The sequence below is a fragment of the Neoarius graeffei genome, chromosome 19 (genome assembly GCF_027579695.1).
Source record: "Neoarius graeffei isolate fNeoGra1 chromosome 19, fNeoGra1.pri, whole genome shotgun sequence".
Classification (NCBI taxonomy): Eukaryota; Metazoa; Chordata; class Actinopteri; order Siluriformes; family Ariidae; genus Neoarius; species Neoarius graeffei.
In genome coordinates, this window is record NC_083587.1 from 22,698,782 (window position 1) to 22,767,843 (window position 69,062).

General features: G+C 41.5%; 1 long non-coding RNA gene and 1 pseudogene across 1 annotated transcript; both read right to left on the reverse strand.

Annotated features, from left to right (window-relative positions):
- Positions 1–7,072: 7,072 nt before the first annotated feature.
- On the reverse strand, positions 7,073–21,270 carry LOC132867880 (uncharacterized). The gene is made up of 2 exons (XR_009650785.1): positions 20,343–21,270; positions 7,073–7,468 (listed from the first exon to the last, which is right to left on the reverse strand). It is a non-coding gene; the product is annotated as an uncharacterized LOC132867880 (long non-coding RNA).
- Positions 21,271–44,673: 23,403 nt separating this feature from the next.
- On the reverse strand, positions 44,674–58,039 carry LOC132867582 (E3 ubiquitin-protein ligase TRIM39-like; annotated as a pseudogene).
- Between the last annotated feature and the right edge of the window lie 11,023 nt (positions 58,040–69,062).

Below are 69,062 nucleotides of genomic sequence, written 5' to 3' on the forward strand. Positions count from 1 at the left end.
GATAAGACATAAATAAGTGGGGCTGATTTTCCTTTTTTATAACACTTTTGTGTTCTAATGTTAAACACTTAGCAATCAAACACATTTGAATGTCCTGTAAGTCTGCGAGTCTCTTTACACGGCTGCAAAGAGACCGAATATCTGCAGCAGTGCTACGCTATGCCTTCATATCATGTTGATTCATATGCAAAGAATATCATCAGCGCCGGCATCATGCACTATAACAAGGTCTTCCTGTAGCTGAGAAAAAAGTGCTACCTTTCAGAGTACAAACATCTGCCATCATACACACAGCAAAGCAGAATCTCAGTGACGTCTTAGTTCCTTCTACATGTTCATTACATAGGCTATAACATACAAATACATACAAAAGTGCAAAAGTCTTAGGCACATGCAGTGAAAAACAACCATAAAGGGGTGGGTTTCCAAAAGCATCGTAGCACAAAGATCATCGTTAAATGGTAGAGTGAGCATCACAATGAACACTCTCTCTCCTAGTTAAGATGCTCTTAACGTTAAGAGGCTTTTGGGAAACCTACCCAAGATCAGTAAGCAGTAATGCATGAAAAAAGTCAATATTTGGTGTCAGACGACCCTTTGCTTTAAAAAAAAAAAATAGTCTCAGGTCCAGTGAGTGCAGTTTTATGCGGAAATGAGCTGGAGGTTTTACTGAGCATCTTACAGAACCAGCTATAGTTCTTCTGGACACTCTGACTGTCACACTTGCTTCTTCATTTTGCACCAAAACCCAGTAGCCTTTATTATGTTTTCTTTTTTAATCTGAAAAGTGTACTCTTATGTAATACTCGCAGGTTACCCGGGCGTTGCTCGGGTTTTGCAAAATTCTGGGTTGCCCCTAGTCTGGTTAACACCAGACCACATCACAAGTGAAATATGGTCTGGAATCCGCCTATTGAATTTCTCGTAGGGGAGGTGTGGTTTACGATTGTCAACGGCCGTTTATTGGACATTGCGAATGTCTATCATTTGGCGTATACGTAGCCCATGGCCAATCATGGCAGTTGTACCCGGTGACGTAGTTAGAGTGACGAAGAAGACGAAGAAAGACTGTAACACCAAACACTGTTCTTTTTTTAAAACAAACTTTCGCTCTAAACTATTCAGAACAGTGTCTAAAGCTTGATCGAAAGTTTGGTTCGTATCGCTCGCCGCAATGTTAAATGTGATCCGTAAACAGTCCCAAATAAACTACAAGCTTCCGTTTGTCGAGTAGTACGCATCACCGTCTTTCCACCCCTCCCCACTCTCTGATTGGCTCCCTAACTCAGGCGAGCCTTTAGACCATAGTTTCCATGCTGTCTTTTCAGATCGGAATGATTGTGCAAAGCAGCATGGGATTTCCCAGGCTAGGTTGCCCCCAGACTTCCATGTCAAATTTAGTGAAGATCGTCAAGAAATGGTGATGTTAACCAAAGACAAACAAAAATCCAAACATCCACCACCCACCGGGGACCCCCTGGAGCCCAAATATGGAATTTCTGAGTTCTGCCAAGTTGTGGCTATCTCCTGTACCTACATGCCAAGTTTAGTGAAGATCTGTTGAGAGTTTGTGTTGATAAATGTAACGTGAAAGGCACTGAGGGAGGGGATGGGTGGATGTTGTGCCCCCCAGAGACCTCCCTGGGGCCTGTACATGAATTTTGTTTATATCTGCAAAATTCCGGGTCATCCCCGGACCTACTTGCCAAATTTGGTGAAAATCAATCGAGAAATGGCGACGTTAGCTCAGGACAAACAAACAAACTTTGCCGCTCATTATATAATGCTGCTCAGATGCAACCTTTTTTCTTCTGTAACATTTAATTTTGTGCTGGAAAACGAGCATTTGGACTCTAAAATGTTTTTTGTACTGACTCGATAGTGTAGAAGTCATAAAATAGAAATCTATAGCAAAGTTTGTATGAAAAAAAATATAGGGTGCCTAAGACTTTTGTACAGTACTGTATGTTAAACAGTTTACTGGGAATGGTATCACTTGGATGTCTGAAAGGTTGACCAAAAATACTTTACGCCCAAAACTGCCTTTCGACTTCTACCTAAAAACCTCTGCTGTAATCATTAAGACCCTGATGCTCATCCTGAACACTCTTTCAACTCAACACAACATAGTACTGTTGAACGTTAAAGAATACAGCTGTAATGGTTTATAATCTCACTATACGGTCTCACAGAAGAGAACAGGTTCCATTTCCACACCGGTTCTTTCTCGAGATTTCTTCCTCATGTCCTCTCAGGGAGTTTTTCCTTGCTGCTGTTGCAAGGATATTGGCTTCTCGAAAGCTGCTTTGTAACAATATCTATTGCTAAAAGTGCTACATAAACCAGCGATATAAAACAAAAACCAGAACCAAGCTCTCATGGTCACATCATCATTAATAATGAGCACAAACAGATTCAGGGCCCAGAGTGATAACGACGTGAGATGGATTGGTTGAGTAGTGTATGGGGAGTGTGTTCCAGACTATAGGGCGCTCTGAGACCTGACTTGCTCCTTCGATGCCCAAAGGAGGCTGGTACAAAATCTGCCTGGCTGTTCCCATGGCAACGGCCAGGTGAAGCACCAGCCTGGGGAACACACAAGAGGAGCATGTGCATCTCCACATACACATGCACACACATCCCCTACTCAAAGCAGGTGTCAGTCACTCAGATCTCACACTATGCAAAAATCTGAACAGAGCAGCATGCAGCCCCCTGTAGGCATAACACGAGTGTGTGCACGCACAAGACATGCAGTGTAACCACCACAGCAGCACTCTACCCTGATAAATGTACAATCAGTGCCTGTGTGAGAGGGATTATGGAGAAAAAAAAAGGGCAGGCTGATTCGGGAAGGAAACAGAGAGGCGTCACAGAGACTACAGTCATGTAAAAGAGAGAGAGAGAGAGAGAGAGGAGTCTACAGATCATTAGGTGGTAATCTCGAGGGATCTCAGGATTTGATTCTTCATGCACCTTACTATTTGATTTCTGTGACCTAGTAGTCTTTATTTCCTTATTTCCATTAGTGCTGTCAGAACAAATGTTGCTCCTCGTTATACAATCAAAATGCTCATAACATTCACGCATTCGAAGGCAAAATGTCACATGTTAAAGCTTTTACAATCCCATTTTATATTTAAATCTACTGTAACTTCCTGGTTAGATGACCCTTGTGTTCCTTGAGTGAGCGAGTGAAAGAGTCGTTACAGTCAATAAAGAAAATTCAGGAGTGACAGAGATTTAGTTGCTAAACAGGCAAAGCATACACTGTATTTATCCTCTAGCTAGTCAACGATGGTTGGTTGTTTCATCCTTGTTGTGGAATTTGTATCTTTATCCAGCTGCCAAGTAGCACACTGACAGACTACAACCCGTTCACTTTATCCAGAATTGATCTGTTAGCTCGTTAGCAGCTCGTATCAGGTGACTTGTTCATTCTGTTGGTTATATGCTGTTTATGATCCTGCACAACAGGCAGTACCACTGTGGCATTAGCTGATGCTAAAAGAGGTAAACGATAAGCTCTTGTTGAAAGCAGTCACGTTAATACAGTATGGACAATAAAGTTGTTATTCTCATAACACTCCTGCAATACCAGAGGCAGCAGATTATTTATATCCTCAGACTCCTGAATAACTGGACCATATCCCAAACTGCATACCACTAGAAGCACCAGTAAACAGCATGCCAATACACCACTGGTGTCTCGACAATACAGGCAAACTACACAGTCTTGAATTCTTGTTGATTGTGTATCCTTGCCACACTTACTTACTTAAGCCCTTTGCTCCTCTTGGGTGCATAGGCCGTTGACGAACAACCTCCATTTCACTCTGTTGGTGGCTTTCTGTTCAAGCTCTCCCCACTTCAGCCCTCTCTCAGACATTTCTGCCTCTATGCTTCTTCTCCAGCTGTTCCTGGGGCGACCTCGTTTCCTTTTCCCTTGGGGTTTCCACTTCAGGGCTTGACGGGTGATGTCTGTGGCAGGTTTTCTGAGGGTGTGACCAATCCAACTCCATTTTCTTCTCTGTATTTGTACATCTATGGGGTCTTGATTTGTTCTTTTCCATAGATCCACGTTGCTCACTTTGTCTTTCCATCAGATGTTTAGTATCCTTCTGAGGCAGGAGTTGATGAATGTTTGTAGCCTGTGTGTTGTGTGTTTTGTTGTTCTCCATGTTTCAGACCCATACAGCATCACCTGTTTCACGTTGGAGTTGAAGATGCGTATCTTAGTGTTTGTGGAGATGTTCTTTGAGCTCCAGATGTTTCTGAGCATGTTGAATACCACTCTTGCTTTGTTAATTCTGCTTCTCGTGTCCACATCCGTCCCTCCCGTGGTGTCTACAACACTGCCTAGGTAGGTAAAGGATTCTACCTCTGCTAGGGCAGCGTTGTACAAGGTCACAGGATTGTTGGTCTTGGAGTGGATCTTGATCACTTGTGTTTTTGTTGTATTGGGAGTAAGGCCAAGTTCATATCATCCAGTGCTACGCACCCACCAATGACGCAGATGACGAGGCCAAGGAGAGGTTCTATGACAGCTTAAACCACCTTCTCAATGACATTGGAACTAGGGACCTCATTATTCTAATGGGGGATTTTAATGCAAAGATTGGAGCCCAAAATGAGGGATACGAGTCTGTGATGGGTAAACATGGAGTGGGGACCATGAACAAAAATGGCGAGATGTTTGCTGAAACCTGTGTGAACAATAACCTCGTATCCTTGCCACAGCCCTGCCAATAACCTTTGGAATAGGGGGAATTTGGAAAGAGCAGTAGGCAGAATCAGACCCAAAGCGTAAGCAGAGCAGTGGCGGTGTTAACTTATCAGGATTATACATAGGGCACGAGAACACTGGTCATGTTTCGCCCTAAAATAAAGAATAATTAGGTTAACTTATTATCACACAGTGTAACTACCTGTGTATATAGTCAAATGTACATAGTTAGGTGTGTAGTTACATTAAAGGCATTTAGCAGATGCTCTTATCCAGAGCCATGTACAACATACCCAGAGCAGCCTGGGGAGCAGTTGGGGGTTAGGTGCCTTGCTCAAGAGCACTTCAGCCATTCCTGCTGGTCAAGGGAATCAAACCAGCAACCCTTTAGTCCCAAAGCTGCTTCTCTAACCATTAAGCCATGGCTTAGATATTTACATAATATAGTGTGCTCACTAACTTCGCCACACAAACCTAGTTAGCAAATAGAACAAAGTGGTCTAAGTGGCACGGTGGTGTAGTGGTTAGCACTGTTGCCTCACAGCAACAGGGTCCTGGGTTCGAGCCCAGTGGCCTACAAGGGCCTTTCTGTGTGGAGTTTGCATGTTGTCCGCGTGGGTTTCCTCCGGGTGCTCCGGTTTCCCCCACAGTCCAAAGACATGCAGGTTAGGTCAACTGGTGACTCTAAATTGACCGTGAGTGTGAATGTGAGTGTGAATGGTTGTCTGTGTCTATGTGTCAGCCCTGTGATGACCTGGCGACTTGTCCAGGGTGTACCCTGCCTCTCATCCATAGTCAGCTGGGATAGGCTTTAGCTTGCCTGCGACCCTGCACAGGATAAGCAGTTATGGATGGATGAATGGATGGATGGACAAAGTGGTCTATTTAAGACTGTAACATTTCGATTAAAATTATAACATTGATCTAAAATTGTAAAATATAATGTATACATTGACGTCAACTACTTTGATACAAACAACTATTAATCTGGGTATAGAGGTATCTATTACCTACATCCAGTACATAATCTAATCTAAAACACACACACAAGCTACTAGGATGACATATCCAACCAGAAATTAGTTTTGGCACCCTCACAATCGCCCCCTGGACAGGAGCACCACTTGCCCGTGCCTTGCTATGACTGACACACACACATAAAGGCCTGTATGTGGAATCACTCACTACCCGTATGATATCCCATATTATTCTATCCACATTCACTGGATATGAACAATCGCGCACTCTGATTGGCTACTCTACTACTAGGCTATTAGCTCATATACCGTGAGTAGAGAAAAACAAAATGTCAGCACGTGCTGCTGAACCAAGGATGAAATGAAAACTCTACTTGAAAACAAAACCTCAAAAAAGACAAAAAAGCAACAAAATATGGAATGAAAGTATTTGATGGTAAGAACGTATCTTTTTTTATTTTTCAAGAATTATTATGATAGCATTTTTCACAAATTGCTCCTGTCATTTCGCCGGTTTGTTTACATTAAAGTGGAAATGATTTTGATGGACGTTTTGTGTAAAGATTTTATTTCTCGAATTTGCAAAAATAAAAATAAAAATAAAAATGCTCCGTTTCTCAAAATCCAGTGAATGTGGACAGAATAAACCAGTTATTCCACTCAATCTCATCGTACATGGCTTATAGCTCCGCGCCTCATCGTCTATCAGCTCATGTACAACTCGATTTCATGGAATAACTGTCAATTATACTTGAAGGCCAATATATTATACATCAAAGCATTGCTTGTTTGCCTCTTACTGCTTTAAAACCCATCCTGGATCTGGAGAAACTCGTAAAGACATGCTCCATTTTTGGTGCATAATTTATTAAACGCTAACAGCAGTCACTGCAAGACTTGTCCAGTGTTAATTATCTTGTATTTTGAATCTTTTTGTAATGTTTGATTTGATAAAGAAGTCAGTAATGTTCACTTTGACATATTGGCTATCGTGAGCCAAATACATCCGTTTACATTCATTTCCAGTAGAATTTTACCCGTGTAACAAAACTTTGATACCTGGATTATGAGACCACCACGGAATAAGGTTACAACTCTGTAGTGTCACTTTTTACTTGTCAATTAACTTTGTACTTTATTAATGACAATAAAAATCTAAATTAAATCAAACAATTTGATTTTTACTGGCAGGAAAATATGCAAATCAACAGGCTTCACTTTTATGACGTGTAACTCTAACTCAGCTAGATAACTCATACGCAGTACTGACGCAGATACGAGTAAATAATGGCCGTTGTCATATCACAAATGTGATTCTTGCCATCTAAAAAGATCACTTTTCTGAGTGAACAGAAACAAACAAAGCATGTCACAAGGGAATTTTTAATTTAAAAACAACAACAACAACAAAACACTGTGAGTAGCCGGCGACGGTGCGTTTATAGGCGGCAAAATTGCTGGCTGTCGGCAGTTATTGGCACGCACAGCTGTGAGATTACACCAATTAAACCCATGTTATGGAAAGTGCTTCATCAAGTACTGCATTATAGCAGCATCCTTCTACCAGAGACGGTGAAATTCCTAAATCGTACATCCAACAAGCTTAAATTTTCAATAAGTAATTGTCTGAGTGCTAGTGAGTACAGTGTGCTATGTTATACCCCACATAGTGAGCATATACAGTCCTGTATAATGAATAGGAAGCCAGGTGGGATTTGGCCAAATTGTGTGGATAATCCCTGCTGGAAGACGAGTTCTTATGAACCTGTAAAAAAAAAAAAGAAGATGAATATCAGTGATAAAAAAATTGCAGTCTTTAAATGAAATAAAAATGAATCTTAAACATTATGATAAATTTTAATGATATAAGTGACCTGCTTTTATGCAATTAAACATAAATATTGCCTGTCACAACATATAACTGTAGAGTTCTTAAAAAAACAATATTCAGTAAAACCCTTATGGAACACTCGAGCAGTTTATTTTCCATCAGAATTGTTTTATAAAGACATTTATGAATAAACCGACTACGCAATTCAATTAGGATGATTTATGCATTTGAAGCGTCTAAGAGTTGATTATTTTTCCCATCATGACAGATCACAAATAAAGGGTTCGGTTGAAATAGTCATCGCTTCTTTTACTTCCTATAGGATGCTGGATGGAGCCATTTCTCAAAGCCCTTCACACAGATGTGCATTTCTTACCGTTTTGGACAAGATACTCTTCTGCAATGTCCTAAAGCATCAAATCTATTTCAAAATCAAGGTGGATAAACACTTTGAATATGGAGTCCTTTACCTCCACTGCCACAAAAACATCCATCATCATTTGGGCCTGTCAGCAAAAGTGTCACATTTTATCGCGCTCATGGCTCACATGTGACTCTTTATTCATAATAGATGACGAGGCTGGGTGTGGATGTGCATCTCCGCTCTGCATTATTTATTGATAGATTTCTGTTTGTGTCTGTTTCCATAAGCAGAGAAAGAGCTAGAGAGAGAGAGAGAGAGAGAGAGAGAGAGAGAAAGAGGACAGCGATGTGGTCCATTACAGATGACCACACAGCCAGAGGTCCGTGTTGCCCCGGGGGCAGAAAACAGTGCCGCCCGCACTCCCTCTCAGCATAGAGTTTCAAAGACGTTTTCGGCTCAGGAAAATCCTCCTCGCAGTCTCCAGAGTCTCGTTGTGGTTTTGCAGGGATGGCTGTTGCTATTCCAAAACCATGCACACTATTAGATCACGATTCGGAAGTGATTTCCAACAGTGGCCAAAAAACGAGCAGGGGGTCAGCTACTTTTAGCGCCGCAGCCTCGGGTTTATATGGCCATGTTTGCAAACACACTTGCTAGAGTATGTTTGCATGTGGTATTTTTAGCATTCTTTTAATGAGTGCTCTGAATGTAGCAGGTGGTAAAATAGAAGCTGCAGTCCGCTCCTGATATGAACATGGCCTTCGGGCTGTTACGACATCATTCGGGGTGAGGAGAATGACACAGCCATATACAGCATGCAGCGTTAATTTGGTGTGTTTATAGAAACCGTGCTGAACGTTCCCACGCTGGTCAGCAGAGTTAAAATAGAATAGGACAAACTAATCTTTGCAGCGTTAGGATGGAATTGGGATGTTTCAAAGCCAAACGGTTAGGGGAAAAAAAAAATCTGCATTCTGAAGAAACAGACGAAGCACTGTCATGTTGCTTTGCATGCTGCCATTTAAGCACCACACACACACACACACACAGAGTGTAAATATTTTTGGACGTTGCGCAATTGCTACATCAAATAGAGGCATCTTGCGTAGAGGAAGAACAACCTTGACTTGACTTTGGGAATTTTGAGGTTTTGGTTTTTTGGAGGGTTAGAAGACAGTGATTAAAGTCTTTTAGTTTTTCGATCTGGGCAGCACGGTGGTGTAGTGGTTAGCGCTGTCGCCTCACAGCAAGAAGGTCCGGGTTCGAGCCCCGTGGCCAGTGAGGGCCTTTCTGTGTGGAGTTTGCATGTTCTCCCTGTGTCCGCGTGGGTTTCCTCCGGGTGCTCCGGTTTCCCCCACAGTCCAAAGACATGCAGGTTAGGTTAACTGGTGACTCTAAATTGAGCGTAGGTGTGAATGTGAGTGTGAATGGTTGTCTGTGTCTATGTGTCAGTCCTGTGATGACCTGGCGACTTGTCCAGGGTGTACCCCGCCTTTCGCCTGTAGTCAGCTGGGATAGGCTCCAGCTCGCCTGCGACCCTGTAGAACAGGATAAAGCAGCTAGAGATGATGAGATGAGTTTTTCGATCTTTTCTAACGCAAACGAATATTTTCTATGGCCATGGTATAATTATCAGTTATTCCACTCAATCTCGTCATATATGGCTTATAGCCGACTCGGCGCAACGCGTCTCGTCAGCTATCAGCTCGTATACGACTTGATTTCATGGAATAACTTTTATTCTATCCACATTCACTGGATTTTGAGAAACGGAGCATTTTTATTTTTTGCAAATTTGATAAATAAAAACTTAACGCAAAACGTCCGACAAAATCATTTCCGCTTAGAATGAGAACAAACCGGCGAAATGGCAGTAGCAATTTGTGAAAAATGCCATAATAACAATTCTTGAAAAATAAAAAAAAAGATACGCTCTTACCATCAAATACTTTTGTTTCATATTTTATTGCTTTTTTTTGTGGGAGGTTTGTTTTTAAGTAGTTTTTATTTCCTCCTCAGTTGGCTCAGGAACACGCTTTGTTTTTCTCTACTCACGGTATATGAACTGATAGCCTAGTAGTAATCAATCAGAGCGAGCGATTGCTCATATCCAGTGAATGTGGAAAGAATGAAGCTGTTTACCATGCCAGTATATCATTATAGCAACAGTCTAACAACAGTATAATTATTTGACATTACCTCATCGCTTTACTCAGAGTCATAACCATTTTCAAACAATGTTTCAGCTCTTGTGTTCAAGTGCATTACTACAACGACCAAACTATTCACACATGAGCCATGACCCATGACTTTTTCCACGCTGGAGGCTGTCCAACATCTGCCACATCTGTTCCTCAGTTCGGAGACCATCCATCCACTAGCGCTTGTAACACACCTCACCTTGTTGAATTACGCAGCAGCACAGGAACCCAACTAGCATGCTGCGCTGACTGAGGTCTTTCTCATTAACATTAAAAAAAAACTAGGCTAATCAGAGAATAATGCAAAGGCACCCTGCAGCTGGAATGATTTTACTAGCAGACTCAAGGCTATAAAATTTCATATTGTTGGCATATTTCAAAAGATTTACTGGAGGTGCATTTTCTTGAAAGCTCCATCTGTTTTTAATGATACATAACTACTGATAATTGTCTTTTTCTCCTGTTTATTGTAAACTGTTTCCCCTGCAGCAGTGCTCTCTCATAAATACAGTGAACTCTCAAACTGCCTGGAAAAAAGAATAAAGGCGAGTTTTTTTTCTTGTCACAGTTGCATATTTTATATTATTTTCGGGTCTGTGGGTCACTGACTGGGCCTTTCTTCAACCACACCTCATTTTCCAAACGGCTGGCTCATTCAAGTAATAAAAGTAAGGCATAAGCAAGGCAAAGTTAAGTGAAATGGAAAATGGCAAGGTACACTGAAATCCTGTTTGTTTTCATAAGTGTATCTGGGGATTTTTCACGCTGTTCTTTCTCGGTGTACTTGTCTCTGCTTGTATATTATAAACACTCAGTGAAATCAACTTACTGTTTGTGCTTAAAGGAACAGTTCAGCAAAAAAAAAAAAAATTCAATGATGTGGTTTAGGACACGGTGTGACTTACTGTTATTTATATATATATATATATATATATATATATATATATATATATATATATATATATATATATATGAATGAACAAAACTTTACCTTGTATCTCAAGGATTGCCAACTTTATTATTAAATTTCTACATTTATTAGTGCTACTTTAATAGTGAGGACTTCTGGGTGACCTTGCTATTAGATACAGCACTACTGTCTTTGTTAGGAACTACACGACAGCCTGTTCCAGCTAATTGCAACATTCAATATTTTGATGACAGACACAAGTCTCAAATTAATGAGACATGGTCGAAACATTTCCTCATAATGAAATGCACAGGCTCATGTGAGTTGGCTAAGAAGATATCATTTCATTCGTCCTTTTTTCACTGTCCAGGAGTGTGCGGAGGGGAAAATTGCTTCTGCCAGGTAGCAGTGGGCTCGGACCCCATTGCAAGAGCCTCTTATTAAAGTGTCAGCTCTGATGAATGGCTCCAAATGAGCATTCTTCATACTGGGACTTTCTCTGAGCAATAAGGAGGCACGGCTTTATGCTCTGTGGCTGCTGCTATCTGCTGATCCCTTGCAGCTCCCGCTGTGGCCAAGGTGAAGAGGGTAGCATGGAAGTGTGCTCAGGGGAATTTGTACAGCTCTCGTTTATTAGGGACGTCAGCACAGGAGGGACATGTGGAAATTGGCTCAAGGTCATGTCCGCTGCTTCCTGGACATCTTCTGAAGTTGCTTTGATTTAAAGTGTTCATCCGAATCCGGACGTGATTGGTTCGCTAATCTGAAACACTACCTCCTAAAACTCGAGTACTGATCTCCTGTTTGGTCTGATCTCACAGCGCTAAGCACATGCAGAATGGAGAGCATTTGATCGTCAGCATCCGTATACGAAGCGCACTCTCGTGTCTACTAATTGCTACTGTCGAGTTATAAATAGCACGAAAGCACAGCCAGGTTTCTTTGTTCCTCTTTGTTCTTATTCAACGTGCTGCTGCTATTTTGGTGAGTGACGCTTGCCGAAATAGCGGCGCTCAGTCCGAGTAGATCCCTGTCTGCGGGACTATAAATAGCTCCTGTCAGATATTTTCTCATATGTGCACAGTGCACACTGTGGAACTACGGGTGTATTAATATCCCCAGTCGGCTGTGTCATGGCCAGGATGAGATCATGAGATCATGAGATCACGCTGTAATCTGTGAGCTTTTTCTGGTGCATGTGTTGGTGGTGGACATTAAATTGTACTGAATCTTTGGCATTATTCTACCATCACACAAATCACGTGTATATGTCTGTATACAGGAGGCAGCCATTGATTGTAGAAACATATACAGCTACTGTACATTATATATTTAACAGTTATTCCACGAAATCGAGTCGTACATGAGCTGATAGCCGACGAGGCGAAGAGAGCCAAGTCGGCTATAAGCCATGCACGATGAGATTGAGTGGAGTAACTGTTTTATTCCATCCACATTCACTGGATTTTGAGAAACTGAGCATTTTTATTTCTTGCAAATTCGATAAATAAAACTTTATACAAAACGTCCGGCAAAATCATTTCTGCTTAGTGGACATGTGACAAATTGCATACATGCGTAGTAAAATATTCAAATTTGACAAGATTTACATCAACAGCCGATCAATGAAAACACATTTTATCAAAAAAATTAAGCTTCAAACTTTTCGAGTAGAGTTTTTATTTTATTCTCGGTTGGTTCAGCAACCATTTTGTTTTTCTCTACTCATGGTATATGAGTGGATAGTCTAGTAGTAGAATAGCCAATCAGAGCACATGACTGCTCATATTCAGTGAATGTGGATAGAATAAATCCACATTTATAGAATATATATATATATATATATATATATATATATATATATATATATATATATATATATATATATATATAAAATCTCATTATCTCTAGCTGCTTTATCCTGTTCTACAGGGTCGCAGGCAAGCTGGAGCCTATCCCAGCTGACTACGGGCGAAAGGCGGGGTACACCCTGGACAAGTCGCCAGGTCATCACAGGGCTGACACATAGACACAGACAACCATTCACACTCACATTCACACCTACGGTCAATTTAGAGTCACCAGTTAACCTAACCTGCATGTCTTTGGACTGTGGGGGAAACCGGAGCACCCGGAGGAAACCCACGCGGACACGGGGAGAACATGCAAACTCCACACAGAAAGGCCCTCGCCGGCCACGGGGCTCGAACCCGGACCTTCTTGCTGTGAGGCAACAGTGCTAACCACTACACCACCGTGCCGCTTGATAATGATGATGATGATAATTAAAACACATGATATCACAGTGGTATTGAATTCTTCAATCTGATTGTTCAGAAAGTGTTGATTCATTTTCTAACAGCAGCACAACAGCATTTCCGGCTATAATTTAAATAACAGATTTATGTTAATGCACTTGTTCTAATACACTACTGTTTATATAGTAAGGACTCGTAGGGCTGAAGCTCGACATAATCTAACCCTAATCATTAACTGATTTTAAAGCTACTTTATTTAAGCACACCCCTAAGTGTTCTACTCCTTACATATGCTAGGACCTTTCCACCTACAGAGCCCACACCAGCTAGTGTGTAAAAAGAATTAAAACATTCTGCATCATATTAACACTTCAGTTTTATTAATACTGCACTTTGACTCAAGTTTGCATTGCATATTGTTTTACATTCAATTCATTCAATTCTAGTGACCAATCAGTTAAGCTTATAGCTATTATATCATCATAATAACTATACACCGTGCAGCGCTCTGGGGTTCACGGGGCTCCACTGACTGAACATTTAACAAAAAAAAAAGGAGAGATTATAGATGGTCTATTAATAAATAGTAGTGCCTCAGCTCCCGAGTGGTGCAACAGTAAAATGTTCACCCTATTCACAGCAAAACTGGCTGTGCTCTCAGGGAGGAAGGGGTGGTGTACTCTCTCCCCTGTCAATTACAGCGACGCTAGCCAATAATGGGGATCTGTGAGCTCATGCATATGATAGTGCTTTCCTCTGAGTGTGTTATGCCACCCCCAATGTTGCATGAGCAACAGTTTGAAAAGATGCGGTCAACTGGCATCACATGCCTCGGAGGAAGCCTTTCCTCACTGGTAGCTCTTGCGTGATGAGGAAACCTATCTGATAAGTAGGAATTGGCCATGAGAATCCAAAATCAGAACTGTGATGAGCTGATTGGGAGCTTAATGACCCTTCCTTATTTATTTATCGATCTATCAGTCATATGTCTGATTTGTTACCTATCGCAGCTTGTATCAAATTTAAGACGTTGGTGCTAGCTTACCAGGCTGTCAAGGGGTTAGGGCGAGCATAACTCCAGAGTCTGAGCCACCCCTACATGCCAGCCAGATCCCTACGCTCCACTACTACTAGTCACCTGGCCCCTCCTCCTCTCTGCTCCTGCTCAGCCCACTCAAGACTTCTGTTCTGGTTGGTGGAATGGCCTTCCCATTGAGGTTAGAACTGCCGACTCCCTGACCACCTTCAAGCACAGACTAAAGACTCGCCTCTTCAGGCCGCACCTCTTCCCTGCTTCCCTGCCCACTGTGTAACTGCGTTTCAGTCTCGACCAACCCAGGCTGTGTACTGTTTAGCCTGGGGTTGGCCATTTGAGTTCTCTATTTAGTTGTACTTTATATGGTTGATTTGTTTCCTCTGCTGTTTGAGTATTGATACTTCAACACAATATTACACTAGGTATTGTTGTCACTTGTTCAGTTGGCACTAGAACTTTCTTGTCTAGAAGTTCAGCACTTCGTATCCCTGACTTTTGCACTCGTTATACGTCGCTCTGGATGACGGCATCTGCTATGTAATGTAATGTAATCATTTAATCTCCTGACCATTTTCAGACTTTTGTAAAATATACTGAACTCATCGTAGCTTTATTGATGTTTAGCTGCCGCATCGTGTCTGACCCAAACGCCTGTAAAACTAAAGCTCATAAACCTACTGTTTATCACAGAGTCCCAGGATGTTATGATTTTGTTTAATCATGTTGCCCGCCCCTTTATAACACTTTATATCTGCCCTACATCGTGTACCACTACAACTGAATAACACACAGCTGAAGACAAGCGCTGCTTTGATAAACACAAACTGCTGAAGAGGGGAAAAGAAAAAAAAACCCACAGTCATAACAACACCGTCTGCTTAGTCTTGTTTATGATATTCTTGCCAATTCCAACTCCTCTCATGTGTTCTACAAAAGTTTGGGTGTCTCCTGTCTACCTCGCTGGAGTCATTTCTCCTCAGAGCACCAAAAAGGAGGTGTGACAACAAAACCACTGGCTGCTGTTTAAAGCTACTGCGAGCTCTAATATTAGCGACTGGTCATGCATGGCTCCGGCTCGGCTCCGGTGTCCATCCCAGCCTGACTGTGGCCATTAATCAAGCTTTCTCGAGTGCAGGACCGACAACACACACACACACACACACACACACACACACACACACACACACACACACACACAGAATCTGGGCAGAGGAATTGAGCAATGACATGATGGAGCAGCTTCCAAAGCAAGCTGGCACAAACCCATGTACAGTGAAAGAGCAATCTTATAGCCAGCAGTTTAGCATGGGGGAAAACCGTCATCTCAAAATTATCATACACTTACACTACCGTTCAAAAGTTTGGGGTCACTTTGAAATGTCCTTATTTTTGAAAGAAAAGCACTGTTCTTTTCAATGAAGATCACTTTAAACTAATCAGTCCACACGGCACCGGCATTTTGGGTGCCCCAAAACGAAATCTTTTGAGAACGGGTTCCAGAGTGAAAAAATCTGGCAACGGCACCGTTGCGAAGTCGTCTGGATGAGTAGAATGGATTTGTTTACGATGACGTCACAACCACATGACTGTCAGTGCTTCACGCCGGGTAGAAGTGTAACGAACTCGATGCGAGTTGTCGACAAATCCTATAACTTGGTTCATGAAACGCGCTTACAAAATATTTTCACTGTGAATATTTATTGTGTAATGGTGCAAAGTGAGAGAGAGAGAGAGAGAGAGAGAGAGAGAGAGAATAGCCCTTAGGGCAGAGTCTTTAGTCCAAACACTGCGGAAGTACTGAGTATAACCAAACCGCGCACCGCCCGTGCGCTTTCCAAAAACAAAAACAATCCCGCCAGCAAAAATAGGAAAAAAAAAAAGGAGCGATCTCACCTCTTCAGATGTTGGTTTAAGTCCGACAATACATTCCTCAAAAAGGGCGTAGAAGAACAAAGTAATCCATCAACGTGTAGCATTCAATTTATTCCGGACCATTAAAGAATTCTGGAGGATCTCAGAATGTTGGCGTACCGGCTTCCATCTACCCCCGTTCATTCCTCTTTCCTCGTCTTTCGTTTTATGCTACTGATTAATAATCAAAACTTTATGTGTCTAATGCTACAGAAGAAGGGGTTTATGCGCATGCATCTACTTCTTCTATTGTTCTGGTGTCTCCGATGGGACCGTCTTACAGCGCACGTAGAGGTGTGGCATGTGTATTGCATCGTTTTCAGCAAGCGTTGCGTTGCCATATGTACCTGATATTTTACTGATCCGTTGCCCATGTGGACGCGATATTTTTTAAAAAAAAATCTCGTTGCCGTTGTCGTGTGGATGTAACCTGAGTTTCTGGAGCATCACATTTGTGGGGTCGATTAAATGCTCAAAATGGCCAGAAAAATGTCTTGACTATATTTTCTATTCATTTTACAACTTATGGTGGGAAATAAAAGTGTGACTTTTCATGGAAAACACAAAATTGTCTGGGTGACCCCAAACTTTTGAACGGTAGTGTACCTTAAACAACTGCTGTACCAGAATAAATTCCCTCCTGGTATCACTCACAAGCACCAGACTTGGGTAGGAACTGTTCACTATAGTTTTATGAGAAGCTAAAAGTCAATTAAAGCGATATACAAATACCGTGTGTGATGATTTAGGACGTGCTGTCCTAAATCATCTATAGTTTTATCGTGTTTTGGCTGATCAATCAATTACACTTAGGATAAAGTGTGTAAATCTAATTTTTGGCCACAGGAAATACACTGTAAAGACTCTTAGAACAAATCTGTACCAGGTTTGGACTGGATCTACTCCACAATCAATGCACTGCACTCCATTCAGTGCAACAAAGCCTTCGCTAAAGCTACATCAAACTCATGCAACCTCAGCCAGTGCTACCAGCCATTTTTCTAACTTAATTTTGGCCACTTATTGAGAATTATAATTGAAGGAAAAAAACAAAACACAACTTAATTGTATAGAAGGTTCTCGTTATCACACAGGGAGTCTTAGCGAAGGACGTCTCGCACTGCCCCCTTCAGGACGCCACTGATCCTTGTGTCTGGGAAATGAGTTTATCTACAGGGCACATGGCACTGAGGGAAGGCAATCAACACACAACATCACACACTGATCAGATCTTATCGCAGCTCTTTCCATGCTCCTGTGTGTGCAGGCTCAGATAGGATTTTGTAACTAATGCCGAAAGAACAAAAGCAGACTGAATAACTACAGAGTAACAAAAACACCTGATATACGGTACTGTAGTATTCACATACAGTGAGTTAAAACAGGGTTTAGACTGCTATCGGACGTAGAGACGTTTTTCAAATGTGTTTAAAAAAAATGTGTACGCCTGTAATCGTCTGAGGCTTTCAGGGGGAGGGGGGGTGAAGTGATGGACGTCACTGTTCAGGGTTAAAGATAAGAAATGATCGTGTTTGTGAATTAGAATGAATGTGTATGGACTGAGGAGTTTCACACACACACACAGCCAGCATGGGGGAAAATGCTTTCAGCGAAGACGTTATCAGCTGCCAGTCTGTGGCCCTTTCCCTTAATCCTATCACAAGACCAAATATGCAAACAAATACCCGATAATACAGATAACATTTGCAGTTTGCAGAGCTGAAAGCTTCTCACTGTGCTGGCTCTGAATTATTACACTCAAATCAGTTACACCCTGCTGGAAGTTTCAGAACATTCTACTTTATACTGTAGACCCCTTCGCATGTTTGTAAACAAACCGACCGTTGCCAGGATGCGCGCGCAGCCTGGACCCAGAAACAATGGCGCTGCCCATAGACCGGCATTATGAGCTGTCAGATTATGCCAAACAATTGTCGTTACAAGATCGAGAATGCTACATAAATAAGTTAAGGCCCGGTCCCACTGCACTTACGGATGCAAAGAGGATGTAAAACGTAAAAAAATCTTTGCCATCCGTTGGAAAACGCTATGCATCCGTTGTGTACTCATTGCATACGTGCTTCATACGCTCTATCCATCGAGCATCCGTCCACTGTGATTTCATCCGCGCAAAAAGTTTTGAGCTGCACAAAACTTTTAGAACGGATGAACTTTCCGCCGTGTACGATGTAAATCCGCGACATATACGAGCAACAAACGTTCTATGTCCGTTATCATCCGTTAAACGTCTGCTGTATCCTCTCTGCATCCTCTGGGCATCCTCGCAACTCGCATCTGCTGCAGCTGAAAATGAAAAGAGGGAGGAAAGATAAGGTACATGAAAGATCTATTCATCGTTAGTAGCACGGAAATAGAAAGGATGTAAGCGTATGCATCTCGTATATAAAGTATTCAAAACGGACAAAGCGTTTATATCTGGGATGTATCTCGTATATTTAGGATGTCTGGAGTATGTCTAGAGTATGTAGAAGGACACCTAGCGCAGTGAACGGTCTGCATCCGATATACATCCGCGCAGCATCCCCTTTGTTTACGTTAGGCGTACGTGATGCAGCCCCTTCATCCGCTATGCATCCGCTCTTTCTGCTATGCGTCCGCTTCTCAGTTATCACCGGTAACCCCTTCGGAGCTGTCATCCACTTCCATCCGCTTTCATCCGCTAGGCTTCCTATGAACATGCGTTTAACATCCCCGCTATATACTACCCACGACCGTTCTTTTCCGTTCTGCTTTCGCAAATTTTGTCCATTTCTGGAGCGGATGAAAACGGATAGAGCCACCCCCGAAATTTTGCTCGTCCGCTGTGTCCTTTTTGCATACGTTTTGTGTCCATCGGCCAGTGGGACCGGGCCTTTAACTCTAACAAGTGGACATCGCCTACCGGATCCGCATTTAATTAAAGAGTGGACGGACGATGTTAGTAAGTTCCCTGGTATACAATGGCCAGATATATACTCGTACCTTATTGACCAGACTTCAGTGTACACCCACGAAAAACTTCGTGCCTACAAGTCTTATGTGCGGGCATGTACGACTTGATTAACAATGGGACATTCATATTCATTTTGTTTTAATCAAATTATGCCAGTGATGTGATGGCAATGTGGCTTTAGCTACAACAGCAAATACCAACACTAAACAGCAATTTGCAGGAGGTAATGGCATGAAAGGAATGATAGTGTAAAGAGTGCAGCTAAGAGAAATCAGAGCTGCGTAAAAAGCGAGAGGCAGAGAGCAGAAATGAAACTGAACGGGGCGGGAGCTAGGTTAGAGCAGTCAACGCAAGTTGGCATTTAGAGTGAGGGCACACAATTTTACCTTTCCATCCTTGCTTTAAAATTGTGATTTTCGGCGTACACAAATAATGATGGCACAAAATCTGGACTGCTTGAGTCAAGCGAGAGCTCTCCTACAAACAAAATTGCATGCTAAGCTAAGTTAACATGCTAACAATATTCATTACATTGTGTAACTATGACCCAGCTAATCAGACAAACGTTACCAAAGTATTTTACTACATCAATAAACGAAGACTAGAAAGAATAAAAAAGAAAGATTTAATAAATAGCCTGATCTTACCTGTGATGAAGTGGGCGCTGCAAACCCGCGCATTTTTGATGGTGCTTTCATCCCAGTCTACACGTTTGATGGCTTGTAGCCATAGACGTCGGCGATTTTTTTGGAATGGGTGAGATCCTGCTGGAATTCTGAACATTTTAACCCCGTCACTGCTACGATTCTGACACCCGACAACACAACAACTAGGCATCGCTGAGTCTTTTTTGGGTCCAGGCTGCGCGCGCAATTTCCGCTTTCGTATGAATGACGTTTACTGCGAAGGGGTCTGTATCATAATTTTTGTTTGTCCCAAAACAAATGTTTGTACTCTTAGACTGAAGCGTCGCTGCAAACAATACAGTACAAACTCGTTCTGACTGATCACCTTTATTTTATGATGAAATACTTCTATCCTCATCTCCTCCAGGTTGACTCCGCCCCCCCCCCCCCCCCCACCATGCGTGCAGGACCGCTGAACTGATGGTGAATTGATGAGGATGAAAATGATGTAAATCATACGCGATGGCCTTCACAGGGACCAGATCTCACCTTAATTTTGAGTGGATGTGTTCGTCAGCGCTCTCCATCGTCATTGTCAAAACACCAGCTGAGGAAACGGTTTGAGAGGAACGGTGTTCCTCGCTCAGGTACCGTCCCTGTAGAATTGATCCCAAGGAACACTGAAGCTGTAGCTTGTGGTGAACCAACAGTTTATTAAAGCACTTTATAGTATGTAGATTTATTACATTTGAAGATATAAAGTTTTCAGGTCTCTTTGTCTCTCTCACTCCCTCCCTCTACATCGCTCTCTGACTCCCTTGCTCTCTCTATTTCTTTCTCACTCATTCTCTCCCTCCACGTTTCTCTCTCCCTGTCTCCCCCTCCACATCTCTATTTCTCACACTCTATCTCTCCACATCTCTCTCTCTCACACACTCTATCTCTCCACATCTCTCTCTCTCTCACACTCTATCTCTCCACATCTCTCTCTCACACTCTATCTCTCCACATCTCTCTCTCACACACTCTATCTCTCCACATCTCTCTCTCACACACTCTATCTCTCCACATCTCTCTCTCACACTATCTCTCCACATCTCATTCTCCCACACTCTATCTCTCCACATCTCTCTCTCACACACTCTATCTCTCCACATCTCTATTTCTCACACTCTATCTCTCCACATCTCTCTCTCACACACTCTATCTCTCCACATCTCTCTCTCTCTCACACTCTATCTCTCCACATCTCTCTCTCACACTCTATCTCTCCACATCTCTCTCTCACACACTCTATCTCTCCACATCTCTCTCTCACACACTCTATCTCTCCACATCTCTCTCTCACACTATCTCTCCACATCTCATTCTCCCACACTCTATCTCTCCACATCTCTCTCTCTCACACTCTATCTCTCCACATCTCTCTCACACACACACTATCCACATCTCTCTCTCACACACTCTATCTCTCCACATCTCTCTCTCACACACTCTATCTCTCCACATCTCTCTCTCACACACTCTATCTCTCCACATCTCTCTCTCACACACTCTATCTCTCCACATCTCTCTCTCTCTCACACTCTATCTCTCCACATCTCTCTCTCACACTCTATCTCTCCACATCTCTCTCTCACACACTCTATCTCTCCACATCTCTCTCTCACACACTCTATCTCTCCACATCTCTCTCTCACACTATCTCTCCACATCTCATTCTCCCACACTCTATCTCTCCACATCTCTCTCTCTCTCACACTCTATCTCTCCACATCTCTCTCACACACACACTATCCACATCTCTCTCTCACACACTCTATCTCTCCACATCTCTCTCTCACACACTCTATCTCTCCACATCTCTCTCTCACACACTCTATCTCTCCACATCTCTCTCTCACACACTCTATCTCTCCACATCTCTCTCTCTCACACACTCTATCTCTCCACATCTCTCTCTCACACACTCTATCTCTCCACATCTCTCTCTCACACACTCTATCTCTCCACATCTCTCTCTCACACACTCTATCTCTCCACATCTCTCTCTCACACACTCTATCTCTCCACATCTCTCTCTCTCACACTCTATCTCTCCACATCTCTCTCTCTCACACACTCTATCTCTCCACATCTCTCTCTCGCTCACACTCTATCTCTCCACATCTCTCTCTCTCACTCTATCTCTCCACATCTCTCTCTCTCACACTCTATCTCTCCACATCTCTCTCTCTCACACACTCTATCTCTCCACATCTCTCTCTCACACACTCTATCTCTCCACATCTCTCTCTCTCACACTCTATCTCTCCACATCTCTCTCACACACTATCTCTCCACATCTCTCTCTCACACACTCTATCTCTCCACATCTCTCTCTCTCACACTCTATCTCTCCACATCTCTCTCTCACACACTATCTCTCCACATCTCTCTCTCTCACACTCTATCTCTCCACATCTCTCTCTCTCTCTCACACTCTATCTCTCCACATCTCTCTCTCTCACACACTCTATCTCTCCACATCTCTCTCTCTCACACACTCTATCTCTCACACTCTATCTCTCCACATCTCTCTCTCACACACTCTATCTCTCCACATCTCTCTCTCACACACTCTATCTCTCCACATCTCTCTCTCACACACTCTATCTCTCCACATCTCTCTCTCTCTCACACTCTATCTCTCCACATCTCTCTCTCTCTCACACTCTATCTCTCCACATCTCTCTCTCTCACACTCTATCTCTCCACATCTCTCTCTCACACTATCTCTCCACATCTCATTCTCCCACACTCTATCTCTCCACATCTCTCTCTCACACACTCTATCTCTCCACATCTCTATTTCTCACACTCTATCTCTCCACATCTCTCTCTCACACACTCTATCTCTCCACATCTCTCTCTCTCTCACACTCTATCTCTCCACATCTCTCTCTCACACTCTATCTCTCCACATCTCTCTCTCACACACTCTATCTCTCCACATCTCTCTCTCACACACTCTATCTCTCCACATCTCTCTCTCACACTATCTCTCCACATCTCATTCTCCCACACTCTATCTCTCCACATCTCTCTCTCTCACACTCTATCTCTCCACATCTCTCTCACACACACACTATCCACATCTCTCTCTCACACACTCTATCTCTCCACATCTCTCTCTCACACACTCTATCTCTCCACATCTCTCTCTCACACACTCTATCTCTCCACATCTCTCTCTCACACACTCTATCTCTCCACATCTCTCTCTCTCTCACACTCTATCTCTCCACATCTCTCTCTCACACTCTATCTCTCCACATCTCTCTCTCACACACTCTATCTCTCCACATCTCTCTCTCACACACTCTATCTCTCCACATCTCTCTCTCACACTATCTCTCCACATCTCATTCTCCCACACTCTATCTCTCCACATCTCTCTCTCTCTCACACTCTCCACATCTCTCTCTCACACACTCTATCTCTCCACATCTCTCTCTCACACACTCTATCTCTCCACATCTCTCTCTCACACACTCTATCTCTCCACATCTCTCTCTCACACACTCTATCTCTCCACATCTCTCTCTCTCACACACTCTATCTCTCCACATCTCTCTCTCACACACTCTATCTCTCCACATCTCTCTCTCACACACTCTATCTCTCCACATCTCTCTCTCACACACTCTATCTCTCCACATCTCTCTCTCACACACTCTATCTCTCCACATCTCTCTCTCTCACACACTCTATCTCTCCACATCTCTCTCTCACACACTCTATCTCTCCACATCTCTCTCTCACACACTCTATCTCTCCACATCTCTCTCTCACACACTCTATCTCTCCACATCTCTCTCTCACACACTCTATCTCTCCACATCTCTCTCTCACACACTCTATCTCTCCACATCTCTCTCACACTCTATCTCTCCACATCTCTCTCTCTCACACTCTATCTCTCCACATCTCTCTCTCTCACACACTCTATCTCTCCACATCTCTCTCTCTCTCACACTCTATCTCTCCACATCTCTCTCTCTCTCACACTCTATCTCTCCACATCTCTCTCTCTCACACTCTATCTCTCCACATCTCTCTCTCACACACTCTATCTCTCCACATCTCTCTCTCACACACTCTATCTCTCCACATCTCTCTCTCTCACACTCTATCTCTCCACATCTCTCTCTCTCACACACTCTATCTCTCCACATCTCTCTCTCGCTCACACTCTATCTCTCCACATCTCTCTCTCTCACTCTATCTCTCCACATCTCTCTCTCTCACACTCTATCTCTCCACATCTCTCTCTCTCACACACTCTATCTCTCCACATCTCTCTCTCACACACTCTATCTCTCCACATCTCTCTCTCTCACACTCTATCTCTCCACATCTCTCTCACACACTATCTCTCCACATCTCTCTCTCACACACTCTATCTCTCCACATCTCTCTCTCTCACACTCTATCTCTCCACATCTCTCTCTCACACACTATCTCTCCACATCTCTCTCTCTCACACTCTATCTCTCCACATCTCTCTCTCTCTCTCACACTCTATCTCTCCACATCTCTCTCTCTCACACACTCTATCTCTCCACATCTCTCTCTCTCACACACTCTATCTCTCACACTCTATCTCTCCACATCTCTCTCTCACACACTCTATCTCTCCACATCTCTCTCTCACACACTCTATCTCTCCACATCTCTCTCTCACACACTCTATCTCTCCACATCTCTCTCTCTCTCACACTCTATCTCTCCACATCTCTCTCTCTCTCACACTCTATCTCTCCACATCTCTCTCTCTCACACTCTATCTCTCCACATCTCTCTCTCACACTATCTCTCCACATCTCATTCTCCCACACTCTATCTCTCCACATCTCTCTCTCACACACTCTATCTCTCCACATCTCTATTTCTCACACTCTATCTCTCCACATCTCTCTCTCACACACTCTATCTCTCCACATCTCTCTCTCTCTCACACTCTATCTCTCCACATCTCTCTCTCACACTCTATCTCTCCACATCTCTCTCTCACACACTCTATCTCTCCACATCTCTCTCTCACACACTCTATCTCTCCACATCTCTCTCTCACACTATCTCTCCACATCTCATTCTCCCACACTCTATCTCTCCACATCTCTCTCTCTCACACTCTATCTCTCCACATCTCTCTCACACACACACTATCCACATCTCTCTCTCACACACTCTATCTCTCCACATCTCTCTCTCACACACTCTATCTCTCCACATCTCTCTCTCACACACTCTATCTCTCCACATCTCTCTCTCACACACTCTATCTCTCCACATCTCTCTCTCTCTCACACTCTATCTCTCCACATCTCTCTCTCACACTCTATCTCTCCACATCTCTCTCTCACACACTCTATCTCTCCACATCTCTCTCTCACACACTCTATCTCTCCACATCTCTCTCTCACACTATCTCTCCACATCTCATTCTCCCACACTCTATCTCTCCACATCTCTCTCTCTCTCACACTCTATCTCTCCACATCTCTCTCACACACACACTATCCACATCTCTCTCTCACACACTCTATCTCTCCACATCTCTCTCTCACACACTCTATCTCTCCACATCTCTCTCTCACACACTCTATCTCTCCACATCTCTCTCTCACACACTCTATCTCTCCACATCTCTCTCTCTCACACACTCTATCTCTCCACATCTCTCTCTCACACACTCTATCTCTCCACATCTCTCTCTCACACACTCTATCTCTCCACATCTCTCTCTCACACACTCTATCTCTCCACATCTCTCTCTCACACACTCTATCTCTCCACATCTCTCTCTCTCACACACTCTATCTCTCCACATCTCTCTCTCACACACTCTATCTCTCCACATCTCTCTCTCACACACTCTATCTCTCCACATCTCTCTCTCACACACTCTATCTCTCCACATCTCTCTCTCACACACTCTATCTCTCCACATCTCTCTCTCACACACTCTATCTCTCCACATCTCTCTCACACTCTATCTCTCCACATCTCTCTCTCTCACACTCTATCTCTCCACATCTCTCTCTCTCACACACTCTATCTCTCCACATCTCTCTCTCTCTCACACTCTATCTCTCCACATCTCTCTCTCTCTCACACTCTATCTCTCCACATCTCTCTCTCTCACACTCTATCTCTCCACATCTCTCTCTCACACACTCTATCTCTCCACATCTCTCTCTCACACACTCTATCTCTCCACATCTCTCTCTCTCACACTCTATCTCTCCACATCTCTCTCTCTCACACACTCTATCTCTCCACATCTCTCTCTCGCTCACACTCTATCTCTCCACATCTCTCTCTCTCACTCTATCTCTCCACATCTCTCTCTCTCACACTCTATCTCTCCACATCTCTCTCTCTCACACACTCTATCTCTCCACATCTCTCTCTCACACACTCTATCTCTCCACATCTCTCTCTCTCACACTCTATCTCTCCACATCTCTCTCACACACTATCTCTCCACATCTCTCTCTCACACACTCTATCTCTCCACATCTCTCTCTCTCACACTCTATCTCTCCACATCTCTCTCTCACACACTATCTCTCCACATCTCTCTCTCTCACACTCTATCTCTCCACATCTCTCTCTCTCTCTCACACTCTATCTCTCCACATCTCTCTCTCTCACACACTCTATCTCTCCACATCTCTCTCTCTCACACACTCTATCTCTCACACTCTATCTCTCCACATCTCTCTCTCACACACTCTATCTCTCCACATCTCTCTCTCACACACTCTATCTCTCCACATCTCTCTCTCACACACTCTATCTCTCCACATCTCTCTCACACACTCTATCTCTCCACATCTCTCTCTCACACACTCTATCTCTCCACATCTCTCTCTCTCACACTCTATCTCTCCACATCTCTCTCTCACACACTCTATCTCTCCACATCTCTCTCTCTCTCACACTCTATCTCTCCACATCTCTCTCTCTCACACTCTATCTCTCCACATCTCTCTCTCTCACACTCTATCTCTCCACATCTCTCTCTCACACACTCTATCTCTCCACATCTCTCTCTCACACTCTATCTCTCCACATCTCTCTCTCACACTCTATCTCTCCATGTCTCTCTCTCTCACACTCTATCTCTCCACATCTCTCTCTCTCACACTCTATCTCTCTCACACTCTATCTCTCCACATCTCTCTCTCACACACTCTATCTCTCCACATCTCTCTCTCACACTCTATCTCTCCACATCTCTCTCTCACACTCTATCTCTCCATGTCTCTCTATCTCACACTCTATCTCTCCACGTCTCTCTATCTCACACTCTATCTCTCCACATCTCTCTGTCTCTCACACTCCATCTCTCCACGTCTCTCTCTCACACTCTGTCCTTCCACATCTCTATCTCTCTCACACATTCTCTCCCTCCACGTCTCTCTCTCTCACATTCTCTCCCTCCACGTCTCTCTCTCTCTCACATTCTCTCCCTCAACATCTCTCTCTCACATTCTCTCCCTCCACGTCTCTCTCTCTCACACATTATCTCCCTCCATGTCTCTCTCTCACACACACATTCTCTCCCTCCACGTCTCTCTCTCACACACACATTATCTCCCTCCACGTCTCTCTCTCACACACACAAATTCTCTCCCTCCACGTCTCTCTCTCTCTCTCTCTCTCTCTCACACACACACACACACACACACACACACACACACACACACACACACACACACACACACACACACATTCTCTCCCTCCACATCTCTCTCACACTCTCTCCCTCCATGTCTCTCTGTCTCTCCCTCCACGTCTGTCTCTCTGTCACACTCTCTCCCTCCACATCTCTCTCTCTGTCACACTCTCTCCATCCACATCTCTCTCTCCCTCCACATCACTCTCTGTCTCTCCCTCCAAATCTCTCTCTCCACGTCTCTCTCTCTTGCTCCCTCCACATCTCTCTCTCTGTCTCTCCCTCCACATTTCTCTCTCTCTCCCTCCACGTCTCTCTCTCACACTCTCTCCCTCCACGTCTCTCAGACTCTCCCTCCATGTCTCTCTCTCACACTCTCTCCCTCCATGTCTCTCTCTGTTTCTCCCTTCACATCTCTCTCCTCTGTCTCTCATCCCTTCCCTCCTCCCCTGCCTGCCTAGCCGACCCCCACTCTCTCTCTCTGTCTCGCCCTCCATGTCTCTCTCTCTCACACACACTCTCTCCCTCCACGTCTCTCTCTCTGTCTCTCCCTCCACGTCTTTCTCTCTCCCTCCACGTCTTTCTCTCTCCCTCCACGTCTCTCTCTCTGTCTCTCCCTCCACATCTCTCTCTGTCTCTCCCTCCACGTCTCTCTCTCTCTCTCTCTCTCTCCCTTCATGTCTGTCTCTATCTCTGTCTCTCCCTCCTTTCCTGTTTATCTCTTTGTTTCCCTCTCTCCGTCTCTCTCTGTGGGGGTCAGGGGTCCAGGAGAGTGATGAACTCTGCACTCTTGCCCGGTCTTCTCAAACAGCTCACCCAGTGGAATGTGTCGCCTAAACATTCCTCCATTTTGCAAGAAAGTGAGAGAAAAAGTGACTCACAGAACTCAAAACAGCTGCTCCGTCAAAAACAAACTAAAGATGGTATATTTAGCAGACAGACAGCGTAAGCTTTAACAAGTCCCAAGTGTCTCTCAACACACAAATAACATTTAACTGATAAACATCAGCACAATCTTTTGAAAGTGTATTTAAAAGAGGATGCACAATCAAATGATCAAATTAATTAATTACTGGCCCAGTAAAATATATGAGGTAGTATATCATGAACTTGATTGTATACTGTACACGATATTTGTTTAGTTGTTTGAGTTAAGGGCGGCACGGTGGTGTAGTGGTTAGCACTGTTGCCTCACAGCAAGAAGGTCCGGGTTCGAGCCCCGTGGCCAACAGGGGCCTTTCTGTGCGGAGTTTGCATGTTCTCCCCGTGTCCGCGTGGGTTTCCTCCGGGTGCTCCGGTTTCCCCCACAGTCCAAAGACATGCAGGTTAGGTTAACTGGTGACTCTAAATTGACCGTAGGTGTGAATGTGAGTGTGAATGGTTGTCTGTGTCTATGTGTCAGCCCTGTGATGACCTGGCGACTTGTCCAGGGTGTACCCCGCCTTTCGCCCGTAGTCAGCTGGGATAGGCTCCAGCTTGCCTGCAACCCTGTAGAACAGGATAAAGCGGCTAGAGATAATGAGATGGATGGATGGATGTTTGAGTTAAAAAAATTCGTACATCAAATGTCATGATGTGGCAAGAACCAGAAATTCAATAAATTAATTACTGGCTCAGTAAAATATATGAGGTAGTATATCATGAACTTGATTGTATACTGTACACGATATTTGTTTAGTTGTTTGAGTTAAGGGCGGCACGGTGGTGTAGTGGTTAGCACTGTCACCTCACAGCAAGAAGGTCCGGGTCAAAAAACATGTTCATACACTAATACTTCATTATTAATGATTGTAGGTTGTTGCATTAATTTAGTTTGACTTGTTTTCTTTTTAAAGTACTTTTAGGTTTTGGACTCAAAAATGATATACAATATTATTATTATTAGTAGTAGTAGTATATGAAAATTAATACTAAGCAAAATAATCATAATTATACTTTTGTCATTAGCCTGCCACTGAAATATAATATACTATGCAAATTCTAGGTAAGGTCATTTATTGTTGTGTTCCCAGATTCATAACCTACATACCAGATATTTACACTTGACCATTATGTAACCTCTCAGTGGCTATTCAAACTAGGCTTTGAACATAGCGTTCTTATTCATCATCTGAATAATGAACATTCAGTGAACTACATAATAACACACACCTCATTTCAGTAATAGTGTCCCGTCTGATTGCTGTAATTGGCTCAGACGGCTGTCGCTGTTTGTTTCCGCAACTCGTTTGTACGTGTGAAACTTGTGCTGTTAATCGATAACCAAAATACAGTAGGGCTCTCCACACAGACGTCCAGAGCCAAAGTCTAGCCGCTGTACCCATGTGAGGATCATAATACACGCACACTCATGCACACACACACACACACACACACACACACACACACACACACACACACACACACAGAGACACAGGGAGAGGGGGGCCAGTGAATCACGTTGCTTTGACACGGTTCTGCTCTGTGCTGACAGCGAGAGAACACAGAGGAAGCAGCAAGTATGCACTGTACACACACACACACACACACACACACACACACACACACACACACAGGAAACCTGATATTCCTGTTCCCAGAAGAGGACAAGAGGGGAGTGAACAGAGCATAACACACACACAAGAGAAAGTACTGCCCTGTACACACTGATCGTCATACACACTCACTTATGTAGTGATCAGAAGATTGGGGGTTCAACACCCAGCACCACCATGTTGCCACTGTTGGGCAATTTAACAAGACCATTAAAGGACAACTCCAGGACTTTTTTTTAACCTTGGCCCTATTTACACATCTTTTTGAGTTCAGCTATTTACTCAGGACAAAATCGATTTAAATCAGTCCAGTATTGAGTTAGAACTCTGTAACCGGCGACCACAAAACGGCTATACAAAGGCAATCATCTGCGTCAAAATAAACCACACTGACAGGCTCATAATGTTATTGTAAGGGCCTGACAAGATGGAAAAAATCCTTAAAGTAACACACCTGTGTCTTTTTGCCTCAATAACTGTAAAGAAACTGTAAAAAAATGACTGTTTCTACACTCATTGCTTTACCTTGCTCTTCTTCTGGTCTCTGATGCAGCGCCCCATTCAGTGTGTATAGTCGATTATTGCATGAGTGATTATTTCCAAAGTAATGCTCGAATATTTAGATGATTATGACAATACAGACTAGACATTTGAATTTGATGGCCATTCCTATTTCATTGAGCCAGAGTATACAGACGAAGAGCTCCGAGAAATTGAAGACAGGATGAGGAGAGAGCAAGAAGAGCACTCTTTGCACTCTTCTTTCAATCATGGCTAGTCTCTATTATGTCTAAGTGTAAAATGTGGACCCAAAGAGATGGGAAAATAGGGCCTAGGTTAAAAAATCCCAGAGTTTTCCTTTAACCCTATCTGCTTCAGGAGCGCTGTATCATGGCTGACTTGCACTCTGACCCTGACTTCCTAATAAGCTGGGATATGCAAAGAAAAGAATTTCACTCTGTTGTAATGCATATCTGACAAATAAAGCCTTCTTCTTCACTTCACATAAACCAGAAAACAACCATGATTGTGAGAAAAGTGCTATAAACAATCAATAAAATATTTTAAAATTATTATGTTTATCCAGAGCCAGTTACAATTGCGGAAGAGACCAATTCAGTCAGTTAAGGACCCAGCAATAAGAACATGTCCACCCCAGAAACCCAAGACATTTAGTATGTCTCAACCACAGGAACCTTTTCAAGGCCCGAGGATGTTCCACAAGAACTTTAGTCATGTCTCCACCACAGGAACATTTCAGGAACCAGTTAGCCTTTTAGAAAGTCAGGAACATTTTCATTGCAGGGTGGTTTTCAGCAGGGCTTTGAACCGGTTCAAGGAACGAAAACGAAAACCGGGAACTTTTTCTATTTCACATGGAACAGAAACGAAACCAGAAACTTTATTACTTTTTATGCTCCGGAACAGAAACGCTTATTAAAAATAATGGTAACCGGTTAATACCGGTTTTTATTTCGTTCCTCAAAGTTTCTGCAGCCTACAAATAAAAAAGTCATTCTTCTCTTGCGCAAGTTTCTCTGACCCGCTGGGGTTCACTTCCTGTGTGACGTTCGCTGACTGAATGGAGAGAGTGGGAGGGTGGACTACTATCACGTCTCCACATCTTAAATAAGAGGTAAATATTGCAGTCTATCGTTATTCAAAAACGTCAATTTCAAACACGATATCAATATATTTGTCCACGTTAATAAGAGGCTCGCGAACATTAAATGACGTTAACCTCTGTTAGCCTATCAATGCATAGGGCCTGACTAGCCTTTGGTAACACACTAAACAAATTATCTTTCATTTTTGGCACTTTTTCTGTTTGTGTAGATGGGAAGACATACTGAGAATCCAAATCGCCAACATTTGAAATAATAATTGTTTTGAATTATTTCTTGTCTTATTTAATGAAGGTTGTAATAGAATTAGCCTACATTTGGCTTAAGCTGGATGAGACAGAGACATAATTTTATAGCCATTTGTTAAACAGCTGACAGGGAACGTAATTAACCGTTCCGGGAACAAAATTTTTTTGTTCTAACCGGTTCAGGAACGTCTATTTAATGGTGGAACCCAAAACCGGAAACGTTAAAATTCCGTTTCTGTTCGGAATGAACCAATAGGAAAAAAATTCTGGTTCAAAGCCCTGGTTTTCAGGAAACAATACAGTTTTACAGGGACTCAGGAACTTTTGCTGTCCACCCTGAAAACCTTTTTCCTTAACTAAAGTTTTCTAGAAACTAACAAATAGGTGCATATCTACCAGAGTAACCTTTTCAGAAACTTTTCATTTTTCAGGAACTTTTGTCATTTTATTGGTTTTCAGGAACTCAGGAATGTGCACATTTCCAACACAGAAACCATATCAATTTTTTTCAGGAACTCAAGAACATGTTAGGAACCTGACAAATTTTGGCTTGGGAAACTTTTCAGGAATTGAGAACATCTTTAAAAAAAAAAAACTTTAGGCTTTTTATGCCTCCACCACAGGAATGTTTTGAGGAATGTTAGGCACATTTTCTTTACAGGAACCTTTTCAAAAGCACAAGATGTTTTTCAGGCACTTTTTTCACAGGAATCTTTTCAGAACCCTAGGGGTTTTTCAGTCACTTTAGGAACAGGAACACTTTCAGGACATGTAAAAGTTTTTTTTTTTTAAACTAATAAAACCAATAACCCAAAGCTTGTTCCTTTTCAGGAACTGCACACATTTTTCAGAGACTTTTTGAAAAACTTTTCAGGAACCAAAAAAGATCTTCAGACACAATTACCGTACATCGCAGGAACCATGGACAGTTTTTAAGTCTCAGAAACTTTAGGCATGTTTCCACCACAAGAACCTATCAGGAGCCAAGAATGTTTTCCAGGAACTCTGAAACTTAAGGTAGACATTTCCACCTTTAAAGACCAAGGAGCTTTTTTAAGGACTTTTGGTGTTTCCACCACAGGAACCAGGATCATTTTATTTCTCGTTCCAGAGTACGGACGAGGAAGTGTTGGGGTGGAGCTTATCATACTGAACAGCACTGATTATTCAAACACAAGCTTCCCAGAATGACCAAACTCTGTCTTTCAAGAAACAATTCCGAAAGTAGTGAAAAGGTTTCATGCATGACAGTAATTACATGAAGACAGCTAAGACTCTAAATATGCTCTTTAATAACCGAGTTAGGACTCTCCCTCTGCACTTTTCTTCCTGGGTTTTAAGAAAGCAATAGTCATGATATAATGTTTCAAGGAAGCACTTGTCCAAATATAACTTTTAAAAGAAACACTGGTCTGTACGTGGCATTGTAAGCAGACACTTTTCATCATATGATCTTTCTTCTTTATTACTCTTCTCTATTACTGTACAGTTTCTGAAGAAGAACAGCTGATTACACATAATATTGTTGACACATCTGATCCAGTCTGAGTTACACAACTTTCCGTCTATACTTCAGCAGATGTCCATTCTTCACTACCACAATCATCATCGTCATCCTCACCCACACCCCTGTGCTCACTGTGCACTTTGCACCATGAGTGTCTTTACATCATACAATAAAAGGAGTCATTAGCATCTCTTATGTTCATCATCACCATTACGAGTATGATGTACTTGTCTGATCTCAGCATTCGACATCATCGCTATTCGTGAAAGTAACACCATCAACATCAATGTGACACACTGTACGCATGAAATGCCATTTAAAACCAGTGACTCAGTTTCATTATTCAGTTTCCCAACAGCTCACAACAGATCTAACGAGAAGCTTCGTTGCTGTGTCGCATTACACATTGCTGATGTTTTATCCATACACACACAGTGAACAGTGAGTCAACAGAGCTTGTGACTCAGATCTGATTCACACTCTGTTCCCCCTTCCTCCATCATCCCTAAATATCAGGCCCCCTACGTGCTTCTGACCTTCTTACACCTCCATACACAGCCAGAAGAGTAAACACTGTGCCTACTTTAGTGTACTTTTATTTGCTGACGGACAGACATGATGAGATAATGCCAAAGTGATTACTGTGTTATTATATTACATTATATAACCCTTGTTCTACTTTAAACACTTAGCAATGAGGTTTTGTCAGTACTGTAACTGATACAGTAAAACTCAACTGACTTGAAACTGAATTGAAACTGAGGACAGAAAAGGGAAAGAACAGAGGAAGGAATGTAAGGAATCCAAATTGCTCGTGCTGTAAATGCATTCTGGCCCAAGAGTGCACAGAGGAAGCCAAGTAACAGAAGAATGGGAGGCTTGGCACTGTGTTTGGTATGCGTGTGTGTCTTGTTTGGATCGTTTCTGACTGAGTAACTAAAAAAGGGACTGAGGCTGAGTGGGTGGAGTTTACAGTATATAGGTGGGGTGGTGCTGGTATGTGCCAGAAGGTTGTGAGGTCAAATCCTGACTTGCCACAGAGCCACTGTTTGTTTCTATTGAGACGTTTTGTATCAATAGAGGAATGAAAAGCCATCAATATTATAATCTTGATGGAAGATGAAAAGGGAGCATTTCAGTAATGAGATGTGATATATATATAAAACCCCGATTCTAAAAAAAGTTGGGACAAAGTACAAATTGTAAATAAAAACGGAATGCAATCATTTACAAAATCTCAAAAACTGATATTGTATTCACAATAGAACATAGACAACATATCAAATGTCGAAAGTGAGACATTTTGAAATTTCATGCCAAATATTGGCTCATTTGAAATTTCATGACAGCAACACATCTCAAAAAAGTTGGGACAGGGGCAATAAGAGGTTGGAAAAGTTAAAGGTACAAAAAAGGAACAGCTGGAGGACCAAACTGCAACTCATTAGGTCAATTGGCAATAGGTCATTAACATGACTGGGTATAAAAAAAGCATCTTGGAGTGGCAGCGGCTCTCAGAAGTAAAGATGGGAAGAGGCTCACCAATCCCCCTGATTCTGCGCCAACAAATAGTGGAGCAGTATCAGAAAGGAGTTCGACAGTGTAAAATTGCAAAGAATTTGAGCATATCATCATCTACAGTGCATAATATCATCAAAAGATTCAGAGAATCTGGAAGAATCTCTGCGCGTAAGGGTCAAGGCCGGAAAACCATACTGGGTGCCCGTGATCTTCGGGTCCTTAGACGGCACTGCATCACATACAGGCATGCTTCTGTATTGGAAATCACAAAATGGGCTCAGGAATATTTCCAGAGAACATTATCTGTGAACACAATTCACCGTGCCATCCACCATTGCCAGCTAAAACTCTATAGTTCAAAGAAGAAGCCGTATCTAAACATGATCCAGAAGCGCAGACGTCTTCTCTGGGCCAAGGCTCATTTAAAATGGACTGTGGCAAAGTGGAAAACTGTTCTGTGGTCAGATGAATCAAAATTTGAAGTTCTTTATGGAAATCAGGGATGCCGTGTCATTCGGACTAAAGAGGAGAAGGACGACCCAAGTTGTTATCAGCGCTCAGTTCAGAAGCCTGCATCTCTGATGGTATGGGGTTGCCTTAGTGCATATGGCATGGGCAGCTTACACATCTGGAAAGACACCGTCAATGCTGAAAGGTATATCCAGATTCTAGAGCAACATATGCTCCCATCCAGACGACGTCTCTTTCAGGGAAGACCTTGCATTTTCCAACATGACAATGCCAAACCACATGCTGCATCAATTACAGCATCATGGCTGCGTAGAAGAAGGGTCCGGGTACTGAACTGGCCAGCCTGCAGTCCAGATCTTTCACCCATAGAAAACATTTGGCGCATCATAAAACGGAAGATACGACAAAAAAGACCTAAGACAGTTGAGCAACTAGAATCCTACATTAGACAAGAATGGGTTAACATTCTTATCCCTAAACTTGAGCAACTTGTCTCCTCAGTCCCCAGACGTTTACAGACTGTTGTAAAGAGAAAAGGGGATGTCTCACAGTGGTAAACATGGCCTTGTCCCAACTTTTTTGACATGTGTTGTTGTCATGAAATTTAAAATCACCTAATTTTTCTCTTTAAATGATACATTTTCTCAGTTTAAACATTTGATGTCATCTATGTTCTATTCTGAATAAAATATGGAATTTTGAAACTTCCACATCATTGCATTCCGTTTTTATTTACAATTTGTTCTTTGTCCCAACTTTTTTGAAATCGGGGTTGTGTATATATATAGTGCATAGGATGTTTCTGGGCAGCATGTGTTTGTATTCATGTCCAGGCATCGATTTAGCTGTTTGTGGGGACCAAACGTTTGCTGATCGATTGGAGACTCTCTGTGTGGAGTTCTGCATGTTCTCCTTGTGCCTGTGTGGGTTTCCTCCGGGTGCTCAGGTTTCCTCCCACAGTCCAAAGACATGCAAATTTGGTCAAATTGTCCATAGGTGTGAATGAGTGTGAATGGCTGTCGGTCTTTCTGTTTTAGCCCTGCGATAGTGTCACCTATCTAGGGTGTCCCCTGCCGCTCACCTAGTGTCAACTGGAATTGGCGCCGCGATGGATAAGCAGAATAGAAAATGAATGAATGAATTAATGTTGTTGTTTTAACATTGTACATACAGTACAATGTATAGCAATGCAATGTATTGATGCGGCTACAGGTTTCATCTAAATCAACTTACACAGAGTTGCATTTATTAGTTACTTATATTAGCCAATATAAAAATGTAAACGTGATACAAAAGGTATCTGTTAATATGTATAAATGACGCATATTATTGTATAAATTAATATTAAATAACAAGTGTGCTGTGTCTCAGAAACAGGGTTCATGAGTAATCCAGACTGAATTACTCACTGACCTCAATTTCCCACTCCAGGCTGTGGTAGTGACCCAGTGCCAAATGTGACCACCTTTTGGACAGTATGTCATATGTGCCATGTGCCAGGCGAGCTGTTGGCCCAGTTTAATTGCTCTGCAATCTGCCAAAACACGAGAAAGAAAGAAAAAAGTTAACATTTTAGAAACTTTTCCATGTTAGAAATTCAAGCTGTAAAGAAACTAATAGCTTTAAGAAGCACAGGATTCATAGGCACTTGAACTGAGAACAAAATGAACATTCAACTAGCAAAGAAAAAAAGGTTGCTTTAATTAAATTAAATTAAATTAAATAGTATATGTCAGTAAGAGAGGCCAACAAATATCCTCTCATGCACCCATACCACCATGTTTTTGACGACTTTACCATTTTAACCAGTGAATAATCTCCTTTGTTTCTACAGTATACTGCACTACTCCACTGCTGAGCTGATTCAAAATGGCGTCCTGTCGCCACCTATTGGTTGCTAACAACTAATGCAATGAACTTCATTTTCTCTTTGCTCTCTCTATATAAAATAAATGTAATACTGTCTTACAAGTTTCTTTGCTCTGTAAACAAACATATTATATATAAAATAAAAAATTATGACTTCTACACAGGCAGCACGGTGGTGTAGTGGTTAGCGCTGTCGCCTCACAGCAAGAAGGTCTGGGTTCGAGCCCCGTGGCCGCCGAGGGCCTTTCTGTACGGAGTTTGCATGTTCTCCCCGTGTCCGCGTGGGTTTCCTCTGGGTGCTCCGGTTTCCCCCACAGTCCAAAGACATGCAGGTTAGGTTAACTGGTGACTCTAAATTGAGCGTAGGTGTGAATGTGAGTGTGAATGGTTGTCTGTGTCTATGTGTCAGCCCTGTGATGACCTGGCGACTTGTCCAGGGTGTACCCCACCTTTCGCCCGTAGTCAGCTGGGATAGGCTCCAGCTTGCCTGCGACCCTGTAGAACAGGATAAAGCGGCTAGAGGAGATGAGACTTCTACACACTATAAATTGCAACAATTAGTTATATAGCTGACGACAACCGGCACAAAATGGCTTCATTTCTGTCAGTCGCGTGCGTGACCCCAGTGGAAAAAAAAACAACAGCTCTAGCTATTGTTATGCTAATAATATTATTAGCTACTATTAGCATCATCCAACATTTTAAAAAAAATAAAGTTACACTAATCAATTTGACTTGATAAGAGAGCTTCCTCATCTCATCTCATCTCATCTCATCTCATCTCATCTCATCTCATTATCTGTAGCCGCTTTATCCTGTTCTACAGGGTTGCAGGCAAGCTGGAGCCTATCCCAGCTGACTACGGGCGAAAGGTGGGGTACACCCTGGACAAGTCGCCAGGTCATCACAGGGCTGACACATAGACACAGACAACCATTCACACTCACATTCACACCTACGGTCAATTTAGAGTCACCAGTTAACCTAACCTGCATGTCTTTGGACTGTGGGGGAAACCGGAGCACCCGGAGGAAACCCACGTGGACACGGGGAGAACATGCAAACTCCGCACAGAAAGGCCCTCGCCGGCCACGGGGCTCGAACCCGGACCTTCTTGCTGTGAGGCGATAGCGCTAACCACTACACCACCGTGCCGCCCAAGAGAGCTTCCTGTAATAATATAACAGTTAAATTAACACTTTTGTACATTTGTGGTCAGCAGAGGTGGATAAAGTACCCAACTTCATTACTTAAGTCAAAGTACAGATCCCGCTGGTCAAATGTGACTCCGATACAAGTGAAAGTTCTCCAGTCAAATTTTTACTTAAATTAAAGTACTGAAGTACTTGCTTTTAAAAATACTTAAGTATTAAAAGTTAATTTTCTGTCAACATATTGTTGTATTATTGACACAACGCTTACAAAACCTAATGCTGTTACCAAAGACAGAAATGTGAATTCACAAAATGAACGCATGCTGTGATTTAACATTAAGCTAGCTTGTCAGTGAAACTCCACCTGACATGCGAGCAAACTCTTTTCAAACTTGAAATCATATTGGGTAGCTAACATTACTAGAAAAGAAAGATTTCTACATTCTGTTTATTTGGCAAGATTATGCTAAAATAGGGTGACCAGATTTCCCTAGTCTGAAACCGGGACACTTTTGTGCGCGACCATGCTCGTGCACGCACACCTTTTTTTTACGTAAACGTGACACTCAGAGAGGTGCTTTTATCATTTTGTTGAAGCTCACATTTATGAACATCTCACAGGAAATAAAACAAACAGGCATTTTGTTATCTAGTAGCATAGTGATATACAGATCAGTTAAATTATGGTCAGACAACAGATTTTGTAATGGCTGAGAACAGGCCAGGCTATGTCCATAGGCCAAATTTAAACTGATTTATTCCACCTGTTTGTGAGAACACCAAGAAGAATGCATATGCACATGTAGGCTATATCTCTAAAATTGTATTCACTATAGCATGAACTTAAAAAGTAGATATGTGACCTCAACATAGCCTAGGTCAGAATCAACCTTACTAACCATTCCACACAACTGAATGAATAAAGCAAGAAGATGTGTACAAAAGTGAACACTTTAATGGAAGGTGCAACAAGCTGTTCAACACAGCAATATGGCCAAACTGTCAGAATGGTATGTTAAACAGAAACAAAAAAGAGACAAGTGATTTGAGAATATACACTCAAACAAAACAGCAGTAAAGGAGGAGAGGGGCGACAGCCTGAGGAAAGCCCCCACAGGAGCGCACAGCATTTGCAACATAGGCTACCCAACTCAGTACAAGAACAAAACACTTACAGTGTGTGCAGTAGGCTTCGTGCGCATTGTTCTGCACCTCTCGGAGGAAGGGGTAGGTGCCCTGTAAATCTTTGGAAAAGGTACATTTTCTTTTCGGCATAATTGCTGCGGCATTACTGCTGCTAGACAAAGAACATTCGTGCCAGATAATGTTTATTTTATTGTTGCGTGGCAACACGTTCTGTTGTCTGGAATAATGTGGCTAAATAAACACCCATGCCACAGGGCCAGGGGGCAGTAACCAGGAAAGTTTGCGATTCCTGTTGTAGCAGCAAGGGCGTGGTCAAGCGTCGGTCTGTGACCGCGGAGTCAGGGAAGGTAAGTGGCAGAATCACTACACCTGATGTGAATTAATGTGTTTGTGTGTCTTCCCCAGTGACCGCGCCCTATATAAGGAGAGAGAGAGAGCTCTCGCCCCACCCAGACGACTGGAGTGTGTGCGTTGGCTGGGAGAGTTAAAAGTTTGCTGAAAAGTGAAAATAAAAAGAGTTTTGTGAACTCAGTTCTGGCCTGCCGTCCTTCTGTGCTCGGTTCCGGGTTTCAGCACCATTGTGACAGTCTGTATGGGTGGGTGGAGCACAGAAGGACGGCAGGTCAGAACTGAGTTCACAAAACTCTTTTTATTTTCACTTTTCAGCAAACTTTTAACTCTCCCAGCCAACGCACACACTCCAGTCATCTGGCTGGGGAGAGAGCTCTCTCTCTCTCCTTATATAGGGCGCGATCACTGGGAAAGACACACAAACACATTAATTCACATCAGGTGTATCTTACCTTCCCTGACTCCGCCCTCCGGTCACAGACCGACGCTTGACCACACCCCTGCTGCCACACCGGTCAATTCATCAAAATAGTAAATGCAGACATTTCTCCGCTAATGATTCCTATGCTGCTCAGTTGCAAACATCGCGAGTGGCGAAAACCGGGACATATCCGTGTCCCGACAGACTTTTGTCAGGACTCGGGACACACAACCCCAAATCGGGACTGTCCCGGTAAAACCAGGACGTCTGGTCACCCTATGCTAAAACATATTTCTGAAAGGACTTCAGATAAGTTAACGTTATTCATGTTAGTGTAACTCCATTTTTACATGCTAACTAACAGTGTCCAAGTTAACTCGCTACGTGTTATCGTTAGCCGTGGACAAGGCTATGACAACTTGGTGGGAAAATCCATAGAAAGTCATTTGACTAACCAGACTGCATAGCTATTGCAACGTGATCGCTAGCTCTAAAAGCACAGACAACTTCATTGCAAGCTTTCTCTTGGAATAAAACACATCCCTCAATATGCTTCTGCAGGTCAGACGATGAGTTTTTGTAGGCCGTGATATGGTTCGTTTTCGGCAAACAAAGCAAACATTTAAAACGAAATGAATCTTTAATCCTTTCAGAAAACTGAAACATGGGTTCTAGCTATAGCCATGGGTGCGTGCATTCTCCAGAAGATCCGCCTCCTTCCATTCTGCCATCAACTGATCGTGTAAAATAATGCTGTCGAGAAATAATTGAACTTGATTTTATCCAGTCTATGGACGTGACGTGACCCTAGTGATTACTGATAGACTGTCTCAGTGTCATCTGTAAAAAAAACAATCACGTTTTAGAAAAGAAAAGAAAAACACATCCACTTTCAAAGCCACTTCATAGTAACGAGGACCTTGATAGAAATGTAGTGGAGTAAAAAGGATGATATTTGTCTTTCAAATATAGTGAAGTTAAAGTGTTAAGTTTCCAAAAAAAAAAAATACTCAAGTAAAGTACAGATACTCAAAAAGTGTACTTAAGTACAGTACTCAAGTAAATGTACTTCGTTACTGTCCACCTCTGGTGGTCAGTGGACAGAAACAAAACATTAAATGCTTTAGCATTTCTGACACTTCAGACATCTCACATCAGAATGGCCCTTAACTCCTTAAAAAATCCATTGAAATCGCACACTCAGACTTTTTGTATGCTGTGAATTTTATTTTAAACCATATGAATATGTAGTTTCAAGATAAATAAGCTTATATCCACTTCTACACTGTCTGTGTGATGTTTTTAGTGAGTTGTGTTGTAATTACAACTGGTCCAACTTCGGTTGTCCACATCCTCCATGTTTCATTGACACACTTACATTTTGCCACCAGGTTTATGTTAAAAGTGAATTATGAAGTTTAATACAACCAGTATGTGAGATGAAAGGAAAATGTAACAAACAAAAAAAAATCCCTTTATGCTGGTATCAGAGTACATGATTAGCCCAATTTTGACACGATTTTGTCATCACAGACAAATTTCCAGCATCTGGCCCAAATATGAATGTCAGGAACGACAAACCACTTTGTACTATGACAGAATTGAGGAATAGAGATGTGGCATTTAGGACAACCCATGAAAAGTTTAGCATGTGAGAATTTTTTTGTATTTTTTTGCTGAGTTTGACAATTCCTGCGGCGTATTCCTTGACGTTCCTTCTGTAGCCATGATTGACAATTTCTTGACCCTCCTCCATGACAACATGCAAGGATGTGAATGATGATTGGTCGGGGTCAAACTTGTAGTGTTGCCAGTCTCCCGACCAAGACACAGTAAGAATTTATGGTACTATGATCAACTAATGTGACATGGTGATCATCATGAAAGACAAAACTATCATGCAATCTGATCCTGGTATTAGCCAAATTGATCAATCAATCAATCAATCAATCAATCAATCAATCAGCCAAAATGTCTGGAGACTAAGTTAATTTCGTTAGTTTTGCATTGGAGTTACTGGCTAACAAGTAAAAGGAAATTACAGCTAACATTCCACAAATTCCATCACACTAAATCATAATTCTGCTGAAAAAAGCTTAGTCCAACCAGCTAGCTGCTAAAACACAAAGTGAGATTGTTAGGCTGGTAGACCATCTTTGCCAGCGGGTATAAATTCTGGTAATTGTACACAGTTTCTGGGATTACAGCTTCTCATGCTACATTGTAGACAATCCATTTTTAAGAAAATAACACAACAAAAAGGCAATTGAAAAATTTCAAATCTTTATTGATCAGTCAAGTAAAAATCTATACTGGAAAATAACTTACCAGCTCCACCAGTTGCTAAACTCAGCTGGATTTTTTAGCAGGTTTAACAGACTCAGATAGACTTGATTATATCCCAATGTTTGAAAGTGGAATTGTATGTTAGGTTTGTACCTGTTAAAGAAGCAAACATGAGACACCAAACACCTTTGGCTAAATGTTCAAATGTGCATATCCAAAAAGTCCCCTAGTCCATATTTTCTATAAATGCCAAAAGGCATTGTTGATACTGTCTAGGACACGAACATTTTGCTGAGCTTTGTGGGTGCATTGTATACTCCATTCTTGTCAATGGTTTTCTGAGTATAAAATGACACAAAATGCAAAAATTTGTAATATATTGGTTTAGAACAACCTCAGATCAGCTTTTCTTTTTCTCATTCTTTCCAGCTGTAAACTGGATTAAAAAAAAATTGTGTTGTTGACTGTCAGCTCATTTCACAGGCCTCTCTTTAGCAGCAGGGAGTCGCTAACTGCCTGCGAGGCCTGCTGTCTTTTCCCAGAGTTCAGGCTTTGAAGAGTGCTGTGCATCGCTTATTCCCTTTCATGTCTGCACTATCTTGGGAAGCCATTGCAAGGGAGATTTCAAAGAGGAGGACCAGAGGAGGGCAAGACTCCAGAGACCGCTCTCGCCCTTCCACTAGGCATGAAGGAGAAATTCCAAACACGTTCAGCAGCAATAGCACACATACAATATGGGAGAGCAACAATAGCTGAATTGAGAAAAAACAAAGTAAATCAGCCATGGGGGGGGGGGGGGGGGGGGTTGCATTATAAAACAGAGGATACATAATTACAACTGAATGCAGTTTCTATCTGAAGGAAATTTTAATGAAGAAACAAAATTATAACTCAGTAATGTTGAAATGTAATGTGGGTCTCTCCTGCAGTCAGGCAAAATAAAGCATAAAAATAAAGTAGCATAAAAAGAAATTAGAACATATATCACATTTATAAAGAGTGATGAAACTACTTGAAGTGTTTTCCCCCTCACAATTAATATAATACCATGCTACTGAACAATTTTTGTTGTTAACGATAATGTAGGAACCTCTGTAAAGCCTGACATTTAGCCAAGAAGATATACAAACCAGTACAGGCATTTAGCAGACACTCTTATCCAGAGCAACATACAACATACCCAGAGCAGCCTGGGGAGCAGGTGCCTTGCTCAAAGGCACTTTAGCCATTCCTGCTGGTCCAGGGAATCAAACCACAACCTTTTGGTCCCAAAGCTGCTGCTCTAACTGTTAGGCCATGGCTTCCCCAAGCCTAAGTAAACATGCAACAAAGATTTATTTGGAGACCTGTCCAGGCAGGAATGGCCTAATATAATAGATAATAGAGGCAATTAATAGAATAATAGAGGCAGTGGTGGCTCAATGGTTACTAATCTGAAGATCATGGGTTCAAACCCCAGCACTGACAAGCTGCCAGTTGGGCCCTTGAGCAAGGCCCTTAACCTTCTCTGCTCCAGGAGCACTGTGCCATGTACACCCTTATTGTACGGTACATCACTTTGGATAAGAGAGTCTGCTAAATGCCTGTATTGTAATATTCTAATGCACATGCTTGATTGATTTGCCCTCTGTTGAAAAGTTTTCAACCAATCACATAGAACATCAGTGACCAAAAAGGAAAAATTGAAAAAGAGCACTTCATTTTTTTACATTTATTTATTTATTTATTCAGTGATGTTTTCCATTTTTATTACATATTCAGTTGATGTTCATGTGTAGACAGTGTAGTCTGCCATGATGCACTAAGCATTACAGGGAGCTACAGTCTAAATAACACTAATTATAGCTTAATTACAGGAGCTACTTTAAAAAAAAAAAGTCAACCCTTCACAGGATGAAGTCACTTATACTAACCTTTAGATTTACTTCATACTGACAAATAGTAATTCCATAATGTTACAATAATCTCTTGAGTCTCAGTAATCATTTGTTAACATCTGAGTGTATGAATTGGTGTCTTTAGGAAGCAAATTTCATGCAAACTTTAACAGATTTGATAATCAGGGGTGCTGAATTTTGACGCTTATCACTGGGACAGGGGCTAAAATATGGATAGAGTTTCTCAGAGAAAGCCTGACCAGTGAAAGAGTAGATACAAGTCTTATTCTTTACGTCATAGAAGGAGACGAGACCCTCTTCATAATCCACAAACACCCCAATTCTTTCAGGCTTCTGTTTCAAAGAGATTGAAATCCAGGGAGACTCACAAGCCATATATTCAGTCTCATGCCTCAGACACACAGACCAGTATCCATTCTCAGGGCAGGCTATAATCTTTCCCTTCCTGATAATGGACTCTCAGGCCACTCCTAAATCCCACATGGTCTTCCCTCTGACCTGTACCTCATAGTAAGATCTCCCTGAGGAGAATCCCTCCTTCCCCAGCACACACGGAGAGTGATCAAACCTCTCAGGGTTATCAGGGTAATTCTGTACACAGTCTCCACATGTCACTTGTTTTCTGTCTTCGGACAAAATGAGGTAAGGATGAGCCATATCAGGATCCAGAGTCACAGCCACTGAAAGTGTAACAATTTAAAGCCATTTTAAGATTTATACAGTATGTAATAATGAAGATTTATTTAGTCATGTGATCAGTGAGCGCACACACACACACACACACACACACACACATACCTGCATATTGCTGAATCGTCATCAGTTCTGTTTGGAAAAGAAAAAAAGACATCGTTTTGGTATTAGATTTTATATTTTGCTTAACTGAAGGTTAAACTTAACTGAAGTATTGGCACCCTTCAAGAGCATGACCAACATTTAAAGGTACAATGATTCAAGAATGCTTATAGTTCGTCATTGATGCACTGTGAGCATAATGGTGATGGAGGAAAAAGGAGCCTAAAGATCACAATTCAAATCATTTGTTTTGGTCAGATGAGGCTAAATTCTGGCTTTTTTTTTGTGTGTATAAACATCACTAGCATGTTAGGTGGAAAAATGAGGACTGCATACAAGGAAAAGCCCCCAAACTCACTCTGAAATATGGATGTGGATTATTGCTGGTTACTTGAAGCTTCTTTGTGGCTTGCGGCCCAGGGGTTGTTGTGAAAATTGATTGGGTCATAAATTCTTCTAAATAAACAGTACCAGGATATTTTGGCTTAAAAAGACTTGGCCATATATATTTGATGACATTATCTTTTAACAGTATCAACCCAAAAATGGTTGCAGGACACAAACTGAGTGGTTTGCAAGATAAATTTTAGTTCACAGTACTGAAATCTTAGTCTGAACTGAAGAGGACTGAAGTTCTGTATGGAGGATCCAGGATTTGCTACAAGTGTATCCAGCCTTGTTAGACATTAAAGTGCTGATGACATGTTTTTGACATCTTTGGTGATGTTTTATAACATAAAAAGTAATTCCCGATGATCCATATATTAATTCACGAAGGCGCCTATTTTACAAGTTATGATAAAAAACGCGGCTATTTGGGCAAATTTGACAGGGCTGCAGCACCCAGGAGACGAAGGAGGAGGAGGAGCTATATGACGTCAGCGAAAGAACCTTCCTCCTAACTTACCAGTTTGTTGTTGATATGACAGGTGTTCAGTTTATCATTATTAGTATTTTTATTAGACATTATTATACATTATTATATATATAGTTATTATGCCTTCGAGTTGTGTTGCCGGCTTTTGCTCCAAAACCCACAAGGATGGGGTAAGTTTATTCAAGTTTCCCAGAGATCCCGAGCTGCATGCGAAGTGGGTGAAACAAGTCAGGCGCACTCGTGACAAGTGGGAGCCCTCACCAACATCCGTCCTGTGCTCTGAACACTTTGATTTGGATTGTTTTGACACCCTTCCCAGCTTAAAAGAATCTCTTGGGTGTTCAGTTCAGCACAAACGTGTGTTACTACCATCAGCAGTGCCTACACAGTGTTGCCAGATTGGGAGGTTTCAAGTACATTTTTTGCCAGATACTGCTGAAGTTTTCCAGCCCAAAATATGTTCAAAACCCACCAAAATGCACTTGAAACCGCCCAACTGGGCGGGAAACCTCCCAATCTGGCAACACTGCCAGTATTCCAGAGGGGGTCTACTAGTAGCTATGCCAGATCCAAAGACAGTCCTCCTGTCAGAACATGTGTTGTGAAATGACATAAGATAAAGGTACATAGAGCTATAGATTCTACATGATAATCATAAATGTAATCATAAATTCGGCGTGATATCAGTCATGTATTTGCTTGTGAAAGCTTGCGGCTTTCATGTAACTGCCGCCTAGCAACGAGAGGCAAAGGGTAAAGAGGGTATCATAGATTCTATTCGGAAGAGATCAACACAATTCTAGACTCCCAGAAGAGGAACAGCTAGCACTAGAGAGTTCACCGGCGTTTTCATGCGCCATTTCCATTGAGTAGAACCAGAGTAGAACAGCCAGTGAACTGCAGCGTGTTCTTCTGCTGACGTCACAACATGGCCGCGAGCCACGGACCCAGTTTTCTTGCGCTGTGCAATTAAAAGTTGGATATTCGCGTAACAACAGCTTCTTTTCATGTAATTATAACAGAAATCTAACATGTTTGCCATGTTGTATAGTTTATTTAAGAAATTGCATAGAGTCATGTTCGTGTCATCAGCCCTTTAAAGGAAGGAGCTTAGCCATGTTATTCTCACCAAGAGACATTTTACGAAATACTAATTGGGAGAAAATGTTCGATACTGTTAAAATGCAACAGGACATCCCTATGAACTCAAAATATCACTCATTGTTTAATTTTGCTCATTTTCAAAAAGGTACCAATAATTCTGGAGTCATGAGTCTGACATCAAAGTCACCATATACTCAGAAGACATTCCTTGAATTAGGATGTACAAGTGATATTTTTTTTCTCTGTGCTGCAAAAATTACTGCCTACTACCTTCTTACTAATCATTAAAAGTACTTACTAATTTCAGCAAGCTTCTCCATTTCCTCACTGAGATATTTCTGAAGCTCAGACAAAGCTCTCATCAGAGTCTCCACACTCATCTCAGGGTTAACCCTGATGTCAGTCCAATTCTTGGTGTGTTTAGGGCTGCACATGGACGAGTACATCTACAACACAGCAGGAGAGAACAGAAATGAGCGCTGCTATGCCAAGTCCGCCGTTACCTCTGAGAAACACAGAGGTGCAAACCTGCAGGAAGTGGAGATGATCTTCAGTGTGTGAGAGCTGCTTCAGCTCAGTGTCTCTCCTCTTCAGTTCAGCGATTTCCTCCTCCAGCTCTTTAATGAACTCTTCAGCTTGCTGCTCTGCTGCTCTCTGCTTTCCCTTGATGGTCTTGAGCAGCTCAGCCCGGTTCCTCTCAACATAGCACACCAGATCATCAAACACCTTCATACTGTCAACCTTCTCCTTCTCTATGTTTCTCTAAGAGGAGACAAAACTTATTCATTTATGCATCCTTGTCATAAGGCAAAGAATAAACCAAGTTGAAACTCACATGATGGAGTTTTCCAGAGTGTTTGATTTCCTCAATCTTCCTTAGTCGAGCCTGGGTGAGTTGATGAACCTCTGCCTGTGTCATCCGTAAATGAGACTACAATCAATATATTATACACAATGATGAAATTAACATCCATCCACAAAGATTAAAAAAAGATTTCTCTTTATATATATATATATATATATATATATATATATATATATATATATATATATATACAGTGGCATGCAAAAGTTTGGGCACCCTTACTGAAAATGTCTGTTACTGTGAATAGTTAAGTGAGCAGAAGATGAACTGATCACCAAAAGGCATAAAGGCAAAGACAACATTTCTTTTCAGCATTTTCTGCAAGATTTGTGTATTATTTTTGTTCTGTACAATTGGAGAGTGAAAAAAGAAAAGGAACACTATGCAAAAGTTTGGGCACCCCAATACATTTGAATTCTCAGGTAACTTTTACCAAGGTTCCAGACCTTAATTAGCTTATTGGGCTGTGGCTTGTTCAAATTCTTTGTGAGGGAAGGTCAGATGATGCAGATTTCAAAGCTGTATAAATTCTCTGACTCCTCAAACTTGTCCCTAAAATCAATAACCATGGGCTCCTCTAAGCAACTCCCTCGCATTCTGAATAATAAAATAATTGATGCTCACAAAGCAGGAGAAGGCTACAAGAACGTAGCAAAGTGTTTTCAGGTAGCCGTTTCCTCAGATCGTATTAAGAAATGGCAGTTAACAGAAACAGTGGGGATCAAGGTGAGGTCTGGAAGATGAAGAAAACTTTCTGGAAGAACTGCTCGTTGGATTGCTAGAAAGGCAAATAAGACCCCCTGCTTGATTGCAGAAGACCTACAGAAAGATTTAGCAGACCCTGGAGTGGTGGGCCACTGTTCTACTATGCAGCGACACCTGAACAAATATGACTTTCATGGGAGAGTCATCAGAAGAAAACCTTTCCTGCATCCTAGCCACAAAATTCAGCATCTGAAGTTTGCAAATGAACATCTAAGCAAGCCTGATGCATTTTGGAAACAAGTCCTGTGGACTGATGTAATCAAAATAGAAGTTTTTGGCCACAATGTGCAAAGGTATGTTTGGAGAAAAAAGGGTGCCAAATTCCAGGAAAAGAACACCTCTCCAACTCTGAAGCATGGGTGTGGATCAATCATGCTTTGGAGTTGTGTTGCAGCCAGTGGCACAGGGCACATTTCATTGGTCAAGGGAAGCATGGATTCAAATAAATACCAGCAAACTCTGGAAGCAAACATCACACCATCTGTAAAAAAGTTGAAGTTAAAAAGAGGATGGGTCCTACAATAAGACAATGATCCAAAATAAGCTGAAGGTTTTGCCCTGGCCCTCACAGTCCCCTGACATCATTGAAAATCTGTGGATAAATCTCAAAAGAGCAGTGCATGCAAGCCAGCCCAAGAAACTTGTAGAACTGGAAGCCTTTTGCAAGGACGAATGTGCGAAAATCCCCCAGGTAAGAACTGAAAGATTATTAGCTGGCTACAAAAAGTATTCACAAGCTGTGATACTTGCCAAAGGGGGTGTTACTAAGTATTGACCATGTCAGGTGCCCAAACTTTTGCTTCAGGTCCTTTTCATTTTTTGGGATTTTATGCCTGTAAATGATGGAAATAAAAATGTAATCTTATGGAAGATATTAAATAAATGTACCCTCTTTACCTTTATGCCTTTTGGTGATCAGTTCATCTTCTGCTCACTTAACTATTCACAGTAACAGACATTTTCAGTAAGGGTGCCCAAACTTTTGCATGCCACTATATATATATATATATATATATATATATATATATATATATATATATATATATATATATGAGTGATTCCACGCTTATGGGTACTGAAATGGGGACATGAACTTATTCACCTAAAACCATTTCTTTTTTTGCCATCAGGTCACAAAACATGTAATCTTTAATGAATGATATGTTAAAAGATAACTTTAATTTTCTGAGATGTAATAAAAACATATTTATATGCCAAAGTCAAGCCTATGAGTTCCAAAATGATGTCTGTTACATTACTTCTGTTACGATTGTCCATCTCGCATCTGTTACAAATTAATTACAATCTAGCTATATACCATGTTTAGGGCAGTGGCTAGGCCTAGCTTTGAGCTGGTCTAGAATGGAGCAGTAAGGCGTCTCCTTCCCTCCACTAGCCTGGGTGTGCGCCTTGGGCAAGTGCTAGTACACCCTTAGCCTCCCTAAGTTAGGGTAACAACAAACCTTTCAAACCCAGAAACGTCTGTATGGTATCCATCGGTTTCTGGTCGGGTGATATACTGGCAGTGCTGGTAGTCAACTCGGCACCAGTTCTGGCACAGTCGCCCGATGGGGAGTAAACCCCGTACTAAATCCATTTCCGGATGTTCGGATGCAACCTCCCTGTTGCTGGACGTATTGGCTCTGTCATTCCTTCGGATTCCAATGGGGATGGTCGAGAGAGGTGTACTGGTGACGTAGGGCACCCCAGTGTCATCTTCAACCCTAGCCCTGGCCTCAATTCAATCGAGCTTTCGCCGGAGAGGACACTTCGGATGCCTTCGACGGCATAAATCCAACACGGGGGATGATATTTACCGGTTATAAGTTCAAGTCTGAAGGCATTAGGACAGGACGCCAGGGATCATCCTCGACAGTGGGAGAAGCTATTTAGCTTCTTTGGTCAATATTCGCCCGCTATAAGCTGTGCAGCCCCTAGCCAATAGGAAATTGACCTGCTGACCTGATATGTGATTCTGATTGGGTGTTCAGGATTGACATTAACTCACACCTGCAAATCGAAAGTCTTTAAATTTACTGATTGGCACATGGAATGTGCGTACGATGACGACCGGACTGACTATGGACTATGAACCTGATGAAACTGATTATAAACTACGCAAATCTGCTGTTATTGACAGAGAGCTGTCAACGAGATGTGTCGACATTGCTGCCCTCCAAGAGACAAGGCTACTTGAAACTGGCTCAATTCGCGAACAATCTTACACCATATACTGGTCAGGAAAACCATCAGGTAGCCCTCACCAACATGGTGTTGGCTTTGCTGTGAAAAACACCTTAATCAGCAACATCGAAGGCCCCTTTGCCATCTCTGAGAGGCTTTGCTGGCTCAGTCTGGCACTGAAGAAATGTAACTTGTCAGTCCTGTGTGCTTATGCACCTACCCTCTATGCTTCACCAGAGGATAAAGACCTGTTCTACAATCAGCTCAGTGACCTCTTGTCTACTATCCCCAGCTCAAACAAGATCCTGCTACTTGGCGATTTCAACGCACGTGTTGGTCATGACGTTGCCCTGTGGCCAGATTGTCTGGGTAAATTTGGTATCGGTCGCATTAATGACAATGGGCAGCGTGCTTTGGAGCTGTGTGCAAGATTTCAGCTTTGTGTCACAAACACTTTCTTTAAGCTGAAAGACCGCCATAAGGTCAGCTGGAAACATCCTCGCTCTAACTCCTGGCACCAACTCGATCTGGTGTTGACTAGACGGCGGGACATCAACGACATCAGGATAACTAGAGCATACCACAGTGCAGACTGTGATACAGACCATGCTCTTGTCCTGTCAAAATTTTGTCTTAAGATCAAGAAATTCCACTCTGCTAAAAAACCTGGACAAAAAAGGGTTGATGTTGTTAAAACAAATTCTACCAACCTAGCTACCTTGTTTGTGGAAACACTGAGTAATAGGCTTGCAGAGAAACATGCAGATGATGCTGAAGATCCTGATTCCACCTGGCACATGCTTAGAGACACCATATACTCTGTTGCAATCGAAACTTTTGGATATCGCTCCTCTAATAGCCCTGACTGGTTTGCTGACAACTTGGATATCTTAACACCAGCCATTGAGAAGAAACGCAAGGCTCTTCTAGCTTTGAAAGACAACCCATGTATGCGTAACAAGGCACAATACCAGTCATCATGTAACATGGTTCGCCAACTATCCCGTAGTTGTATCAACCGCTATCTGCAGGACCTCTGTGACACCATAGATGGAGCCTCTGCAAGTGGCAACCTAAGGGCAATGTATGCTGGTATTAAATCTATCATCGGCCCAACCGGAAGGAAAACTGCTCCACTGAAATCAAAAGATGGCTCAACTATCTCTGAGAAATCCAAGCAGCTAGAAAGATGGATTGAACACTACTCAGAGTTATATGGTCAGGAAAGTTCTTTTAATCAAGAGGCTATCGATAACATCCCAAATGCTGACATTCTATACAACCTTGATACTGAACCAGATGTTGAAGAGGTCAGTCGTATCATCAAGTCACTCCCTAAGGGCAGGGCCTCTGGCTCAGATGCAATACCAGCCGAATTACTGAGGGCTGGGCATGACGCACTTATCCCACACCTCTACAGCTTGTTGATCAAATGCTGGAGAAAAGGAACTATACCACAAGATATGCGCGACTCCAACATCGTCACCCTGTACAAGAACAAAGGGGACCGTGGGGACTGCAACAACTATCGTGGCATTTCACTCTTAAGTGTGGTTGGCAAGGTGTTCGCAAGAGTGCTGCTTTCCCGCCTACAGCTTATCGCTGAAACAGTCTACCCTGAGTCTCAATGTGGCTTTCGTTCTGGACGTGGCACAGTTGACATGGTCTTTACTCTTCGTCAGATTCAGGAGAAAAGCAGAGAACAACAGAAACCACTTCATATTGCGTTTGTAGATCTCACAAAAGCATTTGACCTGGTGAACAGAAATGCTTTGTTCCAGGTCTTGGAGAAAGTTGGCTGTCCACCACGCCTACTAAAACTTATAACATCATTTCACTCAGACATGACGAGCACCATACAGGCCGATGGAATGACATCAGATCCATTCAACGTTATCAGTGGTGTTAAGCAAGGTTGCGTTCTAGCACCCACACTTTTTGGAATCTACTTCTCCGTGTTACTGAAGCAGGCCCTGACAGACATTTCTTGTCTGTCGATTAACACTCGTTTTGACAACAATCTCTTTGCTGCAGGCCGACTGAAAGCAAAGACTAAGATCTCCCGTGTTGAGCTGTGCGAAATGCTTTATGCTGATGATGCAGCCTTCTGTGCTCAGTCAGCCGCTGACCTGCAAACTATCGTGGACAATTTTGCTCAGGCTTGTTCTGACTTCGGCTTCAAAATCAGCATCAAGAAGACAGAAATAGTAAGCATCACAGACATTCCGAGAAACATCACTATACACGATCAGGTTTTGGAAAATGTATCTGACTTCGTCTATCTAGGGTCAAACATCTCAGCGAACTGCTCCCTGGATCATGAAATCAATCGACGCCTGGGGAAAGCAAGTACAACCTTTGGTAGACTCTCCAAACGTGTGTTTGACAACAAGAACCTTACTATCAAAACTAAAGTTAGAGTTTATGAAGCCTGTGTTTTGAGTATCCTTCTCTATGGCTCAGAGTCATGGACAACTTATCGTCGACAGGAGTCAAAACTCAACAGCTTCCACATGCGATGTCTTCGTAACATACTTGGTTTACGGTGGCAAGACAAAGTCACAAATGCTGTGATCTTGGACCGATGTCACGCAAAACCTCTGACAAGCATCTTGAAGCACAGACGCCTCCGCTGGCTAGGCCATGTATACAGGATGACTGACCAGCGTCTGCCAAAAGTAGCCCTGTACGGAGAGTTGAGTGAAGGTTTGCGGAAACGTGGACGTCCTCTCCTTCGATGGAAAGATGTCGCGAAAAGGGACTTAATTAGCTTTGGCATTGATCATAAGACCTTCGAGATCGGCTGCAGAGACAGATTACTCTGGCGGAAAATGACCCACAGAGGTCTTGAACTAGATCATACATCATATCTTGCTCACCTTGAGCAGAAAGCTGTTAAACGTCATCAAAGAAAGCTGAAAGTGAATTGGTCATAGTTCTTCGCGAACTGAAGACGGCCCATGAGATATACCATGTTAATCTTATTGAAAGAATGTGTATGTTTATTCTACTACACATGTTTATTAATTATATTTGCTAAAACATTCACCTTCCTATGTTTCAAAAAGTAATTCTACATTGTTAAAATTGAGAATATATATGTCCACAACACTTCTGTTACGTTCTGACTTTGGCATATAAATATGTTTTTATTACATCTCAGAAAATTAAAGTTATCTTTTAACATATCATTCATTAAAGATTACATGTTTTGTGGCCTGATGGTAAAAAAAAGAAATGGTTTTAGGTGAATTTTTAAAAATAAGTTCATGTCCCCATTTCAGTACCCATAAGCGTGGAATCACTCATATATATATATATATATATATATATATATATATATATATATATATAAAACATTGGGTTTTTTTTTATTACTTTTGTCCCTTCATTAGTGCCCACCTAATGACATCCTGCTCTTTTCTAGGTACTCGACCATGGTACAATAATTTTTATTTAATTTATATATATATATATATATATATATATATATATATATATATATATATATATATAATGTGTGTGTATTATATATGCACACACACACACACACTGTATATTTATACTCTGGCATATTTACATTATGTATTTTATACTATTGTTCATGAATGCGCACTGTCCCTATCAAATAAATTAATACATTAATAAATTAATTTAAATTTAAAAAAAGCTAGCACTCAAACTTCTCTCATGCTCTTTCTTTCAATGGCCTGAAAAGTATTGGCCTCCTTGGGTTGGTATTGGGGTGTACTCAATACTTTTGTGGAATCAATATATTTCAGATAGTGTTTTTGTCATCTCATCTCATTATCTCTAGCCGCTTTATCCTTCTACAGGGTCGCAGGCAAGCTGGAGCCTATCCCAGCTAACTATGGGTGAAAGGCGGGGTACACCCTGGACAAGTCGCCAGGTCATCACAGGGCTGACACATAGACACAGACAACCATTCACACTCACATTTACACCTACGCTCAATTTAGAGTCACCAGTTAACCTAACCTGCATGTCTTTGGACTGTGGGGGAAACCGGAGCACCCGGAGGAAACCCACGCGGACACGGGGAGAACATGCAAACTCCACACAGAAAGGCCCTCGCCGGCCCCGGGGCTCGAACCCAGGACCTTCTTGCTGTGAGGCGACAGTGCTAACCACTACACCACCGTGCCGCCCATAGTGTTTTTGTTTTTTTTATTACTTTTGTCCCTTCATTAGTGCCCACCTAATAACATCCTGCTCTTTTCCGGGTACTTGATCATGGTACAAGAATTTTAATTTTATTTATTTATTTATTTTATTTATTTATTTTATTTTATTTTATTTTTATTTTTTTTTTTGGGGGGGGGGGGTGTTGCTTGTTTTCGTTTGTTTGTTTTTTTCATACCTGAGCTGCCTCTAGGAGACCTTTTGTGAAAGTGACAGGATTTACACATGATTCATGTTTATTCTCCAGTCAACATCACACATTTAATGGGATAGAACACATCAGTGGCTTGGATATGAGCCAGCTAACAAGGAAATTTATAAATTATGGACATGAAACCATCATTTCAAGCTGCAGGCTGTAATGTGTTTTATGGCTGTAACACACTTGTGGTTATTTCACATCCAGTTTCGCAAGACTGAAAATGACACACCCAAACACACACGGTGTCCACACAGTAATGAACTGTTCTGCAGCATAATCTGATGACACAAAATTGATTAATTAGATAATTATAAGATATAGAGTTTGGGGGTTTATAAATAAATTTATAAATCTATAAAATATACAAAGTTAGATTTGGAGTAGTCATGTTTTAAAGTCATAATCACACATAAAAGATAATTTAAAAAATTATGAATTCTATGAGGGCGGCACGGTGGTGTAGTGGTTAGCGCTGTCGCCTCACAGCAAGAAGGTCCTGGGTTCGAGCCCCGGGGCCGGCGAGGGCCTTTCTGTGTGGAGTTTGCATGTTCTCCCCGTGTCCGCGTGGGTTTCCTCCGGGTGCTCCGGTTTCCCCCACAGTCCAAAGACATGCAGGTTAGGTTAACTGGTGACTCTAAATTGACCGTAGGTGTGAATGTGAGTGTGAATGGTTGTCTATGTGTCAGCCCTGTGATGACCTGGCGACTTGTCCAGGGTGTACCCCGCCTTTCGCCCGTAGTCAGCTGGGATAGGCTCCAGCTTGCCTGCGACCCTGTAGAAGGATAAAGCGGCTAGAGATAATGAGATGAGATGAATTCTATGATATAGTGTATAAATGTTCTATAGAGCATGAAGCAGAGTTACTCTTACCAGCCGAACATTGATTATTTTCCCATTACAACACATCCAATAGTGTTTTGTTCCTCTTATACAACATGATTTTGCCAGACTAATGAAACATCACCTCTTTTAATTCTCATCTCATCTCATTATCTCTAGCTGCTTTATCCTGTTCTACAGGGTCGCAGGCAAGCTGGAGCCTATCCCAGCTGACTACGGGCGAAAGGCGGGGTACACCCTGGACAAGTCGCCAGGTCATCACAGGGCTGACACATAGACACAGACAACCATTCACACTCACATTCACACCTACGCTCAATTTAGAGTCACCAGTTAACCTAACCTGCATGTCTTTGGACTGTGGGGGAAACCGGAGCACCCGGAGGAAACCCACGCGGACACGGGGAGAACATGCAAACTCCGCACAGAAAGGCCCTCGCCGGCCACGGGGCTCGAACCTGGACCTTCTTGCTGTGAGGTGACAGCGCTAACCACTACACCACCGTGCCGCCCTCTTTTAATTCTATTAATAGTTAAATTTAATGATGTGGAACACCTACAAATCATTCCTGTTATCACTTATGTTATAGTAGCTACAGTATGAACGCTCATTCCATCACCCTTCTCTCATCTCATATTATCAGGAAACTGCAAAGCGCTCAGTCCTGAAAACGTTCCTCTGGTGGAAAACTTCAAGTTACAGCTTGACCTCTGACTATTACAGAGCACTGATGCTTGGGACTCTTTTTTTTTAAAAATACTAAATAAACATATCCTCACAGAAAATATCGCCATGATAAAGATTGATAATACTTTATTTCTTTGTTAAGTAAATATTTTTTAATCCTTTTATTATTACCTTTAGATGATATGGAATGTCCACCATACAAGTCCCTGTGAATGAGTTGTTACCATAGAAACAATATTGTATAAGAAAGCATGCATTAATATAATCCTTGCAGTCGGAGTTCTTATCGGAGCTGATGTGTTATAAAATTAAACCTTCTGAGCAGGCAGAAAAAAAAATCTGTGGCAACATTTTTATTATGTATCATGTCTAAATGTCTCTCACCCTCTTTGCTTGACTCTCCTCCTCTATAGGAACAATGGTGTGGGTTTTGTGGTTTCCCTCAGTGCAGAACTGACAAACACACATCTGGTCATCTCTACAGAACAGGTCCAGGGGTCTCTTGTGTTTCTGGCAGATGTAATCCTCCAGCTTCTCCACAGCATCCATCAGTTTGTGTTTCTTGAATTGAGATGCACTTCGATGAGGCATCAGATGAGTGTTACAGTAAGAAACCCCACAGTCCAGACAGGACTTTAGAGCTTCCAGCTTTTCCCCTGTGCAGCAGTCACACAGCACCTTCATACCAAGCTGCTTCGCTGTGCTGCTGGATTTCACCTGATTCAACTTCCTAAACTGAGTAACCAGTCCAGAGATGAACGTATTCACACAAAGCTCAGGCCTTTTAGTAAAATCCTGCTTACAAACTGGACACTGGCAGTGTGAACTGTTATCCCAGCATTCTTTGAGACAGCCCATGCAGAAGTTGTGTCCACACGGAGTAGACACTGGATCAGTGAACACATCCAGACAGACTGCACACTGCAGCTGTTCTTCACACAGAAGACTACTGGAGGAAGCCATGACTAAGCAAACACACACACACACACACACACACACACACACACACACACACACACACCAAAATCACATATCATAGACTTATTAGTGTACGGAAATCCTCATGGGTCTAGTTAGAACTCAGAAGTGAATTGTCATATTCTTCAATATAGATTTACATCTATGTCAAAAACTATATAATCACACCATCAGTTTAGTACATAAAGTATAAATTAAAGCCATAATTAGGAACCCATTATCTCTTGCAACAGTAAACAACCAACACTAATTAATACAAAGAATTTGCAATGTTTTTGTCTTAAATTAATCCAGCTATCTGAATTCTACTAACATATTCCCTTATACTCTTTTTAAAAACATTTTCTACTCATATATACATTTAAACCCTACATTGTCAGAAATAGAGGTACAGTAGGAGTCCATTTCTGTTCCCCAAGGTACAATCTACACTAATGTACCCCCTTGGGCTCCTTATTGGACCTCAAGGTAACTGTGTTTACATTTTTAGGGCCAAAAAGGTACATATATGTTCCCAAGCAGTATATAAAGGGTGCAAATGTACCTTAGAGGATACTGCCCCAGTGACAAGCCATTGTACCCCTAAAGGTACAGTGATAAACTTTATTTTCTGAGAGTGTACAACTGAACTGAAACATGTTTAATTTTTGAATATATTTACAATCTGGTAACCTCCAACAATGTAAAGTGCACTTAAATAATTCATTCTAATTCTACTGAAAAAATAGTAATATATTTCTTTAATTTGAATTTAACATATAAATATATGAAAACATGACCTCAATATAACCATGAAAACCTTATCTATCTGTCACATCAGCACCAGAGTCTGATCCAGACTCTGTTTCCCAACATCCTCCACACAGCATTCAAATATGGCCACCACAGACTACGAATCCTGACAGCTCTCACGTTCAAATGCTCCAGCTCCAGCTTACAGCTAACGCACACCTGTCTCACATCATGGGCCATCACCAGAGACTATTTAAGTGCTCTCTTTACACACATAGTGCTCAGTATCATTAGTATCTAACTTTCCAAGTCTGTTCTTTAATTCACTCATTTTCTGATCTTGAGACTCAGTACCGTCTTTGTTCTTGGGTCGTTCCCATTTTTGGATATTGCCCTTGATTGCTGTTTTGGACTTATTTGCCAGTACTAAAAGAACTGAACCATGATTGCATCCATGTTTGCTTCATAATATGACAGATTACTAGGATGTACCACCTCATATGGATTCAGTGGACTCAGAAAATCTTCAGTGCACACTCTCCGTACAGGGACACTACTTCGTCAAACAACAACAGCATATCCAAGAGAAGGGCACCAAGATCCAGTAGCTGACTAAGGTGCTCGCCCAGGCGTCTATCCCACAAACCTGCACCAGCTGCGTCTCCAACACCCCTTGTGATCCCCCTCATCCCAGCCCGACAAGTTCTTGGGAGAAACCTCACAGTTTCAGTAGTTCCTACTCCAGTGCTCCCTATAGTTTGCCCCTCAAGAGGGTATTTCTGACCTGTTGAAGATCACTTAGCCTGCTCTGGGGTAAGACCCTCAGCTGGGCATCAGTGGTGTAGGAGAAAGATGGCAAGTCTATCTCTTCATACAACCACTTTGTCTGTCTGTTTCATCTGTTGTTTGATCACATTCTGGAGGGAAAGGAGATCAGAGAATAACTGCAAGCAGGGGGGAAGAAGAACAGTGGAGTATGCGCTTGAGTTCCATATGCTAGCTGTGGCAAGCAGCTGGAATGAACTTGCATTAAAAGTTGCATTTCACTAGGGTCTAAATGCCAAGGAACTCACAGAGCTGGTGTATCAGGATGACAAAGAATATGTACAGGAAGTGCTTCAGCAGAGCTACATCCAGCCTTCCGCCTCACTAGCTTCAGCCAGATTCTTTTTTGTGTGGAAAAAAAAGAAGGCAGACTGCATCTGTGCATTGATTCAACTCAGAGTTCCTCCAACGCCAGGATCTGATCTTCCCAGGCAGTCTCCTGTCCAAGTACTAATCAGCTCTTGAGGCACATGGGTGCAGTGCCAATCTCCATTTCAGTAGCCCTCGGCCTCTTGCCTATTATATAGCTAGGGTTACAGTGGGGGGCTGGTTCTCTGGTAACCATGAGAGTTTGACTCCTTACTCACATCTGTATTGCAGCGTGTCTCACCAAATGGCAGTAGGTACCATTTTTACGATGGTCTTTGGTATGACCCGACCACGAGTAGAAGTCGTGATCTCCCGAGTGCATGGATTACCGAGGTTTAAACCAGATTTTGATTAAGTATACTTATCCCTTGCCACCTGTCATTTCCGCCTTAGAACAACCCCACATCTTAACAAAACTTAACCTGAACACTGCTGACCTGAACCTGGTCCACATCACACCAGGAAATGAATGGAAAAGGGCCTTACCTCTGGCCACTACGAGTATACAGTCATGCCGTATGGGCTCTCTTGCACCCCCTCAGTTTTCCAGTGACTTGCTGAGTGATATACTGGGGCAGTTCGTCATAGCATACATCAACAATATCCTGATTTACTCCCCTTTCTTAGAGAGTCATGTGGAGCACATTAAGAGAGTCCTGGCCTGGCTCCTGGAGAATCAACTGGATATCAAAACACTCAGTATCATTAATATCTGACTTACCAAGCCTGGTCTCTTATTCACTGATTTCCTGGTCTTGGCATTTTCTATGTTTTTTGTTCTCGAGATTTGGATCACGTTTCTTCGTGTTGTTTGCAGATCACCTGACCTTTCCCATTTTTTGGATATCGCCCTTGATTACTGTTTTGAACTTGTCTGCCTGATATTTTTATTCAAAGATCTCAACTCCAATTGCATCCGTGTCTGTGTCACACCCTTGCATGCTCGAGCCTGACACTATCTTGAAACCAGCTGTTATTTATAGCAGCTAGACTAATGTGCTATTCCTAAATCCAGCCTATCCAGTATTCAACCCATTTTTAATATTACTATCCTTTAATCTGTAGCCTATAGATAGATAGATAGATAGATAGATAGATAGATAGATAGATAGATAGATAGATAGATAGATAGATAGATAGATATTCACTCACAATTATTTGCCAAAATTTTTTTTTCACTTTCTTTGCTGTTTTTGTGCCAGATATATGAGACTGCCACACATATACTCTATTATATATTATTCTATCCACATTCACTGGATATGAGCAATGCACACTCTGATTGGCTACTTTACTACTAGGCTATCAGCTCATATACCATGAGTAGAGAAAAACAAAATGGAGGAGTGTGTTGCTGAACCAAGCGAGGACAAAATAAAAACTCTACTTGAAAACAAACCCCCAAAAATACAAAAAAGTGGCAAAATATGGAAAGTATTTGATAGTAAGAACATACCTTTTTTTATTTTCAATTATTATTATTCTAGCATTTTTCACAAATTACTACTGCCATGTCGCCAGTTTGTTTACATTCTAAGCGGAAATGATTTTGTCAGACGTTTTGTATAAAGTTTTTATTTATCAAATTTGCAAAAGATAAAAATAAAAAGGCTCTGTTTCTCAAAATCCAGTGAATGTGGATAGAATAAAACAGTTATTCCACTCAATCTCGTTGTGGCTATCAGCTCATGTACGACTCGATTTTGTGGAATAACTGTTAATTATACTTAGGCTTCTCAAGGAATATGTTAATGCTGGTTTTCACATAAAAAGTATGAATAATGATTAATCTGATGAGTAGAATTTTACTGTTTACATCAGAAATATAATCAGAGCTTTAGATTGAAATTACAGATTGAAGTGTTCATGAAAGCTTAAGACAACAATCATTGTTAAGTTGTGTTTGGTTCAAGAAAACTTGAATTAAGGTAAAACCTACATGTGCTAGGCTAAATCTTATCTGTGTTGGTGCATAAATGTATCATTTATTTAAAAAAAATTGTCAGTAAGCATTACATTTAAATATATGCTGAGTATTAAATGCTATGCTACGTTTGGGTTAAATAAATTTGACCCTGAGAATTCAAGTGGAATTTTCCACAGACAGTAAATATGTAAATATTGAACAAAAAGCAGTTACTTACTGGATCATAATGAAATTATGAAGTTTTCCACTCAGTTTATTATCCTTCTTCTCTTCTTCTTCTTCTTCTTCTTCTCTTCTTCTTATTATTATTATTTTCAAATCATAGATTTGTGATTGTAAAGGTTTAAAAAGAAAAATGCAACAAAGCCTAAACTTACACAGTATATTGTACTAAACACTGTAATCACTGAAAGAATATAAAATACTAACTGCTACATTATTTCTATTCCTAACCATTATCTGTTCCCTTTTCTACCCCCTTCCCTTTTGTTTATTTAACTCCAATAGCTTTACTTACTCTTAGAAGGGAAGCTTCACAACTGAGATGGTGGCCACACACAGTTGCATTTTAATATCCTGAGTTTCATTTCAACTGAAACACAACTGCATGCTTTCCCAGGAAGTCAAACTGATTTCATGTACATAGAGAGCACGTTTACAAACAAAACTTCAGCTAAGTACAGCAAGAGGAATCATATGTTGGGTATATTTTATGAAATAACTCATTATTTGGTTATTTATTTTATAGGTAATGGTTACTGATGCAGGACAAGCAGCTGCAGAATGAAAAGTGGTGGTGTTGTGATGACACTGTCACTGTTTCCAGACATAAATTCAGTGTTTACTTTCATTAAATTCAGTTTCCATTCAACATTGAAATCAATCAATCAATCAATCAATCAATCAATCAATCAATCAATCAATCAATCAAACAGCAGTAGCAACAACAACAATAATAATAATAATAATAATAATAATAATAATAATAATAATAATAATAATAATACAAAAAAAAGTTTCAAATAAATTATAATTATTTATACATAGCCTTCCATTTGTTTATTGACTTTGATTTAATTTCTTTACTTGTTCGGTTGTTTATATAACATGCCAAAATTCCATCATTTCCTTGACTACAGTAACTGTAAATATGTACAATCATTTCATCTAAATATTTTAGACTTTCAAGTATTGTCATAGTTGCTATTCTATTTATTTATTTATTTATTTATTTATTAGTCTAGTGGACTGATCACTAAAATTGTTCAAAATGCATCTTGTTTTTGCCCTCAAGCTTAAAAGGTGCAGGTCAGGATATCAGCTGCCTCGTGATCTGAGTAAAATGACTCAGCTTCCCATCGTCACTTTCTTGGTTGTTGTTCTCCCCCAGTGTTCAGTAACAAAACGGAAAAGAAAACTGCAACTGATTGTGTCAGCAACTGAATGTAGCCACTGAGCAACCTGGTTACGCAAGCTGAGTGTACACATGAAATGATCCAGAAGAGGGTGACATTTACACACCAAGCAAACCAACCACCAGAGTGAAAAAGCCAACACAGTGGTCATTAAAAACTCAAAACCTTACCCTCCATCTGTTACATTAATCAAAATCATGACTGTTATCGCGGGTGGCACGGTGGTGTAGTGGTTATTTTGTTGCGACATGATTTTGAGCATGATTTTGAAGCTGACGTGTCTTGTCCATTTAAATACCTGTAATTACTGGATGGTTTGTTTCTGTAGATTTAGCAAAGATGCCTTCAGAAATAATGAAATTAAATGTTTCTCAAGGGCGGCACGGTGGTGTAGTGGTTAGCGCTGTCGCCTCACAGCAAGAAGGTCCGGGTTCGAGCCCCGTGGCCGGCGAGGGCCTTTCTGTGTGGAGTTTGCATGTTCCCCCCGTGTCCGCGTGGGTTTCCTCCGGGTGCTCCGGTTTCCCCCACAGTCCAAAGACATGAAGGTTAGGTTAACTGGTGACTCTAAATTGAGCGTAGGTGTGAATGTGAGTGTGAATGGTTGTCTGTGTCTATGTGTCAGCCCTGTGATGACCTGGCGGCTTGTCCAGGGTGTACCCCGCCTTTCGCCCGTAGTCAGCTGAGATAGGCTCCAGCTTGCCTGCGACCCTGTAGAACAGGATAAAGCGGCTAGAGATAATGAGATGAGATGAGATTTCTCCACTGAGCTTCAACAGGAATTAGACAAGGTGTCAGATAAAGAAGATGGGGATATTTCTATATCTGTTGAATGTGTTGAACAGTGCTTTGCCAGGATAAATATTCATAAGGCAAATGAACCGGACAACATCAGTGGAGTCGTGCTCGAGACCCGTTCTATTCAACTTGCACCCATTTTCACAAAACTGTTTCACCTATCTCTGGATACATGTACTGTGCCCTCCTTGTGGAAGACATAAGAGATCATTCTTGTGCCCAGCAAAGCTAAGCCGTCAGTGTTGAATGATTACAGACCTGTCGCATTAACATCAGTGGCCATGAAATGTTTTGAGAGGATCGTTATGCAATATCTACGGAAGGACACTGAACGCCAGTTAGATCCTTTACAGTTTGTGTACAGACAACACAGAGGAGTGGAAGACGCGACTGCTACTTTGTTGCACAAAGTGTATGACCATCTAGAAACATTTCATTCGTATGCCTGTATTTTGTTCGTGGATTTTTCATCTCCATTTAACACCATTCAGCCACATGTTATGAACAGAAAATTATTGAATATGAATGTCAACTCATCTCTGATACTTTGGATCAGTGATTTTTTTATGTAACAGGACACAGTTCGTGCATGTGAATTCTACTTATTCCTCGACGCTTACAACCAACACTGGTGCACCACAGGGCTGTGTCCTGTCACCAGTGCTTTTCGTATCATACACTAATGATTGTTTTGCTTGTGATCCAGTCTGCTCCATTAGAAAGTTTGCAGATGATGCAGCGCTTGTAGGACTTATTACAGGTTCCGGTATTGATTCATATCAACAAGAGATTACGTCTTTCACAGGCTGGTGTGCTGACAACTTTCTTGAGATCAACGTTAAGAAGACAAAAGAGCTTGTGATTGATTTTAGAAAAAATAGATCACAGTTTGAACCAGTCCTGATTGATGATATCCCAGTACAAACTGTGACTGAATACAAGTATCTTGGAACAATTATTGATGATAAGCTTAACTGGAATAGTAACACCGAACGTATTTTCTCCAAATGCCAACAAAGACTTTATATTTTGAGGAAGCTTCGCTCTTTTAATGTTACTAAAAAAAAATTGCATGCAGAACTGGTATGGCTCACTCTCTGTTGGAAATAAAAGTAAGTTTAACAAGGCTGCGTCTACCTGCAGCAAAGTAGCAAGTGTTAACTTTGAATCCCTTTCATTTGTTTTCGATGCACGAGTTTTAACTTTGGCTAGGAAAATATCACTTGATTTAACACGTTTTAAAGCCGGGATATTCTCTTTTACCATCAGGAAGAAGGCTGATTGTACCCAGATTAAGAACTAATAGGGCAAAGAAATCTTTTATCCCTTATAGTATATATTTCTTTTTAATCAAAGTCACTAGTTTTGCCTTTTATTTATTTGGTACTTTATTATTCATTTTTTATGGGACATATCTTGTAGGATGTACTAATTCATATTTTATGTTATACTGTATGTACAGGGGCGCCGCTAGAAATCTTGGGCCCTATGAAAGATTACAATTTAGGGCCCCCCCGGTAAAATTTTCAAGCTCAAGCAACTGAATTTCAAGTCTGTTTTTGGCTGGCACTTCTACTTTACTATGCATGTGATCAGCTACCTAGCAAGTTTAGGTGATACAATTATTTGGTATATGAACATTTTAAATGCAGAACTGTGAGAATTAGACTGAATAGACTGTTGCCTTAAAAATGATATATATGGAATATATATATATATATATATATATTTTTTTTTCTTTTATGAGCAACTATTATTAGGCCACTCAGTAACCTATGGAGTTCATTCAATCCAAATGTTTGTGTTGAGAGAAATTGCATGCATTACTGTATCAGTATGGATTTATAACATTCTGTATGCACATTATGGATACTCCAGAGCCCTCCAGCAAACATCATCAATAATCAGGATTACAAAATGTATTCCTTTGTTTCCTCCATTTATTGACTTATTGTATGTGATCAAATGTATGTCTTGATGAATAACTACACTAGTTTTTTGATATAATTACATAGTGCACTGCAAGAAATCCGCTAAGTGTTTTTGGTTTCTTTTAGGCATCACACATTTATTAGAAAACACAGCAAATGTTCAAATATTCAAGTTAAATACTTAGCAACAGTATCAATAAATCCACACATGAACAATAGCAATGATATCTATGACCACAGCTAATGTGCAACATATTAAAGTTAAATACTTAACAATATCAACAAATCCCCACATGAACAATGGCAAAACACCTAGACTTAATTATACAATAAAGATACCTATGAAAAAAGGTGATTTTTTTCACACACAGTGTGATATCCGGACTTCATAATTTATCACACCTGCTTCTGCTTAGCAACTTCTAGAATGTTCACCTCTGTTGCGCACATAGAAAAACCGGCAGCTGCTCTAAGCTGCGCTAATAGCGGCGCTGTGCATGCACGGAGCTACACATTTCAAGTGTCCCGCGCCCAGAATCAGACTGTACCATTAGTAAAAAGGGTGGAGGGGTGAAATGACAATATCATAAATAATTCAAGAAAAATGTTATACCAAATCATAACCATGTATAATTTGCATATTTTAACATATGAAATGAAATATTTTATTTCAAAAACTTACACAAGGCAATACTATTAAAATAATATTAATATCCCTCACAGGCCCCCCTGTCAGTGCCAGGCCCTTAGAATCGTCCTAACTTTCCCCCCCTAGCGGCGCCCCTGTGTATGTATATATTACATTGTATGTATGTATGTATGTATGTATTTACTTATATCCAAGTTTAGGTATAATTTTATTAGTTTATATCTGCGTATTCTTATGATACTTGTTAAGAGGGTTGTTTTAAATGTCTTTGTTGTTTTGGTTTTTGTAATTGTCTTTTATGTTATGATGCTCTGTTGATGTAAAAAGAATTCCCTCACGGCGAATAAAGTATTATCTTATCATTTCCAAATATACTGACATCTTTAAAAATGTAACAATATACAACAGCTTTTCTAATCAAGCAGTATTGAAAACCAAAATAGTTACATCAGTGTTGTGTAAAGGGGACATGTCATGGAAGACTGTTCTTTCTTGCTGTTTTATACGTACAGACAGTATGTCGATGTGATGCGGGGACGAAGTGGACCTTTCAAAGTGGACTGTTACCTTCCCAGTCTGTGGCCATAGAAAGAAAATACATAGAACAGTTACAAAAGTGCATGCTTCTTATATAGACTCTCATCTCATTTTTTATGGTACCACCCCCTCATTAACATATGGCCACCCATAGCAATCTGAATCAAGAACACGGAGCCCTAAATGGTGTATTGGATATTGTAATAGATTTCTCCTTTTGGATTGAACCTTAGTTCGTTTGCATGAACACGCAAAACCCTCAGCTAACATTAACATTCTTTTCATGGCACGAAATTTAGATAAAACGTAGTTTGACATACGTAGTTTGCAAGACTATCCATAGTATTGGTGTAATAAGCAACTCCCTGACATGTGATTTTGATAAATCTGTGAGCCACCATGCACTGAGATGAGCTCCCAGAAGCACTAATGTTATCCTGGGTTCTTTTTCCCCACTTCAGTCAATTTGCTCTTGCTAGTTTGGGTTAGCTTGGCAAGGTAACTTACCCAGTGTTATGGATGTGATAGGGCACACAAGCTATGCTATTTAAATAGCTTTGGGAATATTTGTTTTCTATGTACACAAGTGACACGAAGACCATAACAAAACAATTCCATGGGCATGGATGACAGTGTTCTTGTATAAAGATGTTAGCCAATCAGAGCGAAGCTATTTACATATACACATTTTAGAGTTCCAAACATTAATTTTCCAGTGCAAAAGTAAATGCTACAGAAAAAAATGTTAGTATGTCAGGAAAGAAAGCAGTATATTACACAAGCAACCTTTTCAGATTAAAAAATAAAACATAATGAAGGCTGCTGGGTTTTGCTATAAAACTAAGACACGAGTGTGACAACGTGTCCAGAAGAACTGTGGCTGGTTCTTTAAGATGCTCAGTAAAACCTACAGCTCATTTCCGCATAAAACTGCACTCACTGGACCTGAGAGTACTATTTTTTTAAACAAAGGTTCGTCTTACACCAAATACTGACTTTGTTTCATTTATGACTGTTTACTGCTCTTTGTAGTTGTTTTTTAAAATTGAGAAACATTTCATCTCATCATCTCTAGCCGCTTTATCCTGTTCTACACGGGCACAGGCAAGCTGGAGCCTATCCCAGCTGACTACGGGCGAAAGGCGGGGTACACCCTGGACAAGTCGCCAGGTCATCACAGGGCTGACACATAGACACAGACAACCATTCACACTCACATTCACACCTACGGTCAATTTAGAGTCACCAGTTACCCTAACCTGCATGTCTTTGGACTGTGGGGGAAACCGGAGCACCCAGAGGAAACCCACGCGGACACGGAGAGAACATGCAAACTCCACACAGAAAGGCCCTCGCCGGCCCCGGGGCTCGAACCCGGACCTTCTTGCTGTGAGGCGACAGCGCTAACCACTACACCACCGTGCCGCCCTTGAGAAACATTTAATTTCATTATTTCTGAAGGCATCTTTGCTAAATCTACAGAAACAAACCATCCAGTAATTACAGGTATTTAAATGGACAAGACACGTCAGCTTCAAAATCATGCTCAAAATCATGTCGCAACAAAATGAATAATCACATGAGAATGACAACGTGACACTGATGTAGCACAGAACAGGAAAATATGTCCGTCAGTTCACTTTGCATCTGTTCAGTGTTCCGTTACCTTTAAATAACACACAGCTGAGACACAACATGCCTCAGGGTCATTTGGGAGGCTACACTTCATGTGCTGATCTTGAGCTTTCTGGCTTTGGGTCATAAATCAGGCCACTATATTTCACCTTGAGCCCTAATGAGCAACTTGAGGAATTTGACTCTATAAAGA